Raw genomic sequence first — 72,089 nt, forward strand, 5'->3', positions numbered from 1 at the left:
GGCGACTCCACCCCCGCCTCTGGCCGCCTCGTCCTCGTCGCGCCCAAGCCGGAGACCGGCCTCCCCACGGAGTACGAGGAGATAGCCCGGCGCGGCTTCTCCGATGAGGACGCCCTACGGTGGGCGCGGGACGACTACCTCCGCGACGAGATGGTCCGGCAGCGCCGGGCCCTGGAGGAGATAGCCGCTCGCAAACGTGGGCGCGAGGACGAGCACGGCGTCGTGATCCTCGACAGCGACGACGACGAGGACGCCCCCGGACCGTCCAACCCGCTGCGCCAACCGGGGGAGGGTTGCAGCAGGGACGGCGGCCGCGGCGGAGGCGACGACGACGACGGCGGCGACTACACGCGGTTCTACAGCCTCCTCGGCATGTAGAACTGTAAGGGCGGCGGGCGGCGATGAGCGGCGAGGGAGACGGCGAGGAGCAGCCTAGTAGCGTTTTTTCTTCTTTTTGTAAAATATTTTAAATATGAACGAACTCGCCGAAGTTTGGTTGAATTTGCGCCTTGTTTGTGCCGTATTTTAAATTTTCAAAAAAGTGGGCGCCGCGACTAGGGGGCATCACGCCCCCAGCACGCGGTTAGCGCCGGTGCGCCCCCAGGGGGCGATTTTTAGCGCCTCCTGGGGGGCCAACGGCTGGAGATGCTCTAACCCCAGTGCGTCGCAGGATTGGGATCGGCATGTGCGTGCGTGCGTCAGTTGCGTGAGGTGGGGACTGTGGGAGAGAGGTTGGTTGGGTGGGCTCGTCGGCTCTTAGCTGTTGCATCCCGGTTCGAAGAAGAAAATCGGGACACGAGGAAATAAACGGCGGGGAGGGAAGGAGGTCGGATGAAACGAACGTGTAGAGCTGTGGTGGGCAGACGAGGCGAAAAAAAATCTGAAAAAAAAACAGACAAAAAGATGGTGGCGGAGGAGAGACGAAAAAACCAGACGAAGATGGGAGGTGGGACGAAAAAACCCCGGAACGGAGACTACCAACTGCTCCATTAGGAGTAGAGATGTCGTGGCGAGGTCCTATTCACCGCGTAGTTTTCTTACATAGAACAAGATAAATAACAACATAAACTTTGTTTATCCCGTTATGACATCATGTTTTTTACAATGTTTTCTTGAAATGTCATGTACTCTTTTTTATAACACGTGAACATTTTTTTTAAATGGCACAAACACCAGAATATTAGTTGTTTATCCCTTAATGGCATCACTTGTCGTCGTAGGCTGGTTAGCTTAGGCGCTAGCCAACCGTGAGGTCACAAGCAGCCGCCCTCCCTTTTATTATGGTTAGATTGGATAGATTTCATCTTTAAAAAAATTCGGTCCGCGTTGATACTATATAAAAAATTGTCCTGCAACATTAACAAGATCCATCTTTCGCCTAGCGGTTGTTCACGCGAGCCAACTAGCAGTACATCTTTGTATTTGAGGTGCTTCCTACGTAAAAAAAATAACCTGAAGGCTTTTCTGCAAATCTACCATGCGCAGACAGTTACCGTGGCTGACAGCGGGACCTGGCCTGGCTGGCGTGCCACGTAGGCAGCGTATATGCCCGTGTGAAATGTGATTGTATTTGCAAGCACACGCAAGTCTGATGACTGCAATCACGTATTTTACAAATTTGTGCATCAAACTGACCACCGCATGCATGTTCTAGGACTTCCGGTGTATTTACCTCTTTTCTTACTATGCATATGCTTCCTGTGGTATGTGGCATGTGTGATAACAGTGAGTGATTTGTGAATGAACTAGGCCCAAGTGTCTTTTTTTACTGGTTGGAACAAATAATTAATTGTTGTTAGTTCCAAGTCATTAACGATTGCATTAGTAAAAACAATTTATGTTTTGGGATTGTAGGTTCTTACCAACTCGAACATGGGTTTATCCCCAGATGTTACCTAACCAACTATAAAAGCGAGTTCGGCAACCCTAACCATCACCAATCATATCACATTTGCATTTTGCCTCCTTGCGCTCACAGCATCGTAACTGTTTCACTCCCTATGCTGCTCTCCACTACCCTGTCTTGGGCTCCTAGTGACCTCGTGCACGGCTACACGAGGACATGTCTCCAACGATAAGATTTTGGGGGCGTGTCTCCTGACCACTGCTTGCTCGCCGTTGTTCAACTACTTTCATGAGTTTGATTCAGACTTTGGTAAGAGCATCTACAGCCGGACTCTTCAAATTGACCGGGCGGGCGCGGGAACTACTGACCGTACAGGAAAGAAAAAAAAAGTAGCAAAAAATTGACCCAACCGGACCCCTCATATCATCCCTATACGCCCAGGCTGTCCGCGAACCCTCATATCCATCTCAAATATGGGGAGGATATGAGGGCTCGAGGACGCGCCCGGGCGCGTCCGGTCAGTCCGCCTCGTAGGACGCGTCCCCACCTCGGACCACCTTTCTTTTTCTTTATTCATTCTTTTCTTTCTCTCTCTTCATTTTCACCAATCACATGCAAGTGACCGGACATATGAGGAAGACAATGAGGAGTGTGCCTGCACCGGAAAAAATAGGGGCTCAAAATGGACACGCCCGGTCACTAGTCGGGCGCATCCGCGGGTATTTAAGGGGTCATATTTCTTATGTTCGGCTGTACATACTCTAAGCTTGTCATGGCCAACACTACTGCCACCAACAAGGTCACCCTTCTTTGGTTCAAGTGAATTTTGGAAATATGCTAGTTAATAACAATGGATGTGTCATTACATTGATGAAGAGACTGGAGATAACCTCCTTTTAGATTAAAAAAAACAATTAATCGACTATGACTAGTTGCTCTTTATGCTATTTCTTAGAAGTTTAGAAACAAATTCTTCTTAAAAATGATTAATAGTGTTGATAAAAGGATGCGTAAATGGAGTCGGTTAAGTAAGTTTCAGTTAAGCATATTGAATTTATGCTCGAGACAGCTGCTCCAAAAGTCCGAACTAATGGAGAAAGATGGACAATATTATATTTCAACACTCTTTCTCATATCTTTTTTTTTAGTTTTTAGACGTGTTCGGCGTGGGTCAAAGAATCTTTTTTAATACTGTGTCGAGAAGGTCTTGAACTTGAGACATCTTGACACCGATACCATAATGAATTCATGCTCCGGCTAGTTGCTACAAGAGTCCGAATTGATGAAGAAAAGTGGGCAATTCCACAGCCTCTGTTTCTTCAGGCAGAGAAACTCTATTTCTCATGTTCTCCCCTTCTCTGTTATAATTCCACAGCCCTTGTGTTTTCTTCTCAAACCACTAGATCCATTTTGAAAGAGTAAGTGCGGCAATAGAGCTCACGGGCTCGCCTGGTCCTGGTAGGCGAGCGAACAAGAGAGCGACACGTGCATGCATCTAATCAATGCAAACGTACGAATGGACGTATTATGCGACCAGTGAACAGGATCATACAAAGACGCGCCGTGAAGCATGGGGTAACTCCGCCGCGTGCTTCTGTCTGTTCCGTTGGTACATGTCAGCCTAACAGACGGTACTTAACCCCTTAGTTGTAAGAGCATCTCTAGCCGATCCTGCAAACCAGGACCGATTTGCTGGATCCATCTCGTATCCCCGGCCCGAACATATCCTTCAAATCAGGCCATCCTGGAAAAAAATTATGGGATCCCGAACTCGCGAGCCTAATTCCTCCGTATGTGCGGGATTTCGCCCATTTTTGGAGGCTTCTATTTCTGTTGGCGCGAACCACTTCCACCGGCTTCATTTCCCGCTTCCACTCCCCGCCGTCGTCGCCGCACATCCCTGACCCTTGGTGCTGCCGCCGGCTGCCCTGCGCCGCCGAAAGCTCCGTCGCCCCGCGCCGCATCCATCCCACCTATTTTTGGTGGCGGGGGTGACCATTTCAGTCCGCGGCTCGCGTCCGCCATCGGCTTGGTGCGTGGGCTCGTAGCTTGCAGATCCGGTTGGTTCCGGAGCGTGTGAGCGGCGTGCGTCGGGGGAAGAGGGCGTTTCTTCACTCAGCGTAGGAATGCCATTGGTTTAGTTGGCTTTAGAGCATATCAAAAAATATCAGTGGCGATAAGAGTGATTGCATATGGTGTTACGGCCGACTACATGGATGAATATCTTCGCATTGGCGAAGATACCACCATCAAATGTGTTTGTGTCTTTGCGAAGACAATAATCCTGGTTTTTGGCCCGGAGTACCTTCGAGCGCTCCAGCGGAACAGATCCCGCAAAGGCACCCCGTAATTGTTTTGTTGGACGCATTTACGGGATTTGTTCCACAAGAGCGCTCGCTGCACCGTAAAAAAGTTTTACGGACGCTCTTATACGCGTTTTGCGGGACGCGCGGTTGTGCGATCCGCTAGAGATACTCTAACGCCGTTTAGTGAAAATGTGACGCTGTGGAACAAAGTAACACCCCACCCCCCTCGCACCGCCCACCCCGCGCGCGCGTCCACGCTGCCCCACTGCCCCCAAAGCCCGAATGTCCTATTATACTCCCGAGCTCAAATGCCCCCTCATGAATAGTAAAATCGAAAAAATAGTAACACATTTCAAAAAAATCTGATTTTTTTTGTAATAATTTTTGACAAATGTTTTGTATGGTTGCAAAATTTCAGCTCGAGAAAACATTTGTGGAAGGCGTGGCAAAAATAAAACACTCCAAAATGTTTTCAAAACTAGCATTTTTGGAACATCGACTTTTTTTGCCACGACTTTAACGAATGTCATTTCGTGTTGAAATTTTGTAAAACATTTGTCAAAGTTTACCATAAAAAATTCAGTTTTTTATTGTTTTTTACTTTTTTTATTTTACTATTCATAAGGGAACATTTGAGCTCGTGTGTAGATACTCCATGTCCCCCAAACCCCGCCTGTACTCGGGGCTTGAAGTAAAAAATACACATCCCTTGGGCCGCCGCACAAGCTCCCGAGCTCAAGGCTATGACGATGGTGGAGGCGGAAGACAATGGCCTCGAGTTCCTGTCAGATCCGGTCGACAGGTATTTTCCATGGCATGCCTTTATCCTTTGTAGTAGCCACCGCTGTAGTTAGAAGAACACCCTACTAGTGCGCTCCCCTTGTTTTCCCTAGGTTTCCCCTGGTGGATCTAGCCGGCGGCGACAATATGCCCCGCAATGAACCCACTGAAACTCTGAGCTGCACCCCGTCCGAGTCCAGTATGGGCGATGCCGGTGACGCAGCGCTGACAGTAGCAGCAGATTTGAACAGTACATGCGAGGGAGTGGCCCTGTCAGAGCCAAATTTAGAACAATCAACTGGCAAGGAGGATCCTCAAGCGCCTGGCTGGACCAAGAGGTATAACCCATTCGACACTGTGTTCTGTAGTTCATACATCCCTTCAATTAGATTACACTATGTGAGAGCATCTCTAGCAGACCCCGTATATCGCCGACCCGCAAAACGTGTTTGCAGTTCGCGGAAAACGGCATTGCGGGCCGGTGCAGGCGGCCGCAGAGTCAGACCCTGCAAACGGACCCGTATAAAAGGATATTTGCAGAAGATGCTTTTTTACGGGTCGACTACCCCGGGTCTGCTCGGGCATCGCCGTGTCGACCCGCAAACCAAAAACCCAAATAAGCGAATTTGACAATGATTCCGACAAATGAGTTCAAATTCAAACGCTAAAACATAATTCGCGCGTAAATAAAAGCATAGTTTCATAGTACAAACGCAAAAGGACTTGCAAAAGCGACGACCACGTCCTTGATCATCTTGGTCGCTCTTCACACCGCACCACCTCCATCGAGGTCATCGCCGCCCTCGAATCCACCACCGGCACTTGTTCCCACTTCGGCGCCGAGATCACCGGCGGGCTCACTGAATGCATCGGCAATATTGGTTCCATGAGAAAACATCGCCGGCACTGTAACACGCACCGGCCAACGCAAGCATCCTTCTCTTCAAAACATCCCTCCTTGCCATATCATGCCACTCTTTGGTGATGTCGTCCATGTCATTGCGGTTCAACGTCATGATCCTATTCTCTTCGGCAAGAAGCTTGGACATGGCTTTGTTCTCGGCAGCACGTGCTCTTCTCTCCTCAATGGCTACCTTGTGCAACCCCTCGTCCTTGAGAAATTGCCACTTCTCTTGCTTTTCCCGTGCCTTCTTCTCGGGCAACTCTTTTTTTGTCTCCAATGTCTTCGCTAACATCAACTCATTTGATTGCACCATGGCATCTATCTTGTCCCGCAAGCTCGATGCTTCGTGTTCCTTCTTGATCTTCTCCTTTGTCTTCTTGTCACCATCGGACTTGTTCAAGTCCTTGGGCCATCATCATCTTCATCTTCATCCATGTTGGTAAGTGAACCTCTCTTCGGTGGGGATTCCTTGTCAATCAACTTCCACTTCTCGCAACCTTTGAGCATATCCCAACAATGCTCTAGCTTAAAATTTGTGCCTTCGGAAGCTTCCATGTCTTTGTATCTTTGTTGGGCAATTTTGTCCTACACAATTTAAACAAAGTCAAATGATGCAATCACTTCATATGATGCAAAATGATATGCACAACTTGGGATGTGAAAACGAACTCACATAGTCGGATTCCACGGTTCCACTTGGAGGTGCATTGCGTACTTGTTCCAAGCAAGCTGCCCAACGGCTGCAAATTGGCTTGATCACATCCCAACGCCCTTGGAGTGACCGAAAGGTCCGTGGTGTCCTATTGGGATACTTGGCCATCATGCGGAAGTATTGATCTTCGATTCTTTGTCAATATCTCTTGGAGGTTTGAGATGTACCCGTGCAAGCATCAAGAGACACCACACTCCAAGCCTTGATCAAGATTTGATCTTCCAGGATCGTGTAGTTCTTCGATCTCACGCTTTTTCTTGCTTGTGCTTCCTCATACGCCCCCTCATCTACCTCCTCCACTTCATCTTCAAGACCGTGATCATCCACGCCACCCTCCGTTTCATTGTAATCGAAATCAGCAAACGGGTCCCTATCGATGTCGACGGCGCTGGTGTCCAACAAGTTCACAAACTCGACAGTGGCATTGTTCGAACCACCGCTACATTGAGCGACATCAAGTCAAGAACAACCACAATGCCGAAAAGCGAAGCAAGAACATGAGGTCGAAGATGCAAACCTTGCGGCCATTTCGTCGAACACCTCGCTTACGGTGGAAGCAGCGCCGTTGAACGACATCGTCGGGGAGGCGGAGGGACTGGAGGAAGGCACCGGCCTTTTCGTAGGGACCTTCTTTCGCTTCACGCTCAAAACCTTGCTCACCTTCTCCGTCGGCGGCCGGGCAGATCAAGCGGCGGCGGCGGCGCCCGGCGCGCGTGCCTTTCCGGCGGGGCCAGGTCGGATTGCCGCCTTGCACGACAACGTTGCCTTGCCGCTTGCGGGCAGGCGCGTTGGGGCCTTGGGCGACATGGCCGGCGACGAGATTCGCCGAAGGGGATAGCGCGTGCGCAACCTCCACGGTGACGGGGGACGGCTGGGAGGCTTCCATGGCGGCGAAGAACGGCGGGGAAGATGGACCGGAGTGCGCGGTGGCGGAACAATGGCGGCCAAGGAGGGGGTGGAGCGGGAACGGCCGTGGAAATTTCCCTCGCGCCAAATCTCGCTGCGGATAAGGGGTGAGCTCGGGTCGGCCTCCCACCCCGTGAATCTAAAGGTTGAGGGCGAACTTTTGCCGCGCCCCGAAAAAACTTTTACGGGTCGGACACGTTTGCGGGGTCTGTTCGGGCAGGATTTTCCGCGCCGACCCGTATTTTAACCGTTATTTTGCGGGTCGTGGCTTTTTACAGGGTCTGCTAAAGATGCTGAGCTTGCTGAAAATGAATTTGGAACTTGGCTGATCCAAACGCCGTGTGAGCATTTGAGCGGCATTTTATCGAAACTGAAGCACCTAATCCCACTTACTAAGAAACGGTTCTCAACTCTGCAGGGTCCGTGTTGGAAAAGCATCAATTGAACGGACACCGCTACTGCTTGGAGGGCCCTCGCCCCGCTACGCACAAACGTCTTCCCTCCTCGTCCGCGTCTCCTGTTAAATTACCCGTCCCACTGTCCTACAATACTTATCCCGACGCTAATCAACACCCAGCGATACCGTGTGCAGGCGAGCCCGTCCGCCCCAGCGAATTTTCGTAGAACTTCCCTGCTATAGTTGCATGCATAATTGACACACCACATCTTTCAGGCCCTCTCAAGGACCAGCATAACAAACATTCAGGAGGAACCAGGCGATTGGGTTTTGGAGACACCGCATGCACCTCCTCAGCGTGCTTTCACGTGGTGGCGCGCTGTGGTTCCGGTCACGGCACGACGGAGCCCGGCCGCCGGCTGCCTTCGATCGACCGTTTAGTCGGTCGTTTCTCTGCTACCGCGTCTACATCTGGACTCAGAGAACGATAAATTACTGTGGCTGCAAGCCTGCAATACTATGCAGAATCTTCTCTTGGCTGTTGATCGGACATTATATTCTTCATTCAAGCGTGCTTGATTGGTGGTTTCAGTCGTACACTCGAGAATAAAATACCTGCATCTATGGTCAGTCTACGAAACGGGGAGCCCCATGGTATGGTCAGTTCAGTATGCGACATCACTGGTACAACTAAGTCACCATCTCTACTAGTAGAATGCCCGTGTGTTGCTACGGGCCATGGAAATTTGATTTGCTAGTTGCATATATAAATATGATGTATGCAAAATTTTGTATCTATAGAAATGATTGCCCTTAACAATGGAAAAGTAATTGAAACCCATTTCACTTACAATGTAATTGATAAGAAATCTAATAGAAAGTTGTGTATATAGAGAGCCATAATTCAACTAATTGTTTGTCACAAACTTAGATCTAATTGATGGGTTTAAAATATGTCCAACTTCATTTGCATGTATACGTGGCCATCCATGGATGGCAGGCCCGTCCTAACAAAGCCCGATGCAGCAAACCTAGGCCCAGGCCTGGCCCGGCCTCCGGGCCTATATTTTAAGCCCAAGCCTGGCGCGTCAGTGAAAAAGCCCGCCGGGCCCCGTGCATCGGGCCGGGCCTCTTCCCTAAAACAAAAATATGGCAAGCCTAGGCCTGGCCCATCGTGTCATTCAGGCTCAAAACCTAGGCTCGGGCCCAACCCGTGGGCAAGACCGGGCCGGGTCGACCGGGCAGAGTTTCCCATGGCGAGGTATATTTGCATGGTACAATGTGAGTTGCATCCCGATTTTAATGAGCTATAAATTGTTGGCTACCTATATATCACATGAATGGTATTTTCTCTAAAAATCACTTGTTAGGCTATGTGACATTATGTCACTGCATAGCAGCTACTCCTTTCTCCCTTTCTTGAAGGAAAATTGCCACCCTTACTGTAACTCACCACACAACCACCTCGTAGAGCTAGCCAGCCACCGAGTGTCGCCGCATCTCATCTCCTCGCCATGCACCGAACGCCGCCATCTCTCCTTGGCACCTACTATCCACATCATGTCGAAGCACGCCATTCCTCTCCCCAACGCCTTCCCCCCCCCCCCATCCACGGCGTTGCCGGCTGTCCCCACAATAATGTGGCCCGCCTCCTTCTCTCCCCGCCAACTTGGTTCGCCCTCTCGGCATTGAGCCAGTGTTTTGCAGCCTTGGTACCGAGCCAGCGCACCCACCAGTCGGGGGGGGAGAAGGGCTCACAGCTCCCCATTAGTTCGAGCCACGTAGTTGACCTGTTTGTATGTGGGTTGGACAACCATGGGAACAGTCGTGTGGCATGGCAAGAAGGTGGGACTTCGCCCTCATCGTCGGGCTCGGTCATCTACCCGAGCTTCGCCTCGCCAAGCATAGTCGCGTTGTCGTGCCATCAATCTCCATGACAAGGACATCCCAGGCCAATCCACAGTACCATGGAGTGCACATCGTCGTGCTGAGGGTGGCCGTCATGGCAAAGCAACTTTCTACTCACCATAGCGTCACCACCTTCTCCGAGTGTTGCGGCCACCAGAATATTAACACCACTGACTCTTAGGTTCGCCCTGCCCATCCCACCCACACTACCATTTGCTGCTGCATGGATGGCATTCCCCTCGATTACATTTTTGGATAATAAATAAGTCCTAGTGTCCTAACAATTATAAGCAAGTGAACCAATATTATTTTAGTAAAACGTAAGCAAGCCTTTTGAGTTTAGAAAGTGATTTCTATTAGTAAAAAATGGTGTTTCAGCAAATACTTATAATTTTATCAGCAACAGTATTGAGGTGGTCAAGAATTGTTAGAAAAAATGCGAGTGTGTGGCCAATTTACTAAACAAAATTTAAAAACTTTTAGATGTGCCAATACAAAATCAGGTGCCTTTGCAAACACATCAAGCACAAACACACAACAGCAAGCACGCAAACCATCGGGAACATCAAGTCCCCCTGCCCTCATTTTTCTCTTACTCTCTTTAACCCCTGCATTGTTGTGCTGTCATCCTCGTCTTTCTCCGAATCAAGACCATCTCGTCCATCATCGACAAGCCCCCCATCGTGTTGTATTGGTCACTTCTTCTCCAGTCCCCTCGCCATATGCAGTGGTTGATGCATCTTGAACTTTGATCCTCTTGTTCTAGCGATGACTACGACAGCCACGATCTTGAGGACGGAGAGGTAGCCATCTTCGAGGTTATTGAACCGCTGCAATAAAGATCCATGAAACAAATGAAAATATCACATCATGATTCTTTAAGAACAACCATCAATAAACCGGTCCAGGAGGAGTTGGGAATCACCATCACCCGTCAGAGGAAAGTTTATGTAATCAAATCAGTGAAACATCTTCAGTTAGATAGAATTGGCATGCTAGTTCATCTAATCAAATCAATGAAACATATGTTGGGAATCGTAGCATAATTTTAAAATTTTCATACGCTCACCAAGATGCATCTATGGAGTATACTAGCAACGAGGGGAAGGGAGTGCATCTACATACCCTTGTAGATCGCGAGCGGAAGCATTCCAATGAACGTGGATGACGGAGTCGTACTCGCCGTGATCCAAATCACCGATGACCGAGTGCCGAACGGACGGCACCTCCGCGTTCAACACACGTACGGTGCAGCGACGTCTCCTCCTTCTTGATCCAGCAAGGGGAAGGAGAGGTTGATGGAGATCCAGCAGCACGACGGCGTGGTGGTGGATGTAGCGGGTCTCGGCAGGGCTTCGCCGAGCTTCTGCGAGAGGGAGAGGTGTTGCAGGGGAGGAGGGAGGCGCCCAAGGCTGTCATCTTACTGCCCTCCCTCCCCCCCTTTATATAGGCCCCCCGGGAGGGGGGGGCGCCGGCCACAACCCATCTAGGGCAAGGGGCGGCGGCCAAGGGGGGGAACTTGCCCCCCAAGGCAAGTGGGGCGCCCCACCACCCTAGGGTTTCCAACCCTAGGCGCAGGGGGAGGCCCATGGGGGGCGCCCCAGCCCACTAGGGGCTGGTTACCCTCCCACTTCAGCCCATGGGGCCCTCCGGGATAGGTGGCCCCACCCGATGGACCCCCGGGACCCTTCCGGTGGTCCCGGTACAATACCGGTAACCCCCGAAACTTTCCCGGTGGCCGAAACTTGACTTCCTATATATAATTCTTCACCTCCGGACCATTCCGGAACTCCTCGTGACGTCCGGGATCTCATCCGGGACTCCGAACAACTTTCGGGTTTCCGCATACACATATCTCTACAACCCTAGCGTCACCGAACCTTAAGTGTGTAGACCCTACGGGTTCGGGAGACATGCAGACATGACCGAGACGCCTCTCCGGTCAATAACCAACAGCGGGATCCGGATACCCATGTTGGCTCCCACATGTTCCACGATGATCTCATCGGATGAACCACGGTGTCGAGGATTCAATCAAACCCGTATACAATTCCCTTTGTCAATCGGTATGTTACTTGCCCGAGATTCGATCGTCGGTATCCCAATACCTTGTTCAATCTCGTTACCGGCAAGTCTCTTTACTCGTACCGCAATGCATGATCCCGTGACTAACGCCTTAGTCACATTGAGCTCATTATGATGATGCATTACCGAGTGGGCCCAGAGATACCTCTCCGTCACACGGAGTGACAAATCCCAGTCTCGATCCGTGCCAACCCAACAGACACTTTCGGAGATACCCGTAGTGCACCTTTATAGTCACCCAGTTACGTTGTGACGTTTGGCACACCCAAAGCACTCCTACGGTATCCGGGAGTTGCACGATCTCATGGTCTAAGGAAAAGATACTTGACATTGGAAAAGCTCTAGCAAACGAAACTACACGATCTTTTATGCTATGCTTAGGATTGGGTCTTGTCCATCACATCATTCTCCTAATGATGTGATCCCGTTATCAATGACATCCAATGTCCATAGTCAGGAATCCATGACTATCTGTTGATCAACGAGCTAGTCAACTAGAGGCTTACTAGGGACACGTTGTAGTCTATGTATTCACACATGTATTACGATTTCCGGACAATACAATTATAGCATGAACAATAGACAATTACCATGAACAAAGAAATATAATAATAACCATTTATTATTGCCTCTAGGGCATATTTCCAACAGTCTCCACTTGCACTAGAGTCAATAATCTAGTTACATAGTGATGAATCGAACACCCATTGCGTCCTGGTGTTGATCATGTTTTGCTCTAGGGAGAGGTTTAGTCAACGGATCTGCTACATTCAGGTCCGTATGTACTTTACAAATATCTATGTCTCCATTTTGAACACTTTCACGAATGGAGTTGAAGCGACGCTTGATATGCCTGGTCTTCCTGTGAAACCTGGGCTCCTTCGCAAGGGCAATAGCTCCAGTGTTGTCACAGAAGAGAGTCATCGGGCCCGACGCATTGGGAATCACCCCTAGGTCGGGAATGAACTCCTTCATCCAGACTGCTTCCTGTGCTGCCTCCGAGGCTGCCATGTACTCCGCTTCACATGTAGATCCCGCCATGACGCTTTGCTTGCAACTGCACCAGCTTACTGCTCGTCCATTCAAAATATACACGTATCCGGTCTGTGACTTCGAGTCATCCAGATCTGTGTCGAAGCTAGCGTCGACGTAACCCTTTACGACGAGCTCTTCGTCACCTCCATAAACGAGAAACATATCCTTAGTCCTCTTCAGGTACTTCAGGATATTCTTGACCGCTGTCCAGTGTTCCATGCCGGGATTACTTTGGTACCTTCCTACCAAACTTACGGCAAGGTTTACATCAGGTCTGGTACACAGCATGGCATACATAATAGATCCTATGGCCGAGGCATAGGGGATGACACTCATCTTTTCTCTATCTTCTGCCGTGGTCGGGCATTGAGCCGTGCTCAATTGCACACCTTGCAATACAGGCAAGAACCCCTTCTTGGACTGATCCATATTGAACTTCTTCAATATCTTGTCAAGGTATGTACTTTGCGAAAGACCAATGAGGCGTCTCGATCTATCTCTATAGATCTTGATGCCTAATATATAAGCAGCTTCTCCAAGGTCCTTCATTGAAAAACACTTATTCAAATAGGCCTTTATACTCTCCAAGAATTCTATATTATTTCCCATCAACAGTATGTCATCCACATATAATATGAGAAATGCTACAGAGCTCCCACTCACTTTCTTGTAAACACAGGCTTCTCCATAAGTCTGTGTAAACCCAAACGCTTTGATCATTTCATCAAAGCGAATGTTCCAACTTCGAGATGCTTGCACCAGCCCATAGATTGAGCGCTGGAGCTTGCATACTTTGTTAGCATTCTTAGGATCGACAAAACCTTCCGGCTGCATCATATACAACTCTTCCTTAAGGAAGCCATTAAGGAATGCCGTTTTGACGTCCATCTGCCATATCTCATAATCATAGTATGCGGCAATTGCTAACATGATTCGGACGGACTTCAGCTTCGCTACGGGTGAGAAAGTCTCATCGTAGTCAACCCCTTGAACTTGTCGATAACCCTTAGCGACAAGTCGAGCTTTGTAGATGGTCACATTACCATCCGCGTCCGTCTTCTTCTTAAAGATCCATTTATTTTCTATGGCTCGCCGATCATCGGGCAAGTCAGTCAGAGTCCATACTTCATTTTCATACATGGATCCTATCTCGGATTTCATGGCTTCCAGCCATTTGTCGGAATCCGGGCCCGCCATCGCTTCTTCATAGTTCGAAGGTTCACCGTTGTCTAACAACATGATTTCCAGGACAGGGTTGCCGTACCACTCTGGTGCGGAACGTGTCCTTGTGGACCTACGAAGTTCAGTAGTAACTTGATCCGAAGCTTCATGATCATCATCATTAACTTCCTCCCTAGTCGGTGTAGGCACCACAGGAACATTTTCCTGCGCTGCGCTACTTTCCGGTTCGGAAGGGGTGACTATCACCTCATCAAGTTCCACTGTCCTCCCACTCAATTCTTCGAGAGAAACTCCTTCTCCAGAAAGGACCCGTTCTTGGCAACGAAGATCTTGCCTTCGGATCTGAGGTAGAAGGTATACCCAATAGTTTCCTTAGGGTATCCTATGAAGACGCATTTTTCCGACTTGGGTTCGAGCTTTTCAGGTTGAAGTTTCTTGACATAAGCATCGCATCCCCAAACTTTTAGAAACGACAGCTTAGGTTTCTTCCCAAACCATAATTCATACGGTGTCGTCTCAACGGATTTCAACGGAGCCCTATTTAAAGTGAATGCGGCAGTCTCTAAAGCATAGCCCCAAAATGAGAGCGGTAAATCAGTAAGAGACATCATAGATCGCACCATATCCAATAGAGTGCGATTACGACGTTCGGACACACCGTTTCTCTGAGGTGTTCCAGGCGGCGTGAGTTGTGAAACTATTCCACATTTCCTTAAGTGTGTACCAAATCCGTGACTTAAATATTCTCCACCACGATCTGATCGTAAGAATTTTATTTTCCTGTCACGTTGATTCTCAACTTCACTCTGAAATTCCTTGAACTTTTCAAAGGTTTCAGACTTGTGTTTCATTAGGTAGACATACCCATATCTACTTAAATCATCAGTGAGAGTGAGAACATAACGATATCCTCCGCGAGCCTCAACACTCATTGGACCGCACACATCGGTATGTATGATTTCCAATAAGTTGGTTGCTCGCTCCATTGTTCCGGAGAATGGAGTCTTGGTCATCTTACCCATGAGGCATGGTTCGCATGTGTCAAATGATTCGTAATCAAGAGACTCCAAAAGTCCATCTGCATGGAGCTTCTTCATGCGCTTGACACCAATGTGACCAAGGCGGCAGTGCCACAGATATGTGGGACTATCGTTATCAACTTTACATCTTTTGGTATTCACACTATGAACATGTGTAACATCACGTTCGAGATTCATCAAGAATAAACCATTGACCAGCGGTGCATGACCATAAAACATATATCTCAAATAAATAGAACAACCATTATTCTCGGATTTAAATGAGTAGCCATCTCGAATTAAACGAGATCCAGATACAATGTTCATGCTCAAAGCTGGCACTAAATAACAATTATTGAGGTTTAAAACTAATCCCGTGGGTAGATGCAGAGGTAGCGTGCCGACGGCGATCACATCGACCTTGGAACCATTCCCGACGCGCATCGTCACCTCGTCCTTCGCCAGTCTCCGTTTATTCCGTAGTTCCTGTTTTGAGTTACAAATATGAGCAACCGCACCGGTATCAAATACCCAGGAGCTACTATGAGTACTGGTAAGGTACACATCAATTACATGTATATCACATATACCTTTGGTGTTTCCGGCCTTCTTTTCCGCTAAGTATTTGGGGCAGTTCCGCTTCCAGTGACCACTTCCCTTGCAATAAAAGCACTCAGTTTCAGGCTTGGGTCCATTCTTCGACTTCTTCCCGGCAACTGGCTTACCGGGCGCGGCAACTCCCTTGCCGTCCTTCTTGAAGTTCTTCTTACCCTTGCCCTTCTTGAACTTAGTGGTTTTATTCACCATCAACACTTGATGTTCTTTTCTGATCTCTACCTCAGCTGATTTCAGCATTGAATATACCTCAGGAATGGTCTTTTCCATCCCCTGCATATTGAAGTTCATCACAAAGCTCTTGTAGTTTGGTGGAAGCGACTGGAGGATTCTGTCAATGACCGCGTCATCCGGGAGATTGACTCCCAGCTGAGACAAGCGGTTATGCAACCCAGACATTCTGAGTATGTGCTCACTAACAGAACTGTTCTCCTCCATTTTACAGCTGAAGAACTTGTCGGAGACATCATATCTCTCGACCCGGGCATGAGCTTGGAAAACCAATTTCAGCTCCTCGAACATCTCATATGCTCCATGTTTCTCAAAACGCTTTTGGAGACCCGGTTCTAGGCTGTAAAGCATGCCGCACTGAATGAGGGAGTAATCATCAGCACGCTGCTGCCAAGCGTTCATAACGTCTTGGTTTTGTGGGATTGGTGCTTCACCTAGCGGTGCTTCTAGAACATAATCTTTCTTGGCTACTATGAGGATGATTCTCAGGTTCCGGACCCAGTCCGTATAGTTGCTGCCATCATCTTTCAGCTTGGTTTTCTCTAGGAACGCGTTGAAATTGAGGACAACGTTGGCCATTTGATCTACAAGACATAGTGTTAAGATTTTAGACTAAGTTCATGATAATTAAGTTCATCTAATCAAATTATTTAATGAACTCCCACTCAGATAGACATCCCTCTAGTCATCTAAGTGAAACATGATCCGAGTTAACTAGGCCGTGTCCGATCATCACGTGAGACGGACTAGTCAAGATCGGTGAACATCTCCATGTTGATCGTATCTTCTATACGACTCATGCTCGACCTTTCGGTCCTCCGTGTTCCGAGGCCATGTCTGTACATGCCAGGCTCGTCAAGTCAACCTAAGTGTATTGCGTGTGTTCCGAGGCCATGTCTTTACATGCTAGGCTCGTCAACACCCGTTGTATTCGAACGTTAGAATCTATCACACCCGATCATCACGTGGTGCTTCGAAACAACGAACCTTCGCAACGGTGCACAGTTAGGGGGAACACTTTTCTTGAAATTATCATAAGGGATCATCTTACTTACTACCGTCGTTCTAAGCAAATAAGATGCAAAAACATGATAAACATCACATGCAATCAAATAGTGACATGATATGGCCAATATCATTATGCTCCTTTGATCTCCATCTTCGGGGCACCATGATCATCTTCGTCACCGGCATGACACCATGATCTCCATCATCATGATCTCCATCATTGTGTCTTCATGAAGTCGTCACGCCAACGATTACCTCTACTTCTATGGCTAACGCGTTTAGCAACAAAGTAAAGCAATTTACATGGCGTTATTCAATGACACGCAAGTCATGCAAAATAATAAAGACAACTCCTATGGCTCCTGCCGGTTGTCATACTCATCGACATGCAAGTCGTGATTCCTATTACAAGAATATGATCAATCTCATACATCACATATATCATTCATCACATCTTCTGGCCATATCACATCACATAACACATGCTGCAAAAACAAGTTAGACGTCCTCTAATTGTTGTTGCAAGTTTTTTTACGTGGTTTGTAGGTTTCTAGCAAGAACGTTTCTTACCTACGTATGACCACGACGTGATTTGCCAATTTCTATTTACCCTTCATAAGGACCCTTTTCATCGAATCCGTTCCGACTAAAGTAGGAGAGACAGACACCCGCTAGCCACCTTATGCAACTAGTGCATGTCAGTCGGTGGAACCTGTCTCACGTAAGCGTACGTGTAAGGTCGGTCCGGGCCGCTTCATCCTACAATGCCGCCGAAACAAGAAAAGACTAGTAGCGGCAAGAAGAATTGGCAAACTCAACGCCCCCAACTGCTTTGTGTTCTACTCGTGCTTAGTAACTACGCATAAACCTGGCTCATGATGCCACTGTCGGGAATCGTAGCATAATTTTAAAATTTTCCTACGCTCACCAAGATGCATCTATGGAGTATACTAGCAACGAGGGGAAGGGAGTGCATCTACATACCCTTGTAGATCGCGAGCGGAAGCGTTCCAATGAACGTGGATGACGGAGTCGTACTCGCCGTGATCCAAATCACCGATGACCGAGTGCCGAACGGACGCCACCTCCGCGTTCAACACACGTACGGTGCAGCGACGTCTCCTCCTTCTTGATCCAGCAAGGGGAAGGAGAGGTTGATGGAGATCCAGCAGCACGACGGCGTGGTGGTGGATGTAGCGGGTCTCGGCAGGGCTTCGCCGAGCTTCTGCGAGAGGGAGAGGTGTTGCAGGGGAGGAGGGAGGCGCCCAAGGCTGTCATCTTACTGCCCTCCCTCCCCCCCTTTATATAGGCCCCCTGGGAGGGGGGCGCCGGCCACAACCCATCTAGGGCAAGGGGCGGCGGCCAAGGGGGGGAACTTGCCCCCCAAGGCAAGTGGGGCGCCCCCCCACCCTAGGGTTTCCAACCCTAGGCGCAGGAGGAGGCCCATGGGGGGCGCCCCAGCCCACTAGGGGCTGGTTACCCTCCCACTTCAGCCCATGGGGCCCTCCGGGATAGGTGGCCCCACCCGGTGGACCCCCGAGACCCTTCCGGTGGTCCCGGTACAATACCGGTAACCCCCGAAACTTTCCCGGTGGCCGAAACTTGACTTCCTATATATAATTCTTCACCTCCAGACCATTCCGGAACTCCTCGTGACGTCCGGGGATCTCATCCGGGACTCCGAACAACTTTCGGGTTTCCGCATACTAATATCTCTACAACCCTAGCGTCACCGAACCTTAAGTGTGTAGACCCTACGGGTTCGGGAGACATGCAGACATGACCGAGACGCCTCTCCGGTCAATAACCAACAGCGGGATCTGGATACCCATGTTGGCTCCCACATGTTCCATGATGATCTCATCGGATGAACCACGGTGTCGAGGATTCAATCAATCACGTATACAATTCCCTTTGTCAATCGGTATGTTACTTGCCCGATATTCGATCGTCGGTATCCCAATACCTTGTTCAATCTCGTTACCGGCAAGTCTCTTTACTCGTACCGCAATGCATGATCCCGTGACTAACGCCTTAGTCACATTGAGCTCATTATGATGATGCATTACCGAGTGGGCCCAGAGATACCTCTCCATCACACGGAGTGACAAATCCCAGTCTCGATCCGTGCCAACCCAACAGACACTTTCAGAGATACCCGTAGTGCACCTTTATAGTCACCCAGTTACGTTGTGACGTTTGGCACACCCAAAGCACTCCTACGGTATCCGGGAGTTGCACGATCTCATGGTCTAAGGAAAAGATACTTGACATTGGAAAAGCTCTAGCAAACGAAACTACACGATCTTTTATCCTATGCTTAGGATTGGGTCTTGTCCATCACATCATTCTCCTAATGATGTGATCCCGTTATAAATGACATCCAATGTCCATAGTCAGGAAACCATGACTATCTGTTGATCAACAAGCTAGTCAACTAGAGGCTTACTAGGGACACGTTGTAGTCTATGTATTCACACATGTATTACAATTTCCGGACAATACAATTATAGCATGAACAATAGACAATTACCATGAACAAAGAAATATAATAATAATCATTTATTATTGCCTCTAGGGCATATTTCCAACAACATATTAGGCAGGGTACAATTGATAGCGTCATTAGATAGAAGAACACGGCAGCTATAAACTCAAGATGTATGGTGAGAATTAGGAGCAAAAATGTTTTCATGCAATGGAAACTTAGTGATCCCTACCTTAGCACAACCTGGATGTGGGCAAACAAAATCCTTTTGACCTGTGTTAGTAAGATGGTGGCCCTTCAACTTAAATATATACAAATGGAAACTTAGTGAATCCCTACCTTAGCACAACCTAGATGTGGGCAAACAAAATCCTTACCTGTGCTAGTAAGATGGTGGCCCTTCAACTTAAATATATACAAATTACTGCAAAACAAACATGAAATGATTCATCAAATTTGCCGCCTCCCTTCCCTCGACAAATTCACCGCAAGCTCCTCCCCCCTCCACGGTAGCAACACTCCTCCTCTCCACGCCACTGGTGAAGCCCATCCGCTCCTGTCCCTACAGCCTCACTTCCTTGATCCTCTCCCCTCCATAGCATCGGGCGGCACCTCCTCTCCCCGCCATCAATCTTGTCCCCTATTGCACTCACTCCATTCGCCTCCACATTCCTATCTTATTTGCAACATATTCCATCAAATAAATCTAGATTTCAAAGCTCAAGAAAATTAACAAAATGTTGTCCTTATTTAAATTGAGCAAGCTAGGTACATCAGAAAAATGGAGTACATGTAGTACAACTAATTTACTACATGATAAATTAGGGTTATTGTTTGAACTTGTAAGTAGAATATAAAATGGATTATTATAAAATTCACTTGCGGACTCTCGTCATTCATGCTGAGACATAAAAAGTATTATTAAGTAGAGACTTCGAATGCACACCTAAGAAAGATACTTCTCGCGCTGACATATGTGCTTTGTCATAGAGATAATTTCATGGTTGCACGAGTGCCTGTGTATGTCGAAGGAAGATAATTTCCCATGAACAACAATAGTAATCCTTCCTCAATTTTTTTACGGGGAGTCCTTCCTCATGTTTATCGGAAGCGCTAGAAGAAACCTGAAATTTAACTGACTTGCAACAAAGCTATACGATTTTCCGTATGTCATCATGCGAGAGTCTGAAATGCTACCTCTTTATAGGTGAACCATGCCCGCTACACCCCCCCCCCCCCCCAGTTTTTACAATTAACCCAAAAATTAAGTGCAAGTATAAATAGCTAAGTGTTTTTGCCTAGTAAGTTTGCATGTGCAATGTACGATCTTGACCAATACTCTTTTGAATGATACATCTACCACAAATAACACACAGTTAAAGGTCAAATGGAAAACTCAGGGAGCTTGAATATAATAGCCACCATGTACAACTCGTTAGGATATTGTCAGTTGGGTAACAATAAAAAGTAGTACCCATGATTAGATCCATGGAGGGCTTATAGTCCTATTGCTCATAGAATAGACAACGACCCAAGAATAAATGTTGGATGAATGAATTAAAAAAATGGTAAACAGAATAGAACCACACATAAAGGGAGCATAATTATGGAGAAAATGGAACATAATGTACTGGACAACAACAGGCAACCATGTTATGATTTTTGTAGAGTTACTTCAAACTTGATTGTGAGATGTCGTCTATTCCAAGTCAATAATGCGTAAAAATACATTGGAAAGAGAATATAAAAACTAAGCAATAAAATCTGCTATTGCTCTACAAAAAAAATTGTACAATATCTTTACCGAGATTATGTTCTCTCTTTCCACTTCATTGAGATTCATCACTGGAAAGGCATTGAAATTGCTTATTTGTCGACACTCGACATAGGAGATCAATAATACTTTTGCAGTAAATCACGGAAGAGGAAAGACGTGTAAGGAAAGGAACAACAAAAAACAACCAATATTACATTCATTACATGACATGGCACCATACTTTATTTTAGAGAAAATCACAAGCTAATGAGCTGAAACTATAGATACTCATTGAAATAAGATGTGCCTGGTAGAGCAACCCTAACTCTGGCCAACATCAATTTTCATGTATAAAGTTCCAAGCCTAAAGAAAAAAGAAATGCATATGGACACACAAGAATAATGGGTGTGTGATGGTTGGTTAAATAAGTGGACCATTTTCCACTATCATACCTAATAAGCTAACACATGAGACACGATAATCCTAATAAGATATATCAATGCATTATCAACTTGAAGTTTTGCTGCTCAGTTACAACAGTACAGTCTCATAGCAGAGGGTAACATATAGACGAATGTTTCAACTGTACTTCTGAAATCATCATGCTGCAAAAAAGAAACACCAAGTTCAGTGAGCCAAAAGTTATACAATTTGTAAGTTAGGTCTCAAAACACCACCGAGCCAAAAGTTTATTTCAGTCAAGCTTTTTATTGGACATCGTATATCGCTTGGTCCAAAAGTCCAGCAATGGATTTGAATTGTCCATCCTATAATACTGTCCAGATATACATCAAGTAGTTCATGTCTTGCTATCTTGTAATTTTCTTCTCTTAAGTAGGATTAGTTCTCAATTTTGTGTACCGCAACAACATGCATCTTGTTATCTGAAAATTGCTGCATTTGTCATCATGCATTATGCAATTCACGAAGATTAGCTGATGTATTGTTCTTCAGTTACTTCTCGCACACACAATAATTAGGAATGCAAATAGCTCCTTCTAGTAAATTCGATGAACAGAAAACTGTTGATTAAAAAGAGGAAGAGTCAGTATGTTACCGTGGGTCTGTGATGAAATAGCATGTTGTTCCCATCGTACACCAGCCGGGGCTGGACTTAGACCTTTGGGCAGGGTGGATGCGTTTCCAGGCACATTCGCTCGAGTTCCGAAAGGCAGTTACTTCAAAGAATACAAAGAATATGAACAAAATGGTAGCTCACATTACGTGCTTTTATTTCCTTCTTCCCATAAGCATCACTGGCCCTCTTTTTGTGATTTTCAAGAAACTTTTGTGGCAATATAGAACGGCAAATGATAATTTGTACCATAAATAAACAGTTACACGCTCTTTTTTTTTAGGTAATAAGCGCTCCTAATTATACACAACCGAATAAATAGTGAACATTTTTTTCCTTTTCCTTTGAAAAACTAAAAAAAACAAGCAAACGTACATGTCAGGGCACGCCGTCTCATTCTTGGCGCACTCCTCCCATTCCTGCACTTTGTCTGACCACACCCCCTGCAATCTCTCAATCAATCAGCGCCAGTTAATACAAATATCACAAATTTACAAAGCAGTTCACCACGTGATGAACCAGCTACTGTATATACATATCATACGAAAAAATTCTTGAGAACTATTCAGCACCGTTATGTTCTTGTTCAGCGCGTCAGTATACCAAAAGAGATTTGCTAAGTTTGTATAATCTAACTGAGCAGTACATTGGCAGGAAGAGGAAGATTTAGAAGATGGCAATGATGATCCGTAAGTGAGGAGCTGGGAGGTGTTGTTGTTGATGGTGCCGCACCGGGCCTTGACACCCTCCTCGTACTTGCAGTCCCCTGAGACGACACACAGACTGGTGCAAATATCAGGACCGTTTGGCTGCGGTCAGATTCAGAGTAACAATGGTGACAGATTATGGCATTGTGAAACAAAGAGGAAGGTACCAATAAGACAGATTATGACAAAATGTAACAGTCCAGGCCTGAAGATAGGTCCAGTTACCTGCTTCCGTTCTTTATTTTTTCAACACCATCAGTGGCCGTTCATGGTTTCCAAGAACAAATTGGAGAAGGTTGGCTACATCTCTGCCTGAACATAGGTGGTAGGTGAAATCAGCAATAAACATAGGTTAGCATCTGAATCGGATGTTTTCTTTTCCTCTTGGTGACTCACCGTACCCTGCATGAGTTGTAAGACATACAAATTGTATCAATGGTTACATGGGAGAACGAATTGCCTAAACATAAATAGGTTATAACCGACCCGAATGCTGAAGCCAACAAACTCTGTTCTGCTAATGGGAATGGTTCGTGCTTGTTCAAGGAAGCCGCCAACCAACCTGCTTGCCATGCGCGGAGCTAGCAGAAGAATACTGACCTCAACATGGCTATGGCTGCGGCGGAGGTCCTCATTGCGGGCTTGTGGCCATGGCAGCAGCTGCGCCAACGGATATCAGAGAGACGGGAAGAGGAGCTCGACGCATAGATGAGAGGTCGCGGTGGCGGATTCTGGCCCGAGGCGGAGGCCACCATCACCAGACCACGTGCACAACTCCAGCCGGATCTGCCGCACCCCTCGTAGCTCCTCAACGCTGCACCACATCGGGCGCCGCCATGCCCCGACGGTCGCGCCTGCATCATCGTGCGCCTCGGGTTTAGCGCAGGCGGCGACGGCGTCGGTCGGCGGCAGCGGCGTTTCCTCTGGGAGATCGATGGCGATGATCCCTTACATCAGTGGTGGCGATCCCGGACGTGGGATCGCAGGGGATAGTACGTGGGCCGCGACAACGAAGGGTCGGCGGCAGGGAGATCGAACGAGATCGCGGCAACGAAGGACTTCGTACGTCGGCGGCGGCAACGAAGCTGGGACTTCGATTCATAGGGATGGGATCGAGAGGATCCTAAAAATCTGTTATTTCTTTCCTAAAACAAATTGCACCAATAAAAGGGATTGATTGATTTGCATAACTCAAGGAAGTTAGATCCGTGATTTGTTATACGTTAGGAAAGTTCTGGTTGTAATAAAGAGTGGAGAGAAAAATAAACCGATGGACCAGGGCGGGAGGGGATGATGGGAGGAGAGACGAAAAAAACCAGCGAAAATAAACCGTGAAGACTATTCACCAACTGCTCCATTAGGAGCAGAGACTCCTAATGTCTTCTTAGGTTGTTTGTTGGTTTCGTTCCTTTCCCACCCTTCCATCGATCGATATATGGCCCACCCCGTGATCTCCCTCCCACCGATTTTTCCCTCCCTCCGAAAACCAAGACCGGTTTTAATTCGTCACCAGACCCACACGTCCCATGCCTAGAAAAACCAAACCAACCCTTCCACTAGTACAATGCCCGTGCGTTGCCACGGGCCTTTTAATTTTTGTTTTGATTGTATATATACATGTATTGTTGTATATAACTCGATGATTTTCTGGTCCCTTCCAACAACATCGCGTCAACATTCTTGGCGAATGGATTCCTTTTGGACATCAACATAGTACATCTTTATCTCTTTCATACCCTGCAAAAAATAGACATATATAAAAATAAGAAGGGGAGACACCTTTTGTATTATCATGTGCAACAGTATATAAAAAAGAATAATTATTTGTATGCATCTCTTTCAATTGGGTGACACTCAATAAGTTTTCAGTCCATCTATCATAAAGCTTTGTCAATGGACATTTTCAAAGCATCATTGGAAACCATCAGTTGTTATCTCTATTCTCCAAAAGTGAGTATATAAACACATACTAAAATAAAATAAAACTAAGATAAGCCCATATATAATACTTCCTCCGTTCCAATGTAAGTCTTTTTAGATATTTGAATATTGACTACTACATACGGATGAATATAGAAGTATTTTAAAGCGTAGATTCACTCATTTTTACTCCGTATGTAGTCTATATTAAAATCTCTTACAAGACTTATATTTATGAACAGAGAGAGTATATATTCATTAGTCAGGTGCTTGCTTCGAGCATGTGACCGTTTTTACTCGAAGTGAGGCATCATGCTTGTAGACTCACCTATAAATCACTTGTGGGTAATTATTCTCCAGAAATGACTTCCTAGGGTATGTGATATTTTTCACTATATAAAAAAGTATGTGACATTTCTCTAACGGCAAGCAATCAATTTTCCCTAACAAAAAGCAACAACCACTCCTTTTCTTCTCATCTTAAAAAAAGTAGGATGACTGTCATTGGCACAACGCTCACACTCATACCTCATTACCCCATCATGCTCTCCTCGCCACATCATCGTCGCTGTCATGTCTCCCCTCCACGGTATCTCACTGCCGCCTCCCCCCTTGCACCACATCATTCAGATCGCAACTTCCTCTCACTACTCTCTCTCCTTACCTGCATGGCATCGTCCACCCCTCCTCTCCTCCACACTGAATCGAACGATTCCCAGTTCTAAGAAATGCACACTGTCGTAGCTGAGGGCGACCACCACAATGTGGTTTTGCTGCCATGATATATGAAATGATTTATATATTATGCGATATTTTGTCTCTTTTTTTGAAATAATTATAGTCGAGGTATGTGCCTGTGAGTTACCACGGGGCCAAATTTTATTGGGACAAATATGGAAGAAAATCATATAACCAAAAGAAGACTATGTTTTGGTTATGAAGCATACACAGGGTCATCCACGAGGTGCCCTGCACCACCTCGCTCTCAATGAAAATTGTTGATTGGCTCGAACCAGGCAACCGCTGGTCAGCAGATCGTGGAGCTAGTGTGGGTTAACTCCCTCGCTGTGATAAAAAGGTACGGACTACTCCCGTGCACACTTCCTTATTCACATTCTCCTTTTACACACTCCGCTGCATCAAGCGCCGGCGGCAAATAGTGGCAATGGTGGCAGTGGAGCAAGTGCAGAACTCTTGCCTTATCTAACACACAATGAGATTGTCGTGATCGGATTCGATCGGCCTTGACGCCTAGGATTAGCAGGCTGTCATGGACTTCCTCATTGAGGACCATCTTATGCACACCAACCTAATCAATGTTGCCTGTGTTGATGTTGTTGTGTAATATACCATATAACCATTTGATATACCGGGTTCAATGTGACAAAGAATACTAACATTAGTCCGAGCTCAAACTCTTTAAGCAACACAAGACCCAGTTCATCCACAGATTTTGGATAGCTATACAAAATATTTAAGTTCCATTAAAATTAGGAGGTGTACCTCATGTGAGTGGATCCTCTAAACAGCTACTTCCATCCCTTTGGGAAATGACCAATCTTGTACAGAAGAAGTGGAGGAGGTTCAAACTATCGCATCTTCTCACTACCTATTGATTTAAGTTGCAGAATAGCATAACACACATACTCAACATAGATGGCCCCATAAATGAGTGCAAAAATGGTATAACTGTGCACAGATTCATTTGTTAGTTGCTTAATCTGACAAGAAAGTGGAGAAGACAGTAAGCAGAAAAAAACTAAAATCTATGGTAACTAAAAGGAGACCTATCTTTGTGCCCTGCATTATGAGAAAAACCATATCAGAAAACAAACATGCATGAACTTCCCGGAGTATCCGATGTTGCAGAAAAGAATGCAAACGGAAGTGAGCCCAGCTGAGTTCCTAGCTACCTAGTCGAACCTTTGGATGTCTGCATCGGTTGAGTGTAAGCTGCTCACTCACCTGGAGGGGATCAATCGGAATGGCAGCTACCTGGAACGGAGCGTGGAAAGTCAGAAACACCATGGGCCAACACGGTCGATGCCATGGTCACCGGCGCCTCACTCCCACAGCCATGGTCGTGGTAACGGTCGCCAGCGGCAGCATCGACGTCTCCCCCTCGTTGCAATCCTAATCAGCCTCTCCCAGCACTCGTCTCAGGTAAAACGCTTCGTCAGTGCATTAAATTAAAGCTACCTAAGTCAGAGAACATTGACTCTACAAACCATTTTGTTTGAATATTATAAAATACTAAAATTAATTGAATTATAAAAATCAAGGCAAAAAACCTATTTGAAGGAAGGCTTGGATTTATTTCATAACTGAGATACTATAAAACTAAACAAAAACATAAAACTACTACTTCTAATTCAAATATTGTACTAAACAATATTGTGACAGTTGTGTACATTTATTTTTAGAGCACACATTTAAATAGACGAGACATACATTTGCAAGTGTTTCTTACTGCTATCAACAACATTGAACCATCCTTCAATCCTAATAATGATAGTCTCATTCATTGCTGGCTTTGTAACCTTGAAGCAAACTAACGAATTTCAATATTAATTATGCAACTAATAGCAAGCAAGACTTACCAATCAATTGTTGCTCTCCAACTATTTCTCCTAAGAAACGAGTCCTCACTGAAGGTCAAGTATTAAGATATGTACAGCTGAAACCAAGTAGACAGCATGATAGTCCAGCCATTAAACCTTCATTCCTGAGATGAAAAAGGGCAATGAAGATGGTGTCATATGTTGTCTTGTAAACAATCTTGCTTCAACATCAAGATGCCACTATTTCGTACTGTCAACCAAAAAAATATGACGATGTTTGCACTGCCACTGCCTCACAAATTAGTCAACCTCATGAACTATAAAAACAATGCAATATAAGTGCTCGTGACTCAATTATAAGAACCAAAAGGTAGCCATCATCACTTGGTCTATATTCCTAGCTGCATTCAAGCGGTACAATCAGCAATTCGGCAAACTAATTCGAAACACCTTTGAGGAAATTTGCTTACAGGACAATGTACCTAGGGGAAAATCCATCTAATCTTTAATCACTGAGGTGCTCAAAGAGAACATTCAATTTCAGGATATTAGCATATCTCTCCAATATTTTTTAGGGACAAAAATATGAGCAATGCCTGTGGACTGACAAGGACGGAGACAAGCATCTGATTGCATAGCGGCATAGTAGCGCGGTTGTCATGCATGGGTAAGTAGGGAGTACGGCGCAATGGCATCATCCACAGCTAGGACCGCGACCATGAGGCAGACGAGGATGGGAGTGGCGCCAGGACGAAGTAGAACCTGTAAGCCAATCTTATGGTTAGGTCAGCAATGACATGCCATGATAGATCAAATATTCAAACTGGAACCTATAAGAAATCTTAGTCGAGCCTTATATCAAAGTCAAACCTGTAACCGAACTTAGTCCAGTATCCTAAGTGTATAAGTTGACCATGGAAAAGGAACACATTTTGTCCAAACAGTACATTGCTCATGTCTTGCCTGAATTTTTTCATGGTCGTGACAATAAATGATCAGGATTATTATTGTTCAATATGGCTTCTTAACACACATACACATGCATATGTCTAACAACAAAGAGCCCAGTGGAAAAATTTCGATCTCAGAAACTACTTAACTCGATTCATTTCACACAATTCAGAAAATATTCTGATCCAAATATTCCAATCCCAATGAACTGATTAGTGAGAAAAAATCAATTATCATTAACACACATAATTTGCAGCATCTCGTAATAAATTGATACCCCATATGCATGAAGCCTCGACCTCACATTGGTATCCCATATGCATGAAGCCTCGAACAAGATAGTCCGACACTGGGTCCCTAAATTCACGCATATGGTCAAATCACTAAACATAAGAACAACCAAGCCTCGATTGGTATCCCATACCCATGCAGCTTGCAACGATTCAAGGAAAATTTGTCGAGAAGGAGTTGTGTTGCTTGCTTGCTTGCCGATGCCAGCTACTTGCGATTGCGCTCCACAGAACTGAATCGTCAAGCCAAATTGTGGCACGACTTTATCTCCACACGGTAAAACACGCAAAGGATACTTAAAGGAGTTAACACATGGGTACGGAGTGCTACATAAATTCTTTTTTCCTCTTAGCATTTTCAAGAACAAGCGTATGAAAATACTTTCGTGAGGTCTAATCGAATATCTGAATTGGAGTGTGTTGTCCATACATGTAACTACTAAGCCTAGTTCAGTGTAAGAATTTTGTAGTGTCTAGTCTAGTCCATACATGTAACTAACCTAGTTCAGGGTAAGATTTTTCTGTCAAGAAGAATCAAGCAGCTAGTGAAAACAAGACAAAGCTTGGACAAGTTTGTACAGAAAATACCTTGGTAATTTTCTCCGAGTACAGTGCTCAGTTGTAACTCCTTTAGCAGTATGCAGAATTGCAGACCATACAAATATTTACTGACTGCAGCAGATCTTGAACAAAGCATGCCACAATTCTGCTCGTAAAAACGTATGGCAACTCTCTTTACCCTGCATCCGTTGCCTATAAGGTACCTACAACATAGAAGTGGAGTTGTTTAACAAAAAGGTGCCTATAACAGAGAAGTGGAGTTTAAAAGAACAAAGTGGAAATAACAGTAGTAGTGAGCCACCACTTCAGGCCATTTTGTAGCATAGTCTTGACCAAGCCTGGCATAAACGAACTGAGAATAGTGAAACCGTGAATCCTGATTACCATGGCCAAGTCTGGAAAAGAACTGTAGAATCATTACCAAGTGTGTAAATGAACACCAGATGAGCAAGAATCAGACATGAGCAGCCACATCATGAAATGTATTCGGAATAGCTTACCACTGGATCAATGAACATATTTTATTTAAGTTGAACAATTTCTTCTCTCAAGTAACTTGCACTGCAGCAGAACCCTTTCAGCACCAAACATGCTACTACCATTATTTTGTAGTGTAAAACTTCCAAATCCTTCTAAATTTTGTTTGTAATATCCTTGTTAATAAAACTAACACTCGGCCAAAGACAGCAGGCCTAACCTGTAAATGTACTTAACAATGAAGACAAGATAGTGATTCATCATCAGTTTAATTACTTGTAGAAAGCCAGTTCATCTTGATTCCTGAACTTCTTACCTACAAAAACGTTGATAGATTTTTTCCAGTTAACAATATTCTAATGGTTGGCGACAAGAACACCAATATACATTGAAAGTTAACAATAGGACAGTATACATTGGAAGTTAATCTGCATAATATCCTTGATAATTTAAGAAGGAATCATATTTGGCTCGCTGTTCTCGATGGTTATCACATAGAACTTGATAATACCAAAAGGAATAAGCAGCAATTACAAAATTGGTGTCTGCGTCTCAAGGCGATTCCAGTAAACTGAAGAGATTCTTACTGAATTAGCTTCTGATCATAGAAAACAAGTTCCCATGTATGTGCAACAAATTTATGCAATACTAATGGCTCCAAACCATATATATGCGCTCTGTATGAAAGTTTTACGGCTTGATAATGGAAAACAATGTCACCTAGATGCAATGTAGCAATTTCCAAAATTGCTTATGAGTGTTATATAAAGATGGCGCTAATTAGTTGGGCATGGGAATCAGTTCTAGCAAGATGGCACTTTTCCATTACGACTCAGGTTTGAAACCAAAACAAGACCTCTAGGAAAATTGATGTTCTGAAAAATCATGAGTCTACATAACATTGAGAAAAATAATGAACATTTAACAACAAAAGTGCAGGACAACGTCATCCATATTTTAATGCATTGCACATATATGATGCAAGAGAAAACATTAGAAAGATTGTTAGAAGGATGAAATTCAAATCAGAGAGTACTAAATTAAATAGAACATTACAAATGCTGAAGGACCAACATAAAGACAGATTACTTCAGCGCGAGTAATTTTGTAAGAACCAAGAACATGGCTATCATTGGTAGCATCAGCCATGTCGATAATTGCTCATTTTGATAATTTCTTGTGGTATGAAATTGATCACAAAATCATCCTTCGAAATTGTATATATGATAGATGTATAATGCATTTTTTCTGAGCAATGGACGCATATTCTGAACCTATGTATAAGCAATAATAATTCGACACTGAAGAACAAATTTAGGAATCCCCATTGATGCCTGCATCATCCAAAAATCAGCCATCTGATGTTTAGGAGCTACAGGCTGAAGAAGACAAACCTGAAGAGTAGGTACTCGACCAGAATTGTGCCGGTGCCAAAGAAGCACTGCAAGCACAACATTGGCATGGTTAGGATTAGTCAATCTTAATCCCAATCATCCAGGCAACATTTGGCATGTTTAGGAATAGTCCGATCTTAATCCCAATCAACCATGACGGCTAATCTTAAATCCACACGAACCCCAGCACGGGTACCTCCGTCCACACGAACAAATTGCAGGTAGGCGACGGGCGGAGCCCAGGAGGCGCCTCACCTTGATGCGCGTGGCGGGTTCCTGGAGGCGCGGAAGCACTCCTCCTGCCCGGCGGCGGGGTCATCGGCAAAGCGGCGATGGAAGGAGCCCAGGAGTCCCTCGCCTCGGCGCGCGTGGCGGGTTCCTGGAGGCGATCAAGCACGGCCGTGGCGGTACCGTACGCTTCGTCGCCGGCGGCAAGCTTGGAGGGAAGAGAGGGGCAAGGCAGCAGGAATGGAGCGGCGGCGGCGCCGAACGAGGGCAGGAGGCAGCGCCGGCGGCGGCTCGTCTCGGATCTCGGCGGCGGCTCGTATTGGAGTAGAGATGAGATCGAGAGGAGTCGGCAATGAAGGCGATGGAGCGTTTTTTCTGCCGGGTGTGGGGTTTTTTTTGGCCTGCGTGAGGTGGGGTGGGGGAGAGGATGAAAAAAAACCGGACAAAAATGATAGGACGAAAATAAATCCGGAACAGAGACTACCATCTAAAATATTAAGAGTAGAGATTCTTCCAGCTATCCCACCCCTCTATATACAACCCATTAACAGTCGCGGTAAGGGCGCCTCCTCCTTATGTCCACGTCATCACCTAGCGACGAGAAGAGAAAAAAAAATCAGGCCAGCAATTGGAGAAAACGTAGCCAAGTTGCCTTCCTGAGGAGCTACCATAACGCCAAACCCTCCCCCACGAATGCGTCCCTTTCTCTTCTTTCCTTTCCCCCTCCTAGATTTTCTGCCGCCGCCGCAGTCGCCACCGGCCGCCTTCGGCGCAGCCGCCAACCAGCGTGACCTCCCCTGCCTCCCGCCCTCGCCTGCCACGAAGAAGACCGGCTCATGATGTGCCGCTCGGTGGTGCCTCCCTCACACGGCCACCGCCCCTGTATCCTCCCACTTTTCTCGTTGCCGCCTCACTTGGTGCTCGACTGGAGGAGTTCGATCCGTCGCGCCACTGCTGCGCCTCTCCCTCCTCGGTGCTCAACAGGAGTGTGCGCGCGTGTGCACCGTCTCGGGAGAAGGAGGAGGTCGTCGGGGCTGGCTTCCCTTTTGTTCTGGCCGTGGAGCTCCGCAAGTCGGTGAGTCCCCAATCCAGTCCTGAGTCCTGACTCCCCCCCTCCCCCTCTCTCTCTATGTCTCTCTCTTCCTCTCCCCATCAAAGAGAATCTGCCGACCTCGAGGTGTAGGCGGCCATGGCAAAGATTACACAAGATGTTTGATGAAAGGCCAGCAGCTCCTTTTTTCAACTGTTTTTATGAGGCCCAGTTGCTAAATTGCAATGATAAATTATAAATGCGTAAAGACCCACTGGTTTCGTCGCAAGTGGAGCTCTCTACATATTTACTTTTATGAGGCACTTATTGTTCTTTCAGGTTGTTGTCTAATTGGTGTGATTTCAATTAGCAATTTCCTATGCTTTTGACTATGGAAAATGGCAGCAAGGTAACCCAGGTAAGATTTGCTCTTCAACTTATTGTTCGTTCATATTCAGTTCAGGAATCAGAGTCATCCCTCCACTGGTTGTTGAGTGCCTAATGGCATCCAATGTTTATCATCCACATGGACCATAGCATGATATATCTGAATTTTGCATGTGTTTCTTGGAACAGACAAACATTGCGCCCAGCTACTCTTACTGTGGCGCGGCAGCGTAAACTCCTCTCCCTTTATCCACAGTCCTGTTTACCAATTTTCTCAGGCGGATGCGCTCCTATGTGTCCATGTTGTTACTTGCTACTGCCTATATGTCTATTTTTACAGGTTCTTGCGCTACTTTGTAGAGAAAAATCTGAGATTTTGGGTCATTCGGGGATGGATTAACATGTTTAGGGTTCAGACACTAGCTTCAAGAATGTGGTTACAGTATTTCACTTCCCTTGGTCCCTACAAATTGCAAGATAGATCAGAGTATTTCTGTTTTGGAGCTGGTGCTCTGTTCGTGAAGCTCAGTGTCTTAAGAAGATCAGTCACGTCCGAAGGGTAACTGTTTATCCATGAAGCACTTGGGGTATGATCCAGTGTTCCAGTATATATCGTCAACTCAAGTACCTTTGAGCTCTCGCTCAAACTGAAAATTTTACTTGTCTTCTAGCATGAGATCAACGACACTTGAGAGATGGCCATGTGGTAACATGCAGACCTCTTGAATAGTTCATAGAAAAAAAGGAGGAGGCTTTATATAAGAGAAAGTGGCAAGAAAATGTCGAAAAGCATCTGTGTACACCGTACAGAACCTGAGTTAGAAACAAGGGACAAGAGGAGAGCCTTATTCGTTTTTTGTTGATCGAGATGTTGAAAATGCACAACACATCGAAATGGATACCTCAGGAGGTTGGTTGTTGTTTTTCTCTTTCCTTTTTTTATTAATTCTGAAAGATTATTGTTGCTGAACATACTGCCACACTATGGACTTCTTGACCCTAAACAAAGTTCTGTATAATTCTGCATCAGGAATCAAAGAGGGAACCATAAATGATCTCAATGCAGCAAAAGTTTCAGCAATGAAAGCTGCTGAAATAGGTGAGTGTTGCCTCAGTTTATTATCACTATCTCAAGGATTTGTGTACTCATCAGCTGGTTTAGTTTCTTCTTCCGTACTATATCTAAAATGTATCACCTATTAAAAATGCGGCTTTCAGTGAAGAAAAGCGCGGATAGTAAATTTGTCAGGCTGAACATTTCCCATCTTGGAGCAGCAAACTTATTTTCATTTGAGTTGTTTCAATTCCATCTTGTAATTTTTTTGTACTATTATTCTGCTGAGCAACAACATATGTACCACAGCACCTAATTAATTACTCTGTGATGCAAGACACCGAGGAGGGTCCGTCGGTAGTCAAGAAACAGGAGCTCGACGCCGACCTGGAGAAACTCTACGTAGCAGACTGAGACTCTCGGCCTACAAGGAACTCTGTCTGCGACTGTCGCGGCGCTGGCGATATCAAGTGCCTCGGATGTACATGCTTCACTGGCTTGTTTATCCCTGCATGCCGGCGCATCCGCACCAACTATAATCTTGTTGAAACTTAAGTTAACTAGGGAATGGGTAGCTTGTTAGACTGAATCAACGAAACTACAGGTGCCTTAATGCTTATGTGTCTGTTCCGAGGAGAGGCAGAATAGCAAGGTAGGAAACAAACAGAGTAGCGAGCTATATTTACCAAGTCAAGAACTAATGTTATTTGCCGTGCCGGTTTATCAGACTGTAGAATTTTGTATAGGTTCAGGAGGTGCTCTTGCAATACAACATTGTGAGAACGATTGTAAGTTCATGTTCATGTGGAGATATTTTCTTGGTCATTATCATAGTTTTTGGGCCCTGGCATGATCATTTTGACTTCTCATTATTTCCGTTTTTGGTGAGAATTTTTCTGTGAAGGCAGACGCAAATGGAGGTCAAAATCTACTGATTGGGTCAGACGTACATGCATGATGTTTTTGTTGCTGGATAGACATGGAAATTTGAGAACGACGCCTGAACTGGACGATACTGCTGCTAATACATGAACCTGATAGCTGCTGCAACAATTCCATCATCTAATGATGTTCTGAATAATTCCCTTATTTATTTCGACATGAAGCATGTGTAATACTAGGGCATCCACACCAAATGCAATCTTGTTGAAACCTGAAGTTAATTAGTTGACCTTGTATGGTCCAGCTCGTCATATATTCGCTCATTAGTTGAAACCTGTACTCCCAAATTATTTCCTCATTATCAGCATTTAGAGGCTGACAAACTATTTGAAGGCCAGCCTGACGCCCATAGGCGGAGGCAGCAGGAGTTGGTGGAGTGGCAGATGCGGGCGGTGTCGGCAGTTGAGGGAGGCTTGCCGGTCGGAGTGACATGAGTAGTCCGAGAATTGCGTCACAAGAGGCTGCTTCTCTGACTAGGTTGCTCTGCCTCTTTCCACCGTTTCCTTTTGCGTCGCTAGATTATTGCTCGTCAGCTGTTCATACATATGTCTGCGAGCCTGTGTGTTTCTTTGTAGTCCATATCATGTGATTCACAGACTGCTCTAAAATTTTGTTTTGTCTTGGACAGGTCCGTGTAGGTCGGCTGCTAATTCCAGTTTGCGTGCAGTTGAGGTGCGTATCAGTTTCATTTTCATCAGGCTTTACTAGCTTCAGTTTAGTTCCATTTTCGCATTACTACTTTTTCATATGGGTTGGAGTGAGAGCTATGATATTCTCTTTTGAGGGTATGACTATCTGAATGAGTACTAAGCATACAATTATATTTAAGAACAAAGTAGAAAAAGGAAAGGAGTCAATACAGACCTGATCAGCAGGAAAGCACACATGGTGAGATGCACTGATACCTTTTCTTTCTGAAATTTTGTTAAACCATTTACACTTATCCATCTGGAAAGTCAGTCCAGTGTACGACGCAAACATAGTAGCGTAGATGACTAAGGCGTGGAAAGGCGTGACAAATGAGTAATGATCTCTATATGACTAAGACATGTGTTGCTACGTAAAATGGACACACGGGACGAGCTGAGACACTCAGACAATACAAGTGCGCACAGGACCGCCTCAAGAGGTGCGCCCGGGGCGCACCCCAACCACTAGTAACACACCAATCCTTCCATCCTTCCAGCGATCCCACCCTTTTGAAGTGTCGGCATATCTCTTCTTTGTTTAATAATGTATTATATTCAATAAAAAATGTATGAAAAAGTGTCAGCATATTTCGTTGCCAAGTATCAGTTAACCCCTTTCGGTGTATACATTATTTAATAACAAAAATGAATACTTCTTTTGGCTGGGATAGAGAAATACGATAGTACGCAATCGGGAGATATGATTTTCCTAGCTCTATCGAATCAAGCATTGCCATATGCATCGGCCAAAGGATCACGATGAGAAGGAAAAGAACACAAAAATCTGCGGTGTTTATTTCTATATTTGTGGAGCTCTTTTACGGTGATTGACGAGTTACCACTCGTAATTTCGTGTAACTCCGCCTCTGATTTTTTCTAACCGTTGGATCAAAGAAATCATTTAAAGGTTTTTTATGTGTGAAAAGGATAGAGTAGTAAATTAGCAGGTCAATCCAGTCGCTAGTCAATCCCTCGCACAGCCTTCGTCGTTGTCAGTTTATTAACCTCCTCAATCCCCTCGCACAGCCGCCGCCGCCGATCCTCCCCTCGACCGTGGCGACGACGGCGTCCCTCCTGGCGGTCGTGCCACCGCTGCCTCAGACCGTCACACGGCCGCAGCCGCCTATACTTTTTCTCGCACCTCCCCTAATCCAGTTCCCGTCCAAAGCCGCCGCCGCAAACAAGGGATCCCACCGGACCTCGCCGCCGCCGCAATCAAGGGATCCCGCCGGATTGCCGCCAGGAGCCGCGGGAACTGCATGCCATCAGGCGCGGCGTGCCGAGCCCGCCGAAGCCTCCTCTGCCCCACCGCCCCCTCCACCGCATCCCTCCGTCGAGCATCCGGTCATGCCGAGCAACGCCGCGGACCAGTCCGTAGGCAGGTAGCCACCATTCCTGCCTTCCTCCACCCACTTCCCTGACCCCCTCCCATTACCTTGCCATCACACTAGATTGAGAAAACTGTTGTTAATTCCACGGTTAGAAGGCAAAAGCCTGTAATACCTTATCTTCAGTTGAATGTAACGTCAGCTGCACTCAAGGCAAAAATGATACTGTACTAACTAAACATTTTGCTGGCTTCTCTAATTATTTTGCGTCTTTGTCTAGCTGGTTGTTTTGCAAATGGGAGTATAATTTTCTTCCAGGATGGTGTTCCTTCCTTTAGCTGCAAATTTAAACTGCAGACAATTGCTATGCAACCTAGGCTTTGAGCCAGCTCATATTTAGTCAGTCTCGTTAGTGCAACAATCATGAAGTAAAAAGCAACTAGATATTGGTGTTCACAATTTATTCAGTGCAATATTCATGTGAAGGCACCAAATCCCCCCCCCCCCCCCCCCCCCACCCCACCCAAATTTTCCTGGTTCTGCAGTTAGGCAATTACCACATGCTTTCCTGCAGTGAAGCATCTGCTGTTATGATATGCAGGCATGAGTACCAGAGGGTGGCTACCATTGTTTGTAGGATTAAGGAAATGATCTGGATGAGGGCCATGGGCTTAGTCAGAGTAGTTCAGGATGATGGGAGCTGAATCTGTATTTAGTTTGTTTTTGTTTTGCACATCGGACATCGGTAGGCAAAGCCTAGTGTTTGTTTGGCTTCGGTCATGTCCTTGGTTACAGTACCGTTGAATCTGCAAGTTAAAGATCAGACATTTACTAAAACTGAACCAAGGAAATTTGGATTTCATAGTTACAGTTGCAGGAAATGGTCATATTATGACTGAAATATATTTAAAATGTCTATTTAGTTCTGTTTTCATATATAACCTTGTAAGTAGAAACATGTATAACTCAAACAACCATACATCTAGTTAATTTTGCACAGGCAGCAATGTTAAGTCTTACTACGAACCTAGCAATAAAAATGATGAAGCTCCTGTCAATTTTTCGAATAGTTAGCTTGAGACAATATTCTCTTCTTCTCTAATGGAAATGACAGAGCTGCTGTCAATTTTTTGAAAAAAAGTTGTTTTTCAGACTCATCTATCTCAGACAAAATGAAGACTTGAATGGTAGTGAGAGAGCTGCAATTATTTAACTTCATATCTTGGCTTACATGCTTGTTCTTCCGTAATGCAGTGAATATGTAAATCTGTACTAAACAATTGAGTTTTGCTGTGTTGAGAATACCTGCTTGTTGTTCATTCCTTATCCCCTTGTATGCAGGATCTATCTGGCCGACCTCATTTGAGCTGCGGCTTAAGTATTCCTACTGCACGGGTTTGCACATATGATACATAGGTATTGTGAAATTTCGCAGTTGTTTTCAGTTTTCTGCAATGTTGATTTGAAAAGCTTTCGATGTTATGTTTATGTATGCCAGACTTAAGAAAGAATTTCATAGTCACATTTGACATATTCAGATCAAGTTTATCCCTCCGATTATGTTACATTCAACTCTTCCTCTCTCCAGTGAATAATTTTTGACATATCTTAACAAGACTTTTTTGTCATCTTTTAGCTGGTGTGATGAGATTTTGGCACCTGTACATTCCTTGTACCAACTTAGGCGAATAATAATTTATTTGTTTTTGTGACGGTTGGTTGAGCACATCTTCTAGACTCTTGTGAATACATCTGGGACAACGCTTCACATCAGTCAGGTATATATTGCTTCCGTTTCAAGTGAAATCCTCTCCCATAGCCCCTGCCCCAGATGAAGTGAGCTATATATGTGTATGATGATCCTCCTTTCCTAAAAGTGAGATTGCCATATGTAGTTCAGAATTGACCTGTCATGCTTAATTTACACAGCATCTAAATCATGAGCTTACGAAGCTGCTGTTTTGGAGTTGTGTGCCACAATACGAGTAGTAAATTTGTGAACCTGCTATGTAATGTTCAGGTTCCAGCAAGGAAATTTGTGTGCCGCTATCCTGAACCTCCTCTGCTTTCTCTGAAACAGGGTTGCCATGTGAAGAAAAAGGATATGTGGGAGCTTTTGAATGGACAAAGGCTTCAGCAAGGAAGAGAAGACAGCTGCATTTCCTTACTTGCAATTCCAGTAACTATCTTTGTTATAACTTGTAGAGTGTACCCGCAAAAAAAACTTGTAGAGTGTGATGGATTAATTAGGATGCTATGTAATCAGAGTACGTACCCTATCATATGTATCATGACTGATTGCGACCAAGGTCTGCATTCTATGAAGAAGGCTCCCATTTATATGTTTATTAGTGACATTGTGTTGTGCTTGCTCTACTACTTCTGTACATTATTTGTGGAATTGGTCTTGTTGTTCACCATTGCTGAAAATCAGTTTCAGTTAGCGTACCCTTATGTAGCACTATTTCAAATGGAGTTGGTCGAGTCCTCCTGCTCATTTTTTATGCCAACGAACATTGTTGTCGCCTGAAATGCTTGTACAGAAGGAGCACTGGAGACTACATGTTTGGGCCTATCCTAAGCTTGTTGATAGGTGATCATTTCAGTACTGGCTTGTCATGTACTGACCCTGAACTTTGAAACTGATTCAACCAATGTGCTATCTGATTGGTTATACCTAGGTACATGTACAACTATATGATGGAAAATATGCATTTTGACAAATTGTACCCAAAATGTTAGCTAATACTCTTTGCTTGTCTCATGAAATGTGCCTGCGCAAATTTGCATCCTATCAGCTCCCCAATGCTTAACTAGAAGAACTGATTCTATAGTTCTGTTTTGGTAGAAACTTGATTCATTCGTTCCTGTATAAATAGCTAAAGGAAAAGAAATCCAAAACGTAGTGACATTCTTAGTAAAACTGGTCGTTTAATTGACGTTATGAACATAACACTTGTTTGGACTAGTGCGGCATATGCAATACAAAAATAGTAAAAGCCAAAATTTATTGTGCGGGCATCAAAGGAACCTTTCATCTAAAAATTGAGCAACAACTCAAAGTTGAAAGCCTATTATTGTAAACATAGTCTCACAATTGTCACTTGAATGAAGTGATTGTTGGTTCAAAAATAATGTAAACACTACTTGGGACAATAATTCAGCTCTAAAGCTTGAAATTGTAGTGGGACAGCCCACCTGGTCATCGCCATGTCAATGTAGTTTTGGGTTCGGACTACCCATACTGGTGGTAGTAGTAAAATTAGAGGACACATGTGTTGGAAATATGCCCTAGAGGCAATAATAAAATGGTTATTATTGTATTTCCTTGTTCATGATAATTGTCAGTTGTTCATGCTATAATTGTATTAACTGGAAACCGTAATACATGTGTGAATACACAGACCACAACATGTCCCTAGTAAGCCTCTAGTTGACTAGCTCGTTGATCAATAGAAGGTTATGGTTTCCTGACCATGGACATTGGATGTCATTGATAACGGGCTCACATCATTAGGAGAATGATGTGATGGACAAGACCCAATCCTAAGCATAGCACAAGATCATGTAGTTCGTTTGCTAGAGCTTTTCTAATGTCAAGTATCATTTCCTTAGACCATGAGATTGTGCAACTCCCGGATACCGTAGGAATGCTTTGGGTGTACCAAACGTCACAACGTAACTGGGTGGCTATAAAGGTGCACTACAGGTATCTCCGAAAGTGTCTGTTGGGTTGGCACGAATCGAGACTGGGATTTGTCACTCCGTATGACGGAGAGGTATCTCTGGGCCCACTCGGTAATGCATCATCATAATGAGCTCAATGTGACTAAGGAGTTAGCCACGGGATCATGCGTTACGGTACGAGTAAAGTGACTTGCCGGTAACGAGATTGAACAAGGTATTGGGATACCGACGATCGAATCTCGGGCAAGTAACATACCGATTGACAAAGGGAATTGTATACGGGATTGATTGAATCCTCGACATCGTGGTTCATCCGATGAGATCATCGTGGAACATGTGGGAGCCAACATGGGTATCCAGATCCCGCTGTTGGTTATTGACCGGAGAGTCGTCTCGGTCATGTCTGCATGTCTCCCGAACCCGTAGGGTCTACACACTTAAGGTTCGGTGACGCTAGGGTTGTAGAGATACTAGTATGCGGTAACCTGAAAGTTGTTCGGAGTCCCGGATGAGATTCCGGACGTCACGCGGAATGGTCCGGAGGTGAAGAATTATATATAGGAAGTCCAGTTTCGGCCACCGGGAAAGTTTCGGGGGTCACCGGTATTGTACCGGGACCACCGGAAGGGTCCCGAGGGTCCACCGGGTGGGGCCACCTATCCCGGAGGGCCCCATGGGCTGAAGTGGGAAGGGAACCAGCCCCTGGTGGGCTGGTGCGCCCCCATGGGCATCCCCCTGCGCCTAGGGTTGGAAACCCTGGGGGTGGGGGGCGCCCCACCTGACTTGGGGGGCAAGTTCCCCCCCTTGGCCGCCGCCCCCCTGTAGATGGGATCTCCTCCCTCTCCCTCCCGTGACACCTCTTCCTCCCCGCTTGCGCTTGGCGAAGCCCTACCGGGATCCCGCTACTTCCACCACCACGCCGTCGTGCTGCTAGATCTCCATCAACCTCTCCTCCCCCCTTGCTGGATCAAGAAGGAGGAGACGTCGCTGCTCCGTACGTGTGTTGAACGCGGAGGTGCCGTCCGTTCGGCGCTAGGATCATCGGTGATTTGGATCACGACGAGTACGACTCCATCAACCCCGTTCTCTTGAATGCTTCCGCTCGCGATCTACAAGGGTATGTAGATGCACTCCTCCCCTCTCGTTGCTAGCATCTCCTAGATTGATCTTGGTGACACGTAGGAAAATTTTGAATTTCTGCTACATTCCCCAACAATGGCATCATGAGCCAGGTCTATGCGTAGATTCTATGCACGAGTATAACACAAAGTAGTTGTGGGCGATGATTTGTTCAATTTGCTTACCGTTACTAGTCTTATCTTGATTCGGCGGCATTGTGGGATGAAGCGGCCCGGACCGACCTTACACGTACTCTTACGTGACACAGGTTCCACCGACTGACATGCACTTGATGCATAAGGTGGCTAGCGGGTGTCTGTCTCTCCCACTTTAGTTGGATCGGATTCGATGAAAAGGGTCCTTATGAAGGGTAAATAGCAATTGGCATATCACCGTTGTGGCTTTTGCGTAGGTAAGAAACGTTCTTGCTAGAAACCCATAGCAGCCACGTAAAACATGCAACAACAATTAGAGGACGTCTAACTTGTTTTTGCAGGGAATGCTATGTGATGTGATATGGCCAAAAGGATGTGATGAATGATATATGTGATGTATGAGATTGATCATGTTCTTGTAATAGAAATCACGACTTGCATGTCGATGAGTATGACAACCGGCAGGAGCCATAGGAGTTGTCTTAATTTATTGTATGACCCGCGTGTCAATGAAAACGTCATGTAATTACTTTACTTTATTGCTAACCGTTAGCCATAGTAGTAGAAGTAATAGTTGGCGAGACAACTTCATGAAGACACGATGATGGAGATCATGATGATGGAGATCATGGTGTCATGCCAGTGACGAAGGTGATCATGCCGCGCCTCGAAGATGGAGATCAAAGGCGCAAGATGATATTGGCCATATCACGTCACTTTATGATTTGCATGTGATGTTTGTCATGTTTACATCTTATTTGCTTAGAACGACGGTAGCATAAATAAGATGATCCCTCACTAAAATTTCAAGAGACGTGTTCCCCCTAACTGTGCACCGTTGCGAAGGTTCGTTGTTTCGAAGCACCACGTGATGATCGGGTGTGATAGATTCTAACGTTCGAATACAACGAGTGTTGACGAGCCTAGCATGTACAGACATGGCCTCGGAACACATGCGAAACACTTAGGTTGACTTGACGAGCCTAGCATGTACAGACATGGCCTCGGAACACAAGAGATCGAAAGGTCGAACATGAGTCGTATAGTAGATGCGATCAACATGGAGATGTTCACCGATGATGACTAGTCCGTCTCACGTGATGATCGGACACGGCCTAGTTTGACTCGGATCATGTATCACTTAGATGACTAGAGGGATGTCTATCTGAGTGGGAGTTCATTAAATAATCAGATGAACTTAATTATCATGAACATAGTCAAAAGGTCTTTGCAAATTATGTCATAGCTTACGCTTTAGTTCTACTGTTTAAGATATGTTCCTAGAGAAAATTTAATTGAAAGTTGACAGTAGCAATTATGCGGACTAGGTCCGTAAACTGAGGATTGTCCTCATTGCTGCACAGAAGGCTTCTGTCCTTAATGCACCGCTCGGTGTGCTGAACCTCAGCGTCGTCTGTAGATGTTGCGAAACATCTGACATACACGTTTTGATGACTACGTGATAGTTCAGTGTGTAATGCTAACGGTTTAAAATTGTGGCACCAAAGACGGTTTTGAAACGTCGCAGAACATATGAGATGTTCCAAAGACTGAAATTGGGATTTCAGACTAATGCCCACGTCAAGAGGTATGAGACCTCTGACAAGTTTCTTAAGCCTGCAAACTAAGGGAGAAAAGCTCAATCGTTGAGCATGTGCTCAGATTGTCTGAGTACTACAATCGCTTGAATCGAGTGGGAGTTAATCTTCCAGATGAGATAGTGATGGTTCTCCAAAGTCACTGCCACCAAGCTACTAGAGCTTTGTGATGAACTATAAAAATCAGGGATAGATATGATGATCCTTGAGCTATTCGCGATGTTTGACACCACGAAAGTAGAAATCAAGTAGGAGCATCAATTGTTGATGGTTAGTAAAACCACTAGTTTCAAGAAGGGCAAGGGAAAGAAGGGATACTTCATGAAACGGCAAATCAGTTGCTGCTCTAGTAAAGAAACCCAAGGTTGAACCCAAACCCGAGACTAAGTGCTTCTGTGATGAGGGGAACGGTCACTGAAGCAGAACTACCCTAGATACTTGGTAGATGAGAAGGCAGGCAAGGTCGACAGAAGTATATTGGATATACATTATATTAATGTGTACTTTACTAGTACTCCTAGTAGCACCAGGGTATTAGATACCGGTTCGGTTGCTAAGTGTTGGTAACTCGAAATAAAAGGCTACAGAATAAACGGAGACTAGCTAAAGGTGAGATGACGATATGTGTTGGAAGTGTTTCCAAGGTTGATGTGATCAAGCATCGCATGCTCCCTCTACCATCGAGATTGGGGTTAAACCTGAATAATTATTATTTGGTGTTTGCGTTGAGCATAGACATGATTGGATTATGTTTATCGCAATACGGTTATTCATTAAAGGAGAATAATGGTTATTTTGTCTATTTGAATAATACCTTCAATGGTCTTGCACCTAAAATGAATGGTTTATTGAATCTCGATCGTAGTGATACACATGTTCATGCCAAAAGATATAAGATAGTAATGATAGTACCACATACTTGTGGCACTGCCACTTGAGTCATATTGGTATAAAACGCATGAAGAAGCTCCATGTTGATGGATCTTTGGACTCACTCGTTTTTGAAAAGATTGAGACATGCGAACCATGTCTATTAGTATATATGCATGAAGAAAGTCCATACAGATGGATCATTTGGACTCACTTGATTTTGAATCACTTGAGACATGCAAATCATACCACATGGGCAAGATGACTGAAAGGCCTCGTTTTCAGTAAGATGGAACAAGAAAGCAACTTGTTGGAAGTGATACATTTTGATGTGTGCAGTCCAATGAGTGCTGAGGCACGCAGTGGATATCGTTATGTTCTTACTTCATAGATGATTTGAGTAGATGCTGAGAATATTTACTTGATAAAACACAAGTCTGAATTATTGAAAGTTTCAAGTAATTTCAGAGTGAAGTTGAAGATCGTCGTGACAAGAGGATAAAATGTCTATGATATGATCATAGAGATATCTGAGTTACGAGTTTGGCACACAATTAAGACATTGTGGAAAGTGTTTCACAATAAATACCGCCTGGAACACCATAGTGTGATGGTGTGTCCAAACATCATAACTGCACCCTATTGGATATGGTGCATACCATGATGTCTCTTATCGAATTACCACTATCGTTTATGGGTTAGGCATTACTGACAACCGCATTCACTTTAAATAGGGCACCACGCAATTCCGTTGAGACGACACAGTATGAACTATGGTTTAGAGAAACCTAAGCTATCGTTTCTTAAAAGTTTGGGGCTGCGACGCTTATGTGAAAATGTTTCAGGCTGATAAGCTCGAACCCAAAGCGGATAAATGCATCTTCATGGAATACCCAAAACAGTTGGGTATACCTCCTATTTCAGATCCGGAAGCAAGGTGATTGTTTCTAGAAACAGGTCCTTTCTCGAGGAAAAGTTTCTCTCGAAAGAATTGAGTGGGAGGATGGTGGAGACTTGATGAGGTTATTGAACCGTCACTTCAACTAGTGTGTAGCAGGGCACATGAAGTTGTTCCTGTGGCACCTACATCAATTGAAGTGGAAGCTTATGATAGTGATCATGAAACTTCGGATCAAGTCACTGCCAAACCTCGTAGGACAACAAGGATGCGTACTACTTCAGAGTGGTACGTAATCCTGTCTTGGAAGTCATGTTGCTAGACAACAATGAACCTACGAGCTATGGAGAAGCGATGGTGGGCCCGGATTCCGACGAATGGCTCGAGGCCATAAAATCCGAGAGGATCCATGTATGAAAACAAAGTATAGACTTTGAAAGAACTACTTGATGGTCGTAAGGCTGTTGGGTACAGATGGATTTTAAAGGGAAGACAGACAATGATGGTAAGTGTCACCATTAAGAAAGCTCGACTTGTCCTTAAGATGTTTTCCGGCAAGTTCAAGGAGTTGACTGCGATGAGACTTTCTCACTCGTAGCGATGCTAAGAGTCTGTTGGAATTGTATTAGCAGTTACTGCATTATTTATGAAATCTTGCAGATAGGATGTCAAAACATTGTTTCCTCGACGATTTTCTTGAGGAAAGGTTGTATGTGATACAACCAGAAGGTTTTGTCAATCCTGAAAGATGCTAACAAGTATGCAAAGCTCCAGCAATCCTTCTAAGGATTGGAGTAAGCATCTCGGAGTTGGAATGAACGCTTTGATGAGATGATCAAAGATTTTGGGTTTATACAAAGTTCATGAGAAACTTGTGTTTCCAAAGAAGTGAGTGGGAGCATTATAGAATTTCTGATGAGTATATGTTGTTGACATATTGTTGATCAGAAATGATGTAGAATTTCTGGAAAGCATACAGGGTTATTTGAAAAGTGTTTTTTAATGGAAAACCTGGATTAAGCTACTTGAACATTGAGCATCAAGATCTATAAGGATAGATCAAAAACGCTTAATAGTACTTTCAAATGAATACATACCGTGACAAGATTTTGAAGGAGTTCAAAATAGATCAGCAAAGAAGGAGTTCTTGGCTGTGTTACAAGGTGTGAGTATTGAGTAAGACTCAAGACCTGACCACAGCAGAAGAGAGAGAAAGGACGAAGGTCGTCCCCTATGCTTTAGACGAAGGTCACCCCAAAACACTCATCACTCAATTGTCTGGTAACTTCCAACTTTATTTTACTGGGCCCATGACCCTTTCTTTAATCTACAAGATACGTACGTGTTCAAATATTTATAACACTCGTATGATCAGAATTGACATTTCGTTCCAAACTAGTGAAGAACAAAATGGTACGCTTAGGAAAAAATTGGTTACCACCCGCATGGATCCGCCAATAGCACTTCAATTACTCCTCGTCTATACCCGTGATGCTGAGCCCGAACAAGTAAGGCCGGTCGTTGTGGGCCATCCGCTACAGGTAGTACTACGATCATGGCTCTTTACGTCTAGTACCATGGGTCATCCGGATACATCACTACCACCATGAGTTGTCTGATACTACCAGTAGCACTATCGATCCTCGGATCCCTTTTAGCACAATGGGTCATCAGAAAATGCTAACACCACGAGCAGTCCCCAACGAGTTAAGACGGATTCTCACGACAAGAGTTGGCTATCAACACTATGTGTATTCCGAACCCAAAACTATGTTCACATGGTGCCCAGCTGGGCGGTCCCGCCAATAGCACTTCAAGTGCTCCTCGTCTCGACCCCGACTACCGGTAGTTATCGGTGACTCGGACTTGGACTATCCGTGACTCTTTTCCTCCGATCTCCACCGGCCGGTGTGCTGGCCCCCTCTCCCTTCGGCCGCTGTTCCGGCGACAGGAGGGAGAGGGGACCCCGTTCCTCCGCTCTGTAGTTAGGTTTTGGATTTTTAGGTCGTGGTGCGTCGTTGGGGTGGTGGGAGCGGCGCCCGGACGAATAAATCTGCCTCAACCCCACTCCCACACCGGCGGTGTCCTTCATGGCGGCGTCTCGGAGTTGATGGCATCGTGTCTCTGTCGATCCCTCAGATCGACAGCGTTAGGGTTCATGGATGGTGTTGACGAGGCCGCGACGGCGACTCCATCAGGTGTGTCTCTCCTTCTGCTCTGTCCCCGTTGCTGTGGCGTTGTCTCCGACGTCATGGTAGAGCAGGGAGGTTTTGCCGTTCAGGAGTACGCGCAGGCGGTTGTCTACGCAAGTGACAGCTGGAAGATGGAGTATCTTGTGTTGGGTCTGTGGTCGAAGGCGGTCAGTTCTGGTTTCCTTCTCCGATGTCGTCGTCATGCGAGGGTGTCAGTTCTGAAGTTCGATGGCGTGTCCGGGGACATGTTGCCCCGGTCTGATTCTTTCAACGGCTATGGTTTTGCTTTTGGCAAACTACTTTGGAGGTCCGTAAAGCTGCTGATCAGCAATGGAGCCGCGTCGAGCTTGGGCGAAGAGGTGATCTGTCTTTTTACCCTTTGGTGGCCGCTTCGGTGGTGTCGAAGGAAAGTGACAGGCGCTGGTATTTTGCATAGTATTTTCCTATCTTTTCAGTCATGTATGACCGGTGCTTACGTGCCTTGTAACTTGATCTTTATTCTATATAAATGAGACACGTATTACCATGCAAAAAAAAGTTACCAGACAATTATTTTGGCCAAAGCCCGCGCGCAGGCGAGAAACAGACGTGCCAGAAAATTTGGTGTTTCGTCAATCAATCTTTCCGATTTTAAAGGAGCAATCAATCTTATATCACGCGCGTATCTATCGCCCCTTCCCAAATATTCTCATGCTCCGCTCCCACCTCCCCCATTATGTGCAACAACCTCTGATCACCTCCGATTCACACGCGACCTTCTCCTCCAAGGCCAGTCCCATCGAACGCCGCCGACCTGTTCACCGGCTGTATCGGAGCCGCCGTCCTCACCCACGGGAACGGAGCTGCCGCCGACCGCCCATCTGCCCTGCGGAATACGACGTCACTGCTTGTTCTTCGTCCACACGTTGGATTTAAGGTGAGAATGCCGGCTCTTATCAGTTAGAACTAAGGCAACGCATGAGATGATTTCAAACGAAAGAATGGGTTCCGCTTATTCTCTGCATGAACCCATCATGAGATCTTATGGGTTTTTCTCTGAATTTTGCTCCGTCCACAGCATCGTGATCCGCCTCTCTGCTCGTCACCGGCGCTAACTCTCTCAGCCATGCCATCTTGCAACGACTCGCGCCAGCATATAGAAATAAAAACCAAGAATATCGGTAAGTTTGTTTAAACAGGCTCGTACATGATTATGTTGGAATGTTCATTTATTTGGCGTCCTGGGTACCGCCCGCAGGTACATGAATTAGCACAGCTGGACAATAAAAATCGGAGCGCCCAGCAACAACCGTACGTCAACAGGGCCTGACTCGCCGCCGCTTGGCCTGTGCCACCACCCACCTAGCCTGTGCGATACAACGGTACTGCTTCCTCTTCATCCACCCATTCGCAAGACGGTGAGAACGCCTGATCTTAGTCAACAGTCACAAAGAAACCATCACAATCTGCATTCGAATGAATTGATCCAGTCTATCTTTGTGCATATTTTCCAGGAATGGCTAGTTCGTCCAATAGTTATGCTGACACAGAATTACCACTACCAGACGTAACCAATCAGGTATGTTAATCCCAGTTAGGTTAAAATCTTTGAAAACACATAGTTCTTTTACCCATTACACATATTTCAGGCTTTTTTGGAGGAACTCAGTGTGAAACATGCAAATATGAGGTTATCGTGCTCACCTTCAAGGTTCGCGGACACGATCGACAGATTAGATCCTGACCACCAAAAGGTCGTCTGCAGTAAAACTGGTCTTGGAGGGCCCGGCGTATTATGTTGGTGCTACTAGCCAGTGGAAAACCACTTGCTATACTAACATACCACAACAGAGGACGGGTATGTATATCTATATGATCTCACCTACACAACAATACTTAATTAACTTCAACTTTACATCACAGTTATGCGTCGCTATCTAATTCAGGCACAAACACATATTTTCAGCTGGAAAATATTTTCAAGCCTGCTGCGTTCAGATTGCTACAAGCTTCGGAAAAAAAAATCATACAAGAATCCTATAACGGTAAGTTCTACACAACTAGCATTTCATGTCATGTAGTTCTACCTTTCATGATTGCATGTAACACACCACTATTTCCTCTATAGACAGACGAGTACGAAGCAAGCATTCCAGAAGAACGAAAAGGTGCAGATGACGACGTCACGATCATCATCAACCCTGATGTTACAAACAAACCAGACACATCTGGTGCCCCAAAGCGTAAACGTGGACACCCGAGGAAGAATGCCCCTCCTAGTAATCCAGTCAAACAACAATTTGACACCAAGACTATCGCTAAACAAGTGAGGTTAATGGACGCAATCGCAGACTATCAAGCGTGGTGTCTAGCCCATTCGTACAGCCATGAATGGGCTACACGGAGTGTCACTTCAAGGGCAGTTCCACATGATTGTTCTTCGTAGCATGTTCTTTGAATTAAAGACTACACTTATGTTCTGATGTTTTTGCATATTATTTCTACTATTATGTTTTGCATTGCGAATGTGTGATACTTACTGTCCATCCAAATGTGTGACACTTAGTGTCCATCCAAACACCACACGCTTGTGTTGCTATTGTGCCACTTGTCATAATAAGTGATGATACATATGTGCTGCATTAATGGTCTCTTGTCAGGGGCATAGTTTGGCCTGACTTCTCATAGGTTTTAAACCAGGTAATGCTGCATGTTTGACTTCTATCATTTGCACCAACTGATCCGAACCTATCTGCATCAGAGAATCCTGATTTTTAAAACAGTACCAGAAGTAACTACTTACAAATGCATGCTCCCCATTCTATACGGCGCCAAACACTGCCTAATTATATAGTTCTGGTTTAAGTCGGCGATGATTATGGCTGACACAGGGTAATGAGAGAAGCATTTTTTGTGAAAGAAAAGAATGTTTATAACCATTTAAGGAAGAAAAACCATAGCATGTAAATATCGTGGCTGACACAGGGTAATGAGCAATGATGTAAATATCATGGTTACACTACTAATCACGAGTTGAGTGTGAGATTATTACCTCCCAACAAAAGGAACAGAATCAATAATTCAGCTAGTTTGATGGATTACTACGGTCGACTCCACAAGAAAAACTACAGGCTGCAGCAGCATCTGTCAACGCACACACACAATCGTATTGTCAAATGCCAGCCTCTCCTGCAGAATATAAGAAATAATAGCATCAGGAATACCATGTACCATTTTTGATAAAGACATGTCAACAAGAGTTGGTACATTGCAGCTTGTGTTGCATCGAGACTAATGCAATACATGGAGCTAACAAATTTCCAAGTAATAAATCCGTGCCCAACTCTGTTGGGTAACAATACTGAAACAGATGTCCCAGCTAGCTTTACTCTAAAGGAGTTCAGCTTACTAACTAAACAGCTAGGACAACAATAAGAACCAGCATAAGATCAGCAATGTACAAATAGATGCTAAACTTGCTCATTGGCAAAATAGGTTGTGCATGCTTCTTCTGTTCCATACTAAAGGTGACTACCATATTTGTCAAGGATGATTATGGCTGAGGCATGGTAATGCACTTGTAGCCATGCGTGCAAAGCGGGCAAGAAATTCATATAAAGCAGGTATTCTTTCAAATTGAGCCAATTCTGGTTTTCGAAGATATACTATACATAATTATTGTCCCTTCTATACGGCCCCATACACTGGCTAAATAATCAGAACTATGTTTGAGGCACGGGTCATGTACGTCTTGAGCTCCCGATTCACCTTCTCCTCGTCCCACATGAACCCCTGGATGTTCTGCACCCACTCGAAGTAGCTCACCACTCCGCCGGAGTTGGCCAGGATGTCCGGTAGGATCAGCATGCCCTTCTTTGCCAGAATCCGCACCACGAACATGTACATTTCTCTACTCTCAGTCAATGTGTGAAATGTGTCAACAAATGCAGCTTAGTTTTGTGGCAAAATGTTGGTGTTCTTGCCTCGTCGGTCTCGGGGTCTGTTGGGTGGTTAGAAGCCTCGATGATGTACTCTGCTTTGATGGCATCAGCATTGTCCCTAGGAGAAGAAGACAATCGAATGGACTTTTTATTAACAAAAATGTTTTCAGATACAGAAAAAAATAACAGCCAGGAGGATACTTTAACTGAGCTTCAGAGCAGTAATCTGATAGAAGATAGAATGAGGTGAGGTGGGACGAGGAAAAAGAAGATTACTTGTTTATCACTCCTCCCAGAGCTGCCGGGAGGAGCACGTCGCAATCTTCCGTCAGCAGCGAGGTCGGGTCGACGGCGTCGGCTCCGTGGGAGCCCTTGATCCCGCGGTTCTCTGCCGAGTGCTTCATCAACTTGGCTATGTCAATGCCATTGGAGTTCTTGACAGCAGCTATCTTTTTTCATACCTACGATCAGCAGCTATCACCTAGGAGAAATGCATGTATAAGAAACTCAGCCAGCTTGTGAGTTGTTTATTCCCTTGTGTAAACACTGAGGTCACAAGTTCATCAGTTGTTTGGCCTGTTGCTGCAGTCAAGTAGCATGTATGAAGTGTAAAAGTTTGTCAGTAGCATGAGACTTGTAAACCAAAGTGCAGCATGAATCACGCAGGGAACTACTCAGATTACAAACCAACAACAACCTCAACAATTTCATTCACTAGAAGAAATCAAAGTCGTTTCTTTCAGATTTTTGCAATCACCAACAACTTGATATTCACTTTTTCTGAATCTTACATTCACCAATACAGATTATTCCCATTTTGAAGCTTCAGTATAGAGAACAATTGAAATCAGCAAGAGGGTCATCTAAAGTAAACAAGCTACATGGTGGTTATCCAATAATGGATGAGCCACTGTGGGGAAATGGCTATAGTCCAATGCATAATTAGAAGAACAGTGTCTGAACTCTGAATCTCCAATTGTAATTGTTTTTCACAGCACGTAGGTTCTGAATCCATACCGACTCTAATCACTACCTACTGACTCTAATCAAGAGCATTGAGAAGGGGGAGATATACCTCTGTACTCCGGCTCCTTTAGCTGAACTCCTCCACCTATCGCTGGGACGACCGATCCCGGAGTGGCCGTCAAACCCGCGCTGTATGAGAACTAGAGATGCCTCGGCGGTCAACTGCCTCTTGGACGGCTACGGCCGCCGAACTGGTGCAGGTTGCTCTTCCTCTTCCTTTGGACGGTTACCACCGCCGTGCGCTCGATCTAGCTCTTGACGGCGAGAAGCCGCGACCGCATTAGATGTTTGTCCTCCAGCCCCTGGGACCCCTCCGCCGCCGCCGCCGGGGTCATCGGCTCCGCCTCCTCGCCCGAGCGGCCATCCTCGCCGACCACTCAGCCGCCGCCGCCGCCTGAGTCATCGGTGGCACCGCCCTATCCTACCAAGCTGCTTCGAACAGATAGGGCAACGAGGGGAGCGAACATAACATGTATCGGCTTACTGATATTGGACGGATTTACCCTTTTAGATAATAAGTAGCCCCACCATAATTTTGTAATGGTCCCACTATTATTTGTAATTTCGTGTAATTTTAATCCCGTAACTCCTTGTAACTCCTATTTCTCTACCGTTTGATTGCAGTGGATGAACGGTCCCTAAAATAGCCAATCACTGTAACCGTTGTAATATTTGTGACGTACGTGACATCGTGTATATCCTCTGCATATTATTCTGCTACACAATGCGATATCCAATTACTTTCCTTTCTTTCACCTAATAAGGAAACATATCTGGTCCAGGTCTATCTAGTCCAGGTCTGAATATGCATGCAGTCATGCGACCATACACGTGGGATTGGCAAAAATATTAATTCTGGGCCGGACAGTTAAATCAAGAGGAAGATCAATTACTGGAGACAGACTTAATGCCTCTGATGTTGAAAATCAGGTGGAATCAAAAGTTTGCTAATTATTTGGCTTTCAAAAAAGAAAGTTGGCTTATTATTTGGAAGGAACTTAAATCTTGAAAATGTAGCTGTCAAACAAGATGTGGTCCCTTCATATAACCTCCAACGAGCTCCTATTTCAACACCCACCCCTGTCCTCACCAATTTCCGATCAATCACCACTCTCATCAATGGAGGATGTGCACGCACCAATGGATGTTCAGCTCGCACCACAAGAGGCTTTGCCCGCCCCTTAGGAGGCTGCGCGCAACGTGAATGCCCTAGCAGATGTTGTCGAATACATTTTTTAATTTATCATTATTGTTCCCCACTAAGATGAGGCATTAAAGTAAGTTGTATTGCTCTGTCATGTTTTCCTGTTAACCATGTTGTATTACTCTCGTACACAGCAGGCTCGATATCAGTTGTAGCCCACATGTACACTCACAAATTCCTTTATCGTCTATTAATAACATATAGTACGTAATTAACCACGATAGTTTTGGCTTCTCAGGCTCGGTCTTGTAGCAGTCACCGGTATATTATGTGCATAGGCTTGGTTGTTTAGGTGTCATATATTTTTGTGTAACCTCACGTTGTAAGAGTAACGTTTTGTCATCCATCAATTTATTTTCCTCCGTCATCCACATCGCCCTGTTTTTTCTATCCTTCGTCTAAAAATAAGTTCACAATAGTTTGAAGACAGCAATTCATAAGTTGGATCTCACTCACGTATGTCAATTCTACTTACGATGTATGTGGGTTCTGGGAATGACACGCATGTACTTGGTTTCAATATGCATGGCTTCTGATTGCATGGTAACAATTTTCTAATGTAAGTGTCAATTCTTAATTAGGCAAAACCTATTTAGTGTTCCTGATGGTTCTTTGCTAATGTACTTGAACGTACCAACAAATATATTGCCTGATTAGCTTTTCATCTAGACTTGTGTAGTACACTGACTATTAGGAAAGTGTTGCTGAATGCTATGATTTGGTTTACTGCTCTTCCTTAATTGACTACTTCTAATTAGAAGCTTACATGCCAAGGATTCATCCCGCAGTTGAATGTTCAAGTGTATGACGAATGATATATCCAAACAAAATATGTTGGGTTATAAATTGCATTTAATTAATTATATTTAATTTATTACTTTACACTTCATTAATTCCCGAGGAGTACCTTGTGTAAGCAAGGAGCATCAAGAAGGCGAGTTCCTCTAGGTATGAACATCCCTGGATCTTTCTCCTATAAAAGTGTAATAGTTATTGAATTAGGATCATGTTTGGTTCAGGTATACTATCAAATTGCAAATGAAGAACAGCAGCGGAGATAGTGCCAGCTTATAAAAATCTCATAGTCACTACAATTGATCGTAGATCTAATCAGCGTTCCTATTAGATGGGCTGCAACTGAAGAAAAACATATCATTCAGAGATTTTAGGCTAACAGTCTATTCTGGACGTTGCAAGTGTGACATACCCCTAACTTTTTAAGTGATGAACATAGTTCACTGCCTAAATTTGCATAGCCAAGAAAACTTTTTTCTTAATGAAATCTCACCATTAGATTTGATAATTTATAGCATGCTTTATCTTGAATTTTTTGTATGTTCACCTACAAAAGTATGCATGCAATTCTGAACACTTAATTTTCTGAAGCACATTTTATCGCAATAAAACCATGCATGCAATTCTGAACATGCCAGAAAACAAACAAATAAACATACACTTCTGAAGAAATATATCATGGCAGTCATAATATTGAGTCATTTCATGTAATAAAAATTGCATAAGGAGAAAATGCTTCGATGGAATAATCTAAAATTATTCACAATGGATATGTAATACTCCAACTTGTATATCTACAACCAATAATATCCCAACTGAATGAATGGAAGGTGCACCCACCTATGTAGTCCAGATTTTTGATTAAATGCACACACTTAAACAAAACAGAAGATAAGTTTAACACAAATAGTAGGCCTATAATGAAATTTAGACATCCTTGATGCTTGGAAAGACGAACCTAATTTAGAACTTGGAGCTCATCGACACGAGCGGCGGATGCGGCGGGGTGGAGGGGAGAAGGACGAGAGAGGTTGAGTGAGTGGAGAGGAGAGGAGGGATAAGGTTGCAATCTTTTTTTGAGAATTCCATTTTTTAGGGCGTAGATTGGGTGCTAGTTGGGCCGTGCTGGATAGCTAATTTGGGCCATGGATCGGCAACGTTTGCTCTACGGAAAAAATTAGATAATTAAAGTATATATATACCTCACAAAAACAATTCAAGTATATATATAGATATTAAATGGTTCATACAAATAAATATTTGTTATACTTATTAGATATATTTAATTTAGAGTATCACAAAAAAATTGAGAGAAGAAACCGAATATACTTGGTTTATGTTGGTTTGGTTGCATGTTTTTATCTTTTGTTGGACAATTTTCCATAGCTTATATAAATAATTTGAAATGATTTAAGAAATTTTAGATGACTACTTATTTATATATGAACATAATAGTTGGTTGTTTTCCCCAAGATAAATGCAACATCTTTTTTTAACAAAATGAAAAAGGGTTTTCTTTTTCACAAAATAAAACAGTTGTGTTAGTTTCACTTTTATTTTTTTATATATTATATATGTTTCTATGATGCAGTAGAAAATATCGTTTATATTTCATCAGATATAGAAAGTGATGTGTTCCGACATACGCACTGATGTAACGATGATGGACCGGACTGAAACACCACGAGAGGAGGTGCATATAACTAATCATTCTTTGTATGTATGTTATACATGATAATACAAGTGGTGTATTTTTATATATTATTATTTTTAGAATATAGGAGACATAGATATGGATTTTGGAGATGCACAAAAAGAATCCATCAACAAGGGTTCCGAAGCGGCGTCGCTGAAAGGGGCCGAAAATTCACCGAGTTTTTGCAACATAATGATGTGGAAGCGGTGATATCTCATAACAAACCAAAAAAGGATGCCAATTTAAATGTTATCGCACAAGGTATGTTTTCAATATTATTATCAATCTTTCCTTTGTCATATGCCTTTTGTATTCAACTAACTTGGCTCATTTGTTTACTAATTTGGCTCATTTTTGTATCATGTCGACAGATTATGTTTATATAACTCTTGTAAAATATTTCAAGAGCCCGTGGCAACGCACGGACATTCTACTACTTTTTCTAGGGTACCAGGTCACTTAATCTTGATCGCGTATAACAAGATAAGAGCTGAACATAAATACAATTGATACGGCTTCGGTTGAGTAAAACATAAACATCCATTTGGTAGACAGTAGCTGGTACGTCGCCGTGTCCAGGAGCCGGAGCTAGCCGCCTCTTGCTCAGGTCTGCGTCAGCCAGTAAGAACAACTCTATGAGAATCATCAAAAGAGCAGTCTCCATAATCATTATGAAATGCATTATACAAAATCTTATATACTTAAGAGAGTGATCCTCGCTACTTTTAACTATCTCAATATGGATGTTTTTACATTATCAATGTTAGTGTGGTTGCTACGCCCAGTAGCATCCGTCTGACATATGCATAAGAGCCCTCTATCATGCAACATGCATTAGTGCATTATAAGTGGTTTTAAATTACATTCCATAAATTATGACATGCACTACAACTCACTACTACATGCTTTTCCTAGGCATGCAACCATGCCACGACAACAAGTCATGCATGTAAGTTATAAGTTATATTTTATTGCATTAGCATATTCATGTAGCGCTGCGTCATCATCAGTTCATGCATGTAAGTCATCAATTTTCTTTTACATTAGATTTTTTTTAGAATTTTTACATTAGATATTGTGCTCTCATAGACATGGTATATGTGTTGGGCACTTGGAGCATACGTATATAATTGACCCTTCACTTTTTTATTTATAAATGACACTTTTCCTCAAATGCTAAATAGCTACTCCATCTGTTTCAAAATAAGTGTCGGGGAGTACAACCCGCTACCTATTTTTGCTAACCATGCAACCATGCCTTCTCGGCAACCCGTGCCTATAAGTTTTGAGCTACGTTTTTTTGCAATAGTATATCCCTGCAGCACGGCTATTCCATGTCAACAGTTTATGCATGTAAATCATCAGTTAATTCTTATGCAATAAGTTTTGTGCTCTTATGGACACGGTATATGTGTTGGACGCTTGGACCACCCTCATATAATTTATTCTTCACTATTTTTAGAAACAACGCTCTTTTAACTACAATCAAATTTTTTTTTTGCTTTCATACACCACTTTTAGCGTCCAGAAACATCCACCCTCGAGAGTCAGATCCTATCTCGAAGGAGGCTCTTGTCCTCCACAGCCATGGCCACCACAAACAAGAGGGGAAAACCTTCTTCCTCCTAGAGGAGGCCAAGGAAGAAGGAGAAGGAGGGAGCTCCTCCCTTCCTTCCTACACCGCCGGAACACCTCCGGAGGGACCATCATCACCGCCATTGCCTCCAACACTCATCTACTTTCACATCGACATTGGAGAGTCCTAGAATAACTCACTAAACTTGGTCGGGTGAAGAAGGGCAGGCTCAGAATTGAGGCATTTAATACGAATGGCCAATTATTTTGCTTTTGGTCCCGTGAATGTATAAAACTTTGAACACATCATATATGCTTTAAATAAGAGTTGCATTTGTTTGCAACTACTTAAATGTATGGTCTAATTGTTATGGACTTTGAAATTTTGACAGAAAGAAGAGAGCAGATAAGCAGGGAAATTTTGATGAGAAGGAGGGAGCTCCTCCCTTCCTTCCTACTCCGTCCGGTGGAATGTTCACGAAAACACATTCAAACCTGTCCGCGAACATCTTGGGGCGTCCATTTGGCGATCGCAGTTTGAGATGCCCTCCGTTCCGTAGAAATTTCAGTTGGCCTAGACCTAGATTGTCAAGAGCATGTTCTGGAAACAAAAAGTCTACCACCCTCCTGGGGCTTCTTTCACCGTACAAATTAATTCTAGCTCGCCCTAGGTTAACACTCAACAGTCATGTCACGTGTACGTTGTCACCAACACTACCGGTACACGAACACAGACCGACCGACCGACCGATCGTAGCTGCCGGCCGTGAAAGCATAGATGACGACGCCTTAGAGCAACTCTAGCAGACCCCGCATCCCGCTCCGGCCCGCAAAATAACAACCAAATTGCGGGTCGGGGCCGGAAAATCTGCACGATCAGACCCCGCATCCCGCCCTGGCCCGCAAATATTTTTGCGGGGCGCGGCAAATCTTCTCCCCCAACCTCTATCTTCACGTGCTGGGAGGCCGACCCGAGCTCAACCCCTATCCGCCGCGAGATTTGGCGGGAGGGACATTTCCGCGCGCCCTTTCCCGCTCCCCGCACCCTCCGCCACCATTGCCCCCCTCCGCAAGCTCTGCTTCCTCCTCCCCGGCCGTCCCTCGCCGCCATGGACGACCCCATGTTGTCCCCCGTCACCGTCGAGGTCGCGCACGCTCCTTCCCCTCGGGCGGATCTCGTCGCCGGCCATGTTGGCCCCGCTGCCGTAGCCCAAGCACAAGCCGCGCCTGCCTGCAAGCGGCAAGGCAACGTGTGATACGTCCCCAACGTATCTATAATTTTTGATTGTTCCATGCTATTATATTATCTGTTTTGGATGTTTAATATGCTTTATTATACACTTTTATATTATTTTTGGGACTAACCTATTAACCGAAGGCCCAGTGCAAATTGCTGCTTCTTTGCCTATTTCAGTGTTTCGCAGAAAAGGAATATCAAACGGAGTCCAAACGGAATGAAACCTTCGGGAGAGTTATTTTTGGAACAAACGTGATCCAGGGGACTTGGAGTGGACGTCAAGAAAGAAGCGAGGAGGCCACGAGGCAGGGAGGCGCGCCTGCCCCCCCCCCCCACCCGGGCGCGCCCCCACCCTCGTGGGCCCCTCGCAGCTCCACCGACCTACTTCTTCCTCCTATGTATACCCATATACCCTCAAAACTGTTGGAAATATGCCCTAGAGGCAATAATAAATGGTTATTATTATATTTCCTTGTTCATGATAATTGTCTATTGTTCATGCTATAATTGTGTTATCCGGAAATCGTAATACATGTGTGAACACATAGACCACAACGTGTCCCTAGTAAGCCTCTAATTGACTAGCTCGTTGATCAACAGATAGTCATGGTTTCCTGACTATGGACATTGGATGTCATTGATAACGGGATCACATCATTAGGAGAATGATGTGATGGACAAGACCCAATCCTAAGCATAGCATAAAAGATCGTGTAGTTCGTTTGCTAGAGCTTTTCCAATGTCAAGTATCTTTTCCTTAGACCATGAGATCGTGTAACTCCCGGATGCCGTAGGAGTGCTTTGGGTGTGCCAAACGTCACAACATAACTGGGTGACTATAAAGGTGCACTACGGGTATCTCCGAAAGTGTCTGTTGGGTTGGCACGGATCGAGACTGGGATTTGTCACTCCGTATGACGGAGAGGTATCTCTGGGCCCACTCGGTAATGCATCATCATAATGAGCTCAATGTGACTAAGGAGTTAGCCACAGGATCATGCATTACGGTACGAGTAAAGTGACTTGCCGGTAACGAGATTGAACAAGGTATTGGGATACCGACGATCGAATCTCGGGCAAGTAACATACCGATTGACAAAGGGAATTGTATACGGGATTGATTGAATCCTCGACATCGTGGTTCATCCGATGAGATCATCGTGGAACATGTGGGAGCCAAAATGGGTATCCAGATCTCGCTGTTGGTTATTGACCGGAGAGGTGTCTCGGTCATGTCTGCATGTCTCCCGAACCCGTAGGGTCTACACACTTAAGGTTCGGTGACGCTAGGGTTGTAGAGATATTAGTATGCGGAAACCCGAAAGTTGTTCGGAGTCCCGGATGAGATCCCGGACGTCACGAGGAGTTCCGGAATGGTCCGGAGGTGAAGAATTATATATAGGAAGTCCAGTTTCGGCCATCGGGAAAGTTTAGGGGGTTATCGGTATTGTACCGGGACCACCGGAAGGGTCCCGGGGGTCCACCGGGTGGGGCCACCTATCCCGGAGGGCCCCATGGGCTGAAGTGGGAAGGGAACCAGCCCTTAGTGGGCTGGAGCGCCCCCCTTGGGCCTCCCCCTGCGCCTAGGGTTGGAAACCCTGGGGTGGGGGGCGCCCCACTTGGCTTGGGGGGGAAGCCAACCCCCCTTCCCCCTTGGCCGCCGCCCCCCTTGGAGATCTGATCTCCCAGGGCCGGCGCCCCCCAGGGGTCCTATAAATAGTGGGGAGGAGGGAGGGCAGCAACACTACAGCCCCTGGCGCCTCCCTCTTCCCCTGCAACACCTCTCCCTCTCGCAGAAGCTTGGCGAAGCCCTGCCGAGACCCCGCTACTTCCACCACCACGCCGTCGTGCTGCTGGATCTCCATCAACCTCTCCTTCCCCCTTGCTGGATCAAGAAGAAGGAGACGTCGCTGCTCCGTACGTGTGTTGAACGCGGAGGTGCCGTCCGTTCGGCACTCGGTCATCGGTGATTTGGATCACGGCGAGTACGACTCCATCAACCCCGTTCATTGGAACGCTTCTGCTCGCGATCTACAAGGGTATGTAGATGCACTCCTTTCCCCTCGTTGCTAGTATACTCCATAGATGGATCTTGGTGATGCGTAGAAAATTTTAAAATTCTGCTACGATCCCCAATAGTGGCATCATGAGCCAGGCCTATGCGTAGTTACTATGCACGAGTAGAACACAAAGCAGTTGTGGGCGTAGATGTTGTCAATTTTTCTTGCCACTACTAGTCTTATCTTGTTTCGGTGGTATTGTGGGATGAAGCGGCCCGGACCGACCTTACACGTACGCTTACGTGAGACAGGTTCCACCGACTGACATGCACTAGTTGCATAAGGTGGCTAGCGGGTGTCTATCTCTCCCACTTTAGTCGGAACGGATTCGATGAAAAGGGTCCTTATGAAGGGTAAATAGAAATTGGCATATCACGTTGTGGTTTTACGTAGGTAAGAAACGTTCTTGCTAGAAACCTATAGAAGCCACGTAAAAACTTGCAACAACAATTAGAGGACGTCTAACTTGTTTTTGCAGCAAGTGCCTTGTGATGTGATATGGCCAGAAGATGTGATGAATGATATATGTGATGTATGAGATTGATCATATTCTTGTAATAGGAATCACGACTTGCATGTCGATGAGTATGACAACCGGCAGGAGCCATAGGAGTTGTCTTTATTTTTGTATGACCTGCGTGTCATTGAATAACGCCATGTAAATTACTTTACTTTATTGCTAAACGCGTTAGCCATAGAAGTAGAAGTAATCGTTGGCGTGACAACTTCATGAAGACACAATGATGGAGATCATGATGATGGAGATCATGGTGTCATGCCGGTGACGAAGATGATCATGGCGCCCCGAAGATGGAGATCAAAGGAGCAAAATGATGTTGGCCATATCATGTCACTATTTGATTGCATGTGATGTTTATCATGTTTTGCATCTTATTTGCTTAGAACGACGGTAGTAAGTAAGATGATCCCTTATAATAATTTCAAGAAAGTGTTCCCCCTAACTGTGCACCGTTGCGAAGGTTCGTTGTTTCGAAGCACCACGTGATGATCGGGTGTGATAGATTATAACGTTCGCATACAACTGGTGTTGACGAGCCTAGCATGTACAGACATGGCCTCGGAACACACGCAATACACTTAGGTTGACTTGACGAGCCTAGCATGTACATACATGGCCTCGGAACACGGAAGACCGAAAGGTCGAGCATGAGTCGTATAGAAGATACGATCAACATGGAGATGTTCACCGATCTTGACTAGTCCGTCTCACGTGATGATCGGACACGGCCTAGTTAACTCGGATCATGTTTCACTTAGATGACTAGAGGGATGTCTATCTGAGTGGGAGTTCTTTGAATAATTTGATTATATGAACTTAATTATCATGAACTTAGTCTAAAATCTTTACAATATGTCTTGTAGATCAAATGGCCCACGTTGCCCTCAACTTCAACGCGTTCCTAGAGAAACCAAGCTGAAAGATGATGGCAGCAACTATACGGACTGGGTCCGGAACCTGAGGATCATCCTCATAGCTGCCAAGAAAGATTATGTCCTAGAAGCACCGCTAGGTGATGCACCCATCCCAGAGAACCAAGACGTTATGAACGCTTGGCAATCACGTGCTGATGATTACTCCCTCGTTCAGTGCGGCATGCTTTACAGCTTAGAACCGGGGCTCCAAAAGCGTTTTGAGAAACATGGAGCATATGAGATGTTCGAAGAGCTGAAAATGGTTTTCCAAGCTCATGCCCGGGTCGAGAGATATGAAGTCTCCGACAAGTTCTTTAGTTGTAAAATGGAGGAAAATAGTTCTGTCAGTGAACACATACTCAGAATGTCTGGGTTACACAACCGCTTGTCTCAGCTGGGAGTTAATCTCCCGGATGACGCGGTCATTGACAGAATCCTTCAGTCGCTTCCACCGAGCTACAAGAGCTTTGTGATGAACTTTAATATGCAGGGGATGGAAAAGACCATCCCTGAGGTATATTCAATGCTGAAATCAGCGGAGGTAGAGATCAGAAAAGAACATCAAGTGTTGATGGTGAATAAAACCACTAAGTTCAAGAGAGGCAAGGGTAAAAAGAACTTCAAGAAGGACGGCAAGGGAGTTGCCGCGCCTGGTAAGCCAGTTGCCGGGAAGAAGCCAAGGAATGGACCCAAGCCTGAGACTGAGTGCTTTTATTGCAAGGGAAGTGGTCACTGGAAGCGGAATTGCCCCAAATACTTAGCGGACAAGAAGGCCGGCAACACCAAAGGTATATGTGATATACATGTAATTGATGTGTACCTTACCAGTACTCGTAGTAGCTCCTGGGTATTTGATACCGGTGCGGTTGCTCATATTTGTAACTCAAAACAGGAGCTGCGGAATAAGCGGAGACTGGCGAAGGACGAGGTGACGATGCGCGTCGGGAATGGTTCCAAGGTCGATGTGATCGCCGTCGGCACGCTACCTCTGCATTTACCTACGGGATTAGTTTTAAACCTCAATAATTGTTATTTAGTGCCAGCTTTGAGCATGAACATTGTATCTGGATCTCGTTTAATTCGAGATGGCTACTCATTTAAATCCGAGAATAATGGTTGTTCTATTTATATGAGAGATATGTTTTATGGTCATGTCCGCTGGTCAATGGTTTATTCTTGATGAATCTCGAACGTGATGTTACACATATTCATAGTGTGAATACCAAAAGATGTAAAGTTGATAACGATAGTCCCACATACTTATGGCACTGCCGCCTTGGTCACATTGGTGTCAAACGCATGAAGAAGCTCCATGCAGATGGACTTTTGGAGTCTCTTGATTACGAATCATTTGACACGTGCGAACCATGCCTCATGGGTAAGATGACCAAGACTCCGTTCTCCGGAACAATGGAGCGAGCAACCAACTTATTGGAAATCATACATACTGATGTGTGCGGTCCAATGAGTGTTGAGGCTCGCGGTGGCTATCGTTATGTTCTCACTCTCACTGATGATTTAAGTAGATATGGGTATGTCTACCTAATGAAACACAAGTCTGAAACCTTTGAAAAGTTCAAGGAATTTCAGAATGAGGTTGAGAATCAACGTGACAGGAAAATAAAATTCTTACGATCAGATCGTGGTGGAGAATATTTAAGTCACGAATTTGGCACAGACTTAAGGAAATGTGGAATCGTTTCACAACTCACGCTGCCTGGAACACCTCAGCGAAACGGTGTGTCCGAACATCGTAATCGCACTCTATTGGATATGGTGCGATCTATGATGTCTCTTACCGATCTACCGCTCTCATTTTGGGGCTATGCTTTAGAGACTGCCGCATTCACTTTAAATAGGGCTCCGTCGAAATCCGTTGAGACAACACCGTATGAATTATGGTTTGGGAAGAAACCTAAGCTGTCGTTTCTAAAAGTTTGGGGATGCGATGCTTATGTCAAGAAACTTCAACCTGAAAAGCTCGAACCCAAGTCGGAAAAATGCGTCTTCATAGGATACCCTAAGGAAACCATTGGGTATACCTTCTACCTCAGATCCGAAGGCAAGATCTTTGTTGCCAAGAACGGGTCCTTTCTGGAGAAAGAGTTTCTCTCGAAAGAATTGAGTGGGAGGAAAGTGGAACTTGATGAGGTGATAGTCACCCCTTCCGAACCGGAAAGTAGCGCAGCGCGGGAAGATGTTCCTGTGGTGCCTGCACCGACTAGGGAGGAAGTTAATGATGATGATCATGAAGCTTCGGATCAAGTTACTACTGAACTTCGTAGGTCCACAAGGACACGTTCCGCACCAGAGTGGTACGGCAACCCAGTCCTGGAAATCATGTTGTTGGACAACGGTGAACCTTCGAACTATGAAGAAGCGATGGCGGGCCCGGATTCCAACAAATGGCTTGAAGCCATGCAATCCGAGATAGGATCCATGCATGAAAACGAAGTATGGACTTTGACTGACTTGCCCGATGATCGGCGAGGCATAGAAAATAAATGGATCTTTAAGAAGAAGACAGACGCGGATGGTAATGTGACCATCTATAAGGCTCGACTTGTCGCTAAGGGTTATCGACAAGTTCAAGGGGTTGACTACGATGAGACTTTCTCACCCGTAGCGAAGCTGAAGTCCGTCCGAATCATGTTAGCAATTGCCGCATTCTATGATTATGAGATATGGCAAATGGATGTCAAAACGGCATTCCTTAACGGCTTTCTTAAGGAAGAATTGTATATGATGCAGCCGGAAGGTTTTGTCGATCCTAAGAATGCTGACAAAGTATGCAAGCTCCAGCGCTCAATCTATGGGCTGGTGCAAGCATCTCGGAGTTGGAATATTCGTTTTGATGAGATGATCAAAGCGTTTGGGTTTACACAGACTTATGGAGAAGCCTGTGTTTACAAGAAAGTGAGTGGGAGCTCTGTAGCATTTCTCATATTATATGTGGATGACATACTATTGATGGGAAATGATATAGAATTCTTGGAAAGTATAAAGGCCTATTTGAATAAGTGTTTTTCAATGAAGGACCTTGAAGAAGCTGCTTATATATTAGGCATCAAGATCTATAGAGATAGATCAAGACGCCTCATTGGTCTTTCACAGAGTATGTACCTTGACAAGATATTGAAGAAGTTCAATATGGATCAGTCCAAGAAGGGGTTCTTGCCTGTATTGCAAGGTGTGCAATTGAGCACGGCTCAATGCCCGACCACGACAGAAGATAGAGAAAAGATGAGTGTCATCCCCTATGCCTCGGCCATAGGGTCTATTATGTATGCCATGTTGTGTACCAGACCTGATGTAAACCTTGCCGTAAGTTTGGTAGGAAGGTACCAAAGTAATCCCGGCATGGAACACTGGACATCGGTCAAGAATATCCTGAAGTACCTGAAAAGGACTAAGGATATGTTTCTCATTTATGGAGGTGACGAAGAGCTCGTCGTAAAGGGTTACATCGACGCTAGCTTCGACACAGATCTGGATGACTCGAAGTCACAAACCGGATACGTGTATATTTTGAATGGAGGGGCAGTAAGCTGGTGTAGTTGCAAGCAAAGTGTCGTGGCGGGATCTACATGTGAAGCGGAGTACATGGCAGCCTCAGAGGCAGCACAAGAAGCAGTCTGGATAAAGGAGTTCATCACCGACCTAGGGGTGATTCCCAATGCGTCGGGCCCGATGACTCTCTTCTGTGACAACACTGGAGCTATTGCTCTTGCCAAGGAGCCCAGGTTTCACAGGAAGACCAGGCATATCAAGCGTCGCTTCAACTCCATTCGTGAAAGTGTTCAAAATGGAGACATAGATATTTGTAAAGTACATACGGACCTGAATGTAGCAGATCAGTTGACTAAACCTCTCCCTAGAGCAAAACATGATCAACACCAGAACTCTATGGGTGTTCGATTCATCACAATGTAACTAGATTATTGACTCTAGTGCAAGTGGGAGACTGTTGGAAATATGCCCTAGAGGCAATAATAAATGGTTATTATTATATTTCCTTGTTCATGATAATTGTCTATTGTTCATGCTATAATTGTGTTATCCGGAAATCGTAATACATGTGTGAACACATAGACCACAACGTGTCCCTAGTAAGCCTCTAGTTGACTAGCTCGTTGATCAACAGATAGTCATGGTTTCCTGACTATGGACATTTTATGTCATTGATAACGGGATCACATCATTAGGAGAATGATGTGATGGACAAGACCCAATCCTAAGCATAGCATAAAAGATCGTGTAGTTTGTTTGCTAGAGCTTTTCCAATGTCAAGTATCTTTTCCTTAGACCATGAGATCGTGTAACTCCCGGATGCCGTAGGAGTGCTTTGGGTGTGCCAAACGTCACAACGTAACTGGGTGACTATAAAGGTGCACTACGGGTATCTCCGAAAGTGTCTGTTGGGTTGGCACGGATCGAGACTGGGATTTGTCACTCCGTATGACGGAGAGGTATCTCTGGGCCCACTCGGTAATGCATCATAATAATGAGCTCAATGTGACTAAGGAGTTAGCCACGGGATCATGCATTACGGTACGAGTAAAGTGACTTGCCGGTAACGAGATTGAACAAGGTATTGGGATACCGACGATCGAATCTCGGGCAAGTAACATACCGATTGACAAAGGGAATTGTATACGGGATTGATTGAATCCTCGACATCGTGGTTCATCCGATGAGATCATCGTGGAACATGTGGGAGCCAACATGGGTATCCAGATCCCGCTGTTGGTTATTGACCGGAGAGGTGTCTCGGTCATATCTGCATGTCTCCCGAACCCGTAGGGTCTACACACTTAAGGTTCGGTGACGCTAGGGTTGTAGAGATATTAGTATGCGGAAACCCGAAAGTTGTTCGGAGTCCCGGATGAGATGCCGGACGTCACGAGGAGTTCCGGAATGGTCCGGAGGTGAAGAATTATATATAGGAAGTCCAGTTTCGGCCACCGGGAAAGTTTCGGGGGTTATCGGTATTGTACCGGGACCACCGGAAGGGTCCCGAGGGTCCACCGGGTGGGGCCACCTATCCCGGAGGGCCCCATGGGCTGAAGTGGGAAGGGAACCAGCCCTTAGTGGGCTGGGGCGCCCCCCTTGGGCCTCCCCCTGCGCCTAGGGTTGGAAACCCTGGGGTGGGGGGCGCCCCACTTGGCTTGGGGGGGAAGCCAACCCCCCTTCCCCCTTGGCCGCCGCCCCCCCTTGGAGATCTGATCTCCCAGGGCCGGCGCCCCCCCAGGGGTCCTATAAATAGTGGGGAGGAGGGAGGGCAGCAACACTACAGCCCCTGGCGCCTCCCTCTTCCCCTGCAACACCTCTCCCTCTCGCAGAAGCTTGGCGAAGCCCTACCGAGACCCCGCTACTTCCACCACCACGTCGTCGTGCTGCTGGATCTCCATCAACCTCTCCTTCCCCCTTGCTGGATCAAGAAGGAGGAGACGTCGCTGCTCCGTACGTGTGTTGAACGCGGAGGTGCCATCCGTTCGGCACTCGGTCATCGGTGATTTGGATCACGGCGAGTACGACTCCATCAACCCCGTTCATTGGAACGCTTCCGCTCGCGATCACAAGGGTATGTAGATGCACTCCTTTCCCCTCGTTGCTAGTATACTCCATAGATGGATCTTGGTGATGCGTAGAAAATTTTAAAATTCTGCTACGATCCCCAACAAAAACATCCAGGAGCACCACGAAACCCTATTTCCACCGCCGCAACCTTCTGTACCCGTGAGGTCCCATCTTGGGGCCTTTTCCGGCGCTCCGCCGGAGGGGGAATCGATCATGGAGGGCTTCTACATCAACACCATAGCCTCTCCGATGATGTGTGAGTAGTTTACCACAGACCTTCGAGTCCATAGTTATTAGATAGATGGCTTCTTCTCTCTATTTGGATCTCAATACAAAGTTCTCCTCGATCTGCTTAGAGATCTATTCGATGTAACTCTTTTTGCGGTGTGTTTGTCGAGATATGATAAATTGTGGGTTTATGATCAAGATTATCTATGAACAATACTTGAATCTCCTCTGAATTCTTTTATGTATGATTTGTTATCTTTGCAAGTCTCTTCGAATTATCAGTTTGGTTTGGCCTACTAGATTGATCTTTCTTGCAATGGGAGAAGTGCTTAGCTTTGGGTTCAATCTTGCGTTGCTCGATCCCAGTGACAGAAAGGGAAACGACACTTATTGTATTGTTGCCATCGAGGATAAAAAGATGGGGTTTATATCATATTGCTTGAGTTTTTCCCTCTACATCATGTCATCTTGCCTAATGTGTTACTCTGTTCTTATGAACTTAATACTCTAGATGCATGCTGGATAGCAGTCGATGTGTGGAGTAATAGTAGTAGATGCAGAATCGTTTCGGTCTACTTGTTACGGACGTGATGCCTATATACATGATGATGCCTAGATATTCTCATAACTATGAACTTTTCTATCAATTGCTCGACAGTAATTTGTTCACCCACCGTAATACTTATGCTATCTTGAGAGAAGCGACTAGTGAAACCTATGGCCCCCGGGTCTATTTTTCATCATATAAGTTTCCAATATATTTTTACTTTGCAATCTTTACTTTCAATCTTTATCATAAAAATACCAAAAATATTTATCTTATTATCTCTATCAGATCTCACTTTTGCAAGTGGCCGTGAAGGGATTGACAACCCCTTTATCGCGTTGGTTGCAAGGTTCTTATTTGTTTGTGTAGGTACGAGGCGACTTGCGTGTAGTCTCCTACTGGATTGATACCTTGGTTCTCAAAAACTGAGGGAAATACTTACGCTACTTTGCTGCATCACCCTTTCCTCTTCAAGGGAAAAACCAACGCAAGCTCAAGAGGTAGCAAGAAGGATTTCTGGCGCCGTTGCCGGGGAGATCTACGCCAAGTCAAGTCAGGTCAAGACATACCAAGTACCCATCACAACTCTTATCCCTCGCATTACATTATTTGCCATTTGCCTCTCATTTTCCTCTCCCCCACTTCACCCTTGCCATTTTATTCACCCATTTTTTTCGTTCGCCTCTTTTCGCTTGCCTTTTGTGTGCTTGTGTGTTAGATCATTAGTCGTCATGGCTAGTCCTTCTATCATTGTTAGTACTCCCGATCATGAAGTTCTTAATTTTAAACAAAGGGAGGGAGAAAATCTAAAAGATGCTTGGTATAGAATTTGCATTGCTCAGAATAGATCTACTCGGAAGCAATCCACTTCCATTCTTCTTCGCAATTTTTATGTAGGCATCACTCCTTGGAATAGATATATTCTTGATACCATTACCAGAGGGAACTTCTTGGGTAGCCACACTTTTGATTCTTATAATGCAATGTTAGATTTGTTTGGCTCACCACCTCTTTTGGTTAATGGAACTGTATTAACTTTGGAACATGTGATGCAAAGGCTTGAAACTATTGAAAATAAAGTTGCTACTATAGAGTTGATTGAAAATTTGGATAAAAATATCCACAACCAAATTACCCAATACGGATCTAAGGTAGGAGTTGCTCTTAAAATTTTTAAAGAAAAGGAACCCATAGTTAACGAAAAGATAGATCAAGATCCCAATAGAATTGATAAAATTGAGGATATTATTACCTACTTAGGGTCTGCCTTTTCTTTCATGAAAAATACTCCAAAAGCTCCTAATGCTAAAATTGCCAAATTGATGTATGTTCCTAAAAATAAGGGCGAAACTTCTAGTAAGGGAAATGCGGATCTTAAATCCATAAGTGTTCACCCCGACTTTCTCGCTATCATTAAGGAACCTTTTGCTACAAATGATTTTCTCGATTTCTTGCCTAGGAGTTTGATCATTAATAAAAATAAGGAAACTCCAAAGGGTTATAAGCGTTCGATTGAAGAATTGCATACCAATTATGATAATACCTAGATCTATTCTTGCCTTTATGCCTAGCTAGGGGCGTTAAACGATAGCGCTTCTTGGGAGGCAACCCAATTTTATTTTTGTTTCTTGCTTTTTGGTTCTGTTTAGTAATAAATATTTGATCTAGCCTCTGGTTAGATGTGGTTTATGTTTTAATTAGTGTTTGTGCCAAGTAGAACCTTTAGGATAACCTACGGTGATAGTTATTTGATCTTGCTGTAAAAAACAGAAACTTTGCGCGCACGAGATTTGTTTTCATAAATCACAGAAACGTGATTTTTAGTTGATTATTTTTGCAGTAGATTAATAAACAAATTACTTAGGACTTCCTAATTTGGTAGAATTTTTGGAGTTCCAGAAGTTTGCATTTGATACAGATTGCTACAGGCTGTTCTGTTTTTCGTGTGTTATTTGCTTATTTTGATGAATCTATGGCTAGTATCGGAGGTTATGAACCATAGAGAAGTTGGAATACAGTAGGTTTAACACCAATATAAATAAATAATGAGTTCATTACAGTACCTTAAAGTGGTGGTTTGTTTTCTTCTAACGAAGCTCATGAGATTTTCTGTTGAGTTTTGTGTTGTGAAGTTTTCAAGTTTTTGGGTAAAGATTTGATGGATTTTGGAACATGGAGTGGCAAGAGCCTAAGCTTGGGGATGCCCAAGGCACCCCAAGGTAAAATTCAAGGACAACCAAAAGCCTAAGCTTGGGGATGCCCCGGAAGGCATCCCCTCTTTCGTCTTCGTCTATCGGTAACTTTACTCGATGCTATATTTTTATTCACCACATGATATGTGTTTTGGTTGGAGCGTCTTGTATGATTTGAGTCTTTGCCTTTTAGTTTACCACAATCATCCGTTCTGTACACACCTTTTGGGAGAGACACACATGAATCGGAATTTATTAGAATACTCTATGTGCTTCACTTATATCTTTTGAGCTAGATAATTTTGCTCTAGTGCTTCACTTATATCTTTTAGAACACGGTGGTGGTTTTATTTTGTAGAAATTGTTGATCTCTCATGCTTCACTTATATTATTTTGAGAGTCCTTTAGAACAGCATAGTATTTGCTTTGGTTATAAAATTAGTCCTGATATAATAGGCATCCAACTTGGATATAATAAAAACATTCATAAAAAGTGCATTGAATACTATGAGAAGTTTGATACTTGATGATTGTTTTGAGATATGAAGATGGTAATATTAGAGTCATGCTAGTTGAGTAGTTGTGAATTTGAGAAATACTTGTGTTGAATTTTGCAAGTCCCGTAGCATGCACGTATGGTAACCGTTGTGTGACAAATTTGAAGCATGAGGTATTTCTTTGATTGTCATCCTTTGTGTGGAGGTCGGGATCGCGCGATGGTTAACTCCTACCAACCCTTCCCCTAGGGGCATGCATGTAGTACTTTGTTTTGATGACTTGTAGATTTTTGCAATAAGTATATGATTTTTTTATGACTAATGTTGAGTCCATGGATTATACGCACTCTCACCTTTCCATCATTGCTAGCCTCTTCGGTACCGTGCATTGCCCTTTCTCACCTTGAGAGTTGGTGCAAACTTTGCCGGTGCATCCAACCCCCGTGATATGATACGCTCTATCACACATAAACCTCCTTATATCTTCCTCAAAACAGCCACCATACCTACCTATTATGGCATTTCTATAGCCATTCCGAGATATATTGCCATGCAACTTTCCACCGTTTCATTTATTATGACACGTTTCATCATTGTCATATTGCCTTGCATGATCATGTAGTTGACATCGTATTTGTGGCAAAGCCACCATGCATAATTTGTCATACATGTCACTCTTGATTCATTGCTCATCCCGGTATACCGTCGGAGGCATTCATATAGAGTCATATTTTGTTCTAGTATCGAGTTGTAATCATTGAGTTGTAAATAAATAGAAGTGTGATGATCATCATAAATAGAGCATT

At 44.7% G+C, this 72,089-nt stretch overlaps 1 protein-coding gene and 3 long non-coding RNA genes across 20 annotated transcripts; 2 read left to right on the plus strand and 2 right to left on the minus strand.

The window, feature by feature from the left end:
- Positions 1–24,456: 24,456 nt before the first annotated feature.
- Positions 24,457–31,722, minus strand: LOC109783014 (uncharacterized). 9 transcript variants are annotated; one of them, XR_012183220.1, is made up of 5 exons: positions 31,371–31,709; positions 31,116–31,162; positions 29,546–30,037; positions 29,272–29,447; positions 26,526–28,204 (listed from the first exon to the last, which is right to left on the minus strand). It is a non-coding gene; the product is annotated as an uncharacterized lncRNA (long non-coding RNA). The 9 variants fall into 9 exon arrangements; XR_012183221.1 differs by lacking the exon at positions 31,371–31,709 and adding an exon at positions 24,457–24,698 and having other exon boundaries at positions 26,385–28,204; positions 29,546–31,363; XR_012183222.1 differs by lacking the exon at positions 31,371–31,709 and adding an exon at positions 24,457–24,698 and having other exon boundaries at positions 25,410–28,204; positions 29,546–31,363.
- A 333-nt stretch (positions 31,723–32,055) lies between these two features.
- Positions 32,056–34,670, plus strand: LOC120965350 (uncharacterized). 3 transcript variants are annotated; one of them, XR_005758138.3, is made up of 5 exons: positions 32,056–32,791; positions 32,950–33,347; positions 33,432–33,670; positions 33,791–33,859; positions 34,152–34,670. It is a non-coding gene; the product is annotated as an uncharacterized lncRNA (long non-coding RNA). The 3 variants fall into 3 exon arrangements; XR_005758137.3 differs by having other exon boundaries at positions 32,056–32,418; positions 32,713–33,347; XR_005758136.3 differs by having other exon boundaries at positions 32,056–33,347.
- Positions 34,671–36,402: 1,732 nt separating this feature from the next.
- On the plus strand, positions 36,403–39,124 carry LOC109783015 (uncharacterized). The gene is made up of 3 exons (XR_012183226.1): positions 36,403–36,827; positions 38,115–38,551; positions 38,854–39,124. It is a non-coding gene; the product is annotated as an uncharacterized lncRNA (long non-coding RNA).
- A 9,310-nt stretch (positions 39,125–48,434) lies between these two features.
- Positions 48,435–52,709, minus strand: LOC109783006 (glutamate dehydrogenase 1, mitochondrial). 7 transcript variants are annotated; one of them, XR_002237620.4, is made up of 6 exons: positions 52,288–52,709; positions 51,489–51,794; positions 51,020–51,330; positions 50,324–50,460; positions 48,976–49,153; positions 48,435–48,699 (listed from the first exon to the last, which is right to left on the minus strand). XR_002237620.4 is itself a non-coding variant. In XM_040391004.3 (4 exons), the coding sequence occupies exons 2-4, from the start codon at positions 51,614–51,616 to the stop codon at positions 50,419–50,421; spliced, it is 246 nt and encodes an 81-aa protein (XP_040246938.1). In that variant the 5' UTR covers positions 51,617–51,794; positions 52,288–52,704; the 3' UTR covers positions 50,240–50,418. The 7 variants fall into 7 exon arrangements, 1 of the variants encoding a protein (XP_040246938.1); XR_005758140.3 differs by having other exon boundaries at positions 51,040–51,330; positions 52,288–52,708; XR_012183227.1 differs by having other exon boundaries at positions 51,255–51,330; positions 52,288–52,704.
- Positions 52,710–72,089: the final 19,380 nt, after the last annotated feature.

This window comes from Aegilops tauschii, chromosome 5, assembly GCF_002575655.3.
Source record: "Aegilops tauschii subsp. strangulata cultivar AL8/78 chromosome 5, Aet v6.0, whole genome shotgun sequence".
Taxonomy (NCBI): Eukaryota; Viridiplantae; Streptophyta; class Magnoliopsida; order Poales; family Poaceae; genus Aegilops; species Aegilops tauschii.

Coding starts and splice junctions, on each gene's coding strand:
- LOC109783006 (XM_040391004.3), bottom strand. CDS start 51,616: ATGAAGCACTCGGCAGAGAACCGCGGGATCAAGGGCTCCCACGGAGCC. Junction 51,331..51,488: donor CTGGGAGGAGTGATAAACAA/GTAATCTTCTTT, acceptor TTCTTCTCCTAG/GGACAATGCTGATGCCATCA. Junction 50,461..51,254: donor CAGACCCCGAGACCGACGAG/GCAAGAACACCA, acceptor TATATTCTGCAG/GAGAGGCTGGCATTTGACAA.